The sequence below is a fragment of the Sarcophilus harrisii genome, chromosome 3 (assembly GCF_902635505.1).
Source record: "Sarcophilus harrisii chromosome 3, mSarHar1.11, whole genome shotgun sequence".
Taxonomy (NCBI): domain Eukaryota; kingdom Metazoa; phylum Chordata; class Mammalia; order Dasyuromorphia; family Dasyuridae; genus Sarcophilus; species Sarcophilus harrisii.
In genome coordinates, this window is record NC_045428.1 from 252,727,795 (window position 1) to 252,799,883 (window position 72,089).

Consider the following 72,089-nt stretch of genomic DNA (forward strand, 5'->3'; position numbering starts at 1 on the left):
ATGGTATATAATATGTATAATGGAATATTATTGTTCTATAAGAAACACTCAGTAGGATGATTTCAGAAAGGCCTGGAGAAACTTACATAAACTGATGTTAAGTGAAGTAAGTAGAACCAAGAGAATAGTGTATACAGCAATAAAAAGATTATGTGATGATCAGCTCTGATGGGCTTGGCTCTTGTCAACAATGAAATGATTCAGAGCAATTCCAATAGACCTGTGAGGGAGAGAGCCATCTGCATCCACAAAAGAAAACTATGAGAATTGAATGTGAGGCACAATATAGTATTTCACCTTTGCTGCTGTTTGCTTACTTTTTTTCCCCTTTTTTTTCTTTCTCATTTTTTGATCTGATTTTTTTTTTGTGCAGCATGATAAATGTGGAAGTATGTATAGAAAAATTGCATGTTTAATATATTTTGGATTACTTGCTGTCTAGGGGAGGGGATGGGGTGTTGGAATCTTTACAAAGGGTTAAGCCATTAGAGTTGATAGAGACAATAATTATCTAATTTAACATGGTTCAATATGATTGATTTGATCTTAGGAGATATTTTGGGCCAGAACTTGAAACGAGGTACTAAGTACATCTGATAGAAACGATGCTTGTGTTCACACCTTTAGAGAGCTCATAGAAGCAAGAAATATTTAAGTACTCATTGGAGTTCACATGTTTGGGAGATTTCAGGGTTTAGAAAGAGATATCTGAATTCACACCTCCCTTAACCTGCCTCCAGAAGGCGGAGTCAGCCTTTTAACTCAGCATAAATACAATTCCAGTGAGCCATTAGAGAGAGTTATTTGGGAACATTCCCAAGGGTCGGAGAGGAGCACTCTGGGAGGAAGTGCACAAGCCCTCTCTTTGAGGCAAGAGAGATTCATTGCATCTTCTACCTTGGTGTTGGGTGGAGACTGAAGAAAGCAGAGGCAGAAGCCAAGGACAAAGCTGTAAGAGCTCTTAGAACCAAGCAGAGAGATAGACCTCAACTAATCGAGCTATTTTGGAAGGAGAAAATAAACGTTTGCATTTTTACCAGCTGACTGCATTTTGGAGTAATTATTTATTTCAACTGAAACTAAGGCTGCCTCCAGAAAACCTCCCCGAGAAACCTTTCTCCCAGAGAGAACCATTATATTTTAAAGAAGAAAAAACACCCACAATGGGGGAAGGGAAGGAGAAAAATTTGGAACACAAGATTTTGCAAGAGTGAATGTTGAAAACTATCTTTGCATATATTTAAAAATAAGTAATAAATAAAATAATATTTAAAAATAAAAAGTTATAATTAATTGCTTTTAATATAATTTTTTTTAAAAGAAGAAATGATGAGGTTGATTTTAGAAAAGCCTAAAAAGGCTTACATGAACTGATGCTGAGTGAAGTGAGCAGACAAGAAACTATTGAACATAGTAACAGCAAGATTATGTGATGATTAACTGTGATGATTTTGGCTCTTAGCAATTCAGTGATCTAAGACAATTCCAATTGACTTGAGATGGAAAATACCATCTGCATCCAGAAAGAGAACTATGGAGACTGAATGGGAATCTAAGCATACTATTTTCATGTTTTTTTTTTTTTTTTTTGATGTTTGCTTTTCTTACTAATGGTTTTTCCCTTTTGTTCTGATTTTTCTTTCTCATCATGAACAATATGGAAATATGTTTAAAATGATTGTGCATGTATAACCTATATCAATTGCTTGCTCTCTTGGGGAGAGACAGGGAAGAGAAGAAGAAAATGAATTGGAACTCAGAATCTTTCAAAAATGAATGTTGAAAAATATCTTTACATATAATTGGAAAAATAAAATACTTATTGACAAAAAATAATAGTACATTATTACTTACCAAGTTATGCTTACTTGGTTTCTTCCATCATAACATTTGATCATATGGCACACTCAGCTCAGCAATGTAAAAAGTCTAATCCAGCTAATGGCCAGTTTTCTTATGCATCCTAAATTCAAAATCCTTAATAAAATTTTTCTTTTGCCAGTACATAACTCCTTGCCTCTTTCTATTTCATGCAAATATAATTTCAGGTTTTTTCTTGAGCTTTCCAGAATGTAGCTATGGCTCTTTGTAAAATGGCTCTTTGGCTGGGTAATGAAAATGAAGGATTGGTAGGATAAGGAGGGAGGAAGGAATCACTTTTAGGTGTTCTTTAAAACAAAATGTTGCTGAGCTCATGTTTCCTATTCAAATGTTAGTTGAATAGGATTAAAGGATTAAGACTGGTTAGATTGTTGTTGTTGGTCCTTAGTTCTTGAAGTGGGACTCTCTCTAGTCATCCTAATCCATATCTGGCCACTGGACTTGTATGACTCTGGAACAGAAAGTGGAGGTGAGAGTGGAGGAGAAAAGGCTGGTGACTCTTTACCCCTCTTCCTTGCCTGAATACAATCCACTTGCATGTCATGATTTGATTTTACTGACCAGAGGTAGTGATTTGAGTATGTTGACTGCCCTGTTTCCTCCAATGAAAAAAGAAATTGAAATCTTTCTCAGTGAAGCTCAGCTGAACTCTGGCAAACATACATAGAAAGGGACGTGCAAAAATATGTAAAAGATGATAGGAAAATATTCTAGATACAGGAGCCAAGAAATCAATCTTAGCTTTGGAGATTGACTTTTCCAGAAGCTGGTTTTCCAAAACTGCTCCTTATAAAAGAAGGTGCAAAACCATCTGTCTTCCTCTCCTACTGTTTTCCTCCCCCTCACCCCACCCTGTTCCCTATTCCCAACTAGCCTCAGTCTGCCCTTCACAGCTGCACATTCTTCATTAAGAAATAAGCAAAATACAGATCTTGAAAAGGAAAAAGAAGCTAAACTAATCTTTCTCATATAATAAGGAGATCAGTGGAATTCTCATATCCACTGGCTTAGAACATTTCCCAAGGTACTGGACATATATGTCCTGGTTTCCTGGGGATGTCAATATGCTTTAGTTTAACACTATAGGACTTGTGGTCTCTGAGAATTCAAAATTGTATTGAAGGTGCTTAATGACTGAGCCAGGAATAACTATGAACTCAGTAGGCTATAAAAAGAAAAGATAAAGGACTCTCCTTTCTATCTCTTGCTTGCTTTTGGTCCTAGGCTTGGGAGTTTTTCATTTAATCCTTTCTCTTTTCCCTCTTTATCCTTACTCCAGTGTCATAGTGATTATGTAATATATGACAGCAAGAACATATGCTTGTTTACATGACCATTGGATTGGACTTCAAGTCTTCAATCATCTTTTCTGTTTTATGTTTCTTTCTCAAAGCACTGTCTGACTGAATAGTGGCTCAGAGATAATTTCCTGAGAGATGAACATCTCTAGTCTCAGTGGCTACTTCATTAGCTTCTGAAGGGACTAAGAAAGTACAAGAAGTGCCTTGAGATCTAAGAGATCTGAATTTGGGAATGTCTAGACAACATAGATCAGAAACTAAAGTGAAAAACAAAGTTCAATTGTCCCCCAGAGCTTTTACTTTGGGAGGAAATTGTAAATAATAATTAGCTATTGCTTTATGTTTAAAACTTGTTTTATTTGCTTATGAGTCTGGTGTTTTAAGCAATGCTTTTGTAGTAGAGAAAATAGCTGTCCTTTACTTAATATTTACTTTGTACATGGAGCACCTTTTTCTACAAGAGATCCTGTTCATCTCTGTTGGGGAGCCATAACTCAGCTTTATTATAGAGATTTTCCATAGAACTCCAGGGTGGGGCAACTTATAACAAACCAGGGAGTTAAAAAAAAAAAAGCCCAATGCCTCTTATAAGGATCAGGGTTCCCCTGTGCACAAAGGGATATAAAACTATACATATCCTTTGATCCAGCAGTGCCACTACTGAGTCTGTACCCCAAAGAAATCATAAAAGAGGGAAAAGTTCATATATGTGCAAAAGTATTTGTAGCAAACCTTTTTGAGGTGGCAAAGAATTGAAAAATGAGTAGATGTGCATCAATTGGGGAATGGCTAAATAAGTTATGGTATATTAACATAATTGAAAAAACTTCCATAAAAAATGATGAACAAATTGATTTTAGAAAGGCCTGGAAAGATTTACATGAACGGATAACTGAGTAAAATAAGCAGAACCAGAAATATATTATACATAGTAACAGCACAATTATGTGATGATCAAATATGAAAGACTTGTTCTTCAGTGATTTAGTGATTCAAGGGAATCCCAGTAAACTTTGGACAGAAAATGCCATCTGTATCCAGAGAGAAAAATGGAGGCTGAATGTAAATCAACATATGCTATGTTCATTCTTTCCTTTTTTTTTTCTTTTTTTTTCTTTCATGGTTTTACCATTTTGTTCTGATTTTTTCTCTTCCAACATGATTTATAAAGAAAAGTGTAAAAAAATGAATGTATGTGTATAACCAAAATAATAACAATAATTAAAAAACAGTCCCTGTCCAAAAACAAAACAAAAAGGATAAGAGTTCCCTATAGGATGAATTTCAGTTTCCTTGAGCCAAGAAGCACAACATTTTTCTTGGAGGGAACCCCTTGGGCTCCTGAAATTCTTAAATGTTACATCAAGAAAATTCCACAAGCTTTGTGCTCTTAGGCTCTGAAGTGATACTAAAATGTCAGTATAGTTAGACAAGAAAGAGAGGGGTGCTCTGGGAATTGGAACTTGTTTGTGATTTATAGTACCAATAAGCATAATGACTGTCTTGTGGTTTTTCCTCAAGTTGTTTCTGATAATTTGGCCCCTTAACTGTATGAGTGTTTATGCTGGTGCCACAGTCTGGCTGGGTGGTAAGGCTAATTCACGAAGTCTAATTCATTTCTCTATTGATTAACTGAACCAGGACAGCTCTTCCAACTGGGGCAGCTAAAACCTTGGAAGAAGGAAGAAGAGACATTGGGAGACATCCAAGAAAGTGCTGCACAAAAGTTGAAGAAGAATGGAAGGATTGATTTTCAGGCAATGTATGGACCCTTGTGATCTCTGGATGTGGGTCAACTCTTAGCAGATTATACATCTACCTTCATTATTTCCCTTATTGGACTGTCCTGTCCATCCTGTCTATAGGATGGTTTTGTTTTATTTTAGCCTTTTTTGAATAAAATTCTTCTCCCATATGTCACTGAACTGGTGAGAGGATCTTCCCAAACTAGAGAGGCTTTACTTCTGGGTCTACTCATAATTTGTGCTTCTGTTGTCCAAGGATCAGACTGGGTAAGTTGAGAGAGACTTGTTTCCAAAAGATTAACAGCAAGGTGATGAATTTTTCAGTTAATGTAACTCACAAAGACTTACCACTCACAAGTTATGTGTGTGTGTGTGTGTGTGTGTGTGTGTGTGTGTGTGTGTGTAGTGGGGGAGTAGACTATATCAATGGAGAAATTCCTGCACTGATAAAGTCTTGGGAGTTGGGGAATATGGAAATATTTTGGTTGTTAGTATTTGATGATAACTCTCTGTGTTCCCTTCTTCTCTTGCTCGTTCTCAACTCTTCCTTCTTCCAATTTGTTCGTTATTTTTGCTCATAATTTTTAAAATTTGTTTTAATTTAATCTTATCAATTAATAAATGTTTATTTTTCTTTCTTCCTAACTCTCTAATTTAAAAGAGAAAAAAAGAAAAACAAAATCTGTATAAGAAAATTTGCATACTCAATGTAATCCTCCTATGTTCACACCCAAAAATATATGTTCTATTTTCCATCTTTTTCACTAGGTGGATCTGTGATCAGTCAGTCAATTAACATTTATTAAATACCTATTAGGGGCAAGAGGTCTGTGGCTGGAGACCACTGGAGTCAGAAGAATCTGAATTCAGATCCAACTCAGACACTTGACATTCACAAGCTGTGTGACTAGCTATGTGAAGGCAAGTCACTTAACCCTGATTGTCTCTCAAAAAATAAAATAAAACAAATGCCGACTATGTACAGAGGATGCAAAGAAAAGAAAATTATTGTCTCTGGTTGATCATGGCCTTGATCAGAATTCTTTTCAAAGTTTTTTTGTCTGGACAATGTTGTAATATAAATTGTTCCAGTTCTGCTTACTTCAAACTGCATCAGTTCAACCAAGAATTCTTTCTGAACTTGTATTCTTTTTCTCATTTCTTATAATTCAATAGTGTTCTATTGCATGAATAGACCACAGTATGTGAAACCATTCTCTAATTAATGGGCATTCTTTAGTTTTCAGTTCCTTGTTCTCCTCTCTTCCCCAGCTCCAATAGGGTACAATAAAGATTTTTGTATATATGGGACCTTGTCTTCTTTCTTTGCTCTCTTTGGGATATAGACTCAGTTGAAGTATAACTGGGTCAAGTATAATATGGTTTAATTACTTTGGGGATAAAATTCCAATTTACTTTCCAGACAACCTTGGGGATTTTCTTCTTGTTGTCATATTGAAGTTCTTTCCTTTCTCCCACCTTATTTAAATCTTTCTCTCTGCCCTTCACTCCTAAAACAAGAAGAAAAAAACAAGCAAAACAACTGGTACAGTGAATATGTTTGACAGTATAAGGAATATTCTCAGAACTTCTCCATTCTTGAGCAAAAGCAGAATTTGAGAATTACCAGCTAAATAAAATAGCATCAAATATATGGTTTCCAATTTATATATATATATAGTTGCTCCTCTTCTGCTTGAGGATTCCCAAGAAACTTGTTTGTTCTCCCACTTTTTTAAGCTTGTAAGTTAACCTTTTAATATCTCCTCTAAACTTTGATGTGAGCCAGGTTGCTGCTCCACCATTTTTTCTCTCCAACAGGATAACATTTTTGCGCCCAGGACAGAAGCTTCCTTCTGTACTGCAAATACTCCAAGAGTTGAATTGTTGGAATCAGAACAGCCGGTGTCGCTTAGCTTAAAAGAAGAAAACAAAATGAAACCTGTTTTCTAGAGTAAATGTGCCTTTGGCCCCCTCTCCTTGGCGCACTTGGTTGAGTTTGATCATCCCCTATCAGTCCCAAAGGGACTTTCAGGAAGAACTGGAAAACCTCCTGCCAGCTCACATCTTCACTTTCCTGCTGGCAGCCAGCCTGGTTGTTGGGAGAATGCGGTTACAAAGCAGCATGTTAGGAGGGAACATAAATATACTCTTCCCCTGGATCCCTGAGAAGCCCTTTGTGCAGATGGCCAAGATGCTTTCTGGAAGCAGACTTCTCCCTTCATCCCAAACCAAGATGTGTCCCTGACCTGACTTTATGTACCTGCTTTAGCCCACCCATCTGGCATAAACTGGCATAAAAGGAGGGAGAGATTGAGAAAGAGTAGTCTACATATCTACTCTTGCCATCAGCCCTTAGGAGAAGTGATGGATCTCAAAGGTCACAAAGATAGGGAGCATCCTGAGAATGGGTCCTTTCAACTACTTTATGCCAAGGAATAGCTAGAACAGAAGTTAGTGAGCACCTGCATTAGCAGCTTCCCTCTGGGTAATTTATATTGCTCTGTTTTGGAATGTGTTTAAATTATTACGATTTTAGGAAATTAACCTGAAAAGAGGCAGGGGTCTGTAAGGGGAATTAAACTAGACTATGAACTAGGAGCCCTGCCTTCATGTTCTAGCTGTGCTAATTTGGGAATGACATTTCATCTCTATGGAGCTGTATTTTTTAATCTACAAAGTGTGTGTGTGTGAGAGGAGAGGAAGAAATAAAGGAGAGAGGGAGAGACAGAGAAGGGAGAGCAAAAGGAAAGAAAGAGTACAGGAGAGAGAGAAGGGAGAGGAGAGAGAAGAAAGGAGCATATATGTATATGTGTATGACTCTCTCTATATATATGAGAGTGTTTGTGAAAGAGAATGTACATGTGTGTACATGTGTGAATATGTGTATGGGTGGGATGGGGTGCAGGAAAGAGATAGACAAATTTCTCTGAACACTTGATTGTCTCTGAGGTCCCTTATAACGCTAACATTGTATTAAACATCACTGAATCTTTGATGTAATGTATTCCTACTGTTGGTTCTCACTTCCCATGTCCACATATCCTTTAAGACTTATTCTTCTAATTGCACATGTTTAATATTGGATTATTTGCCAACTAGAGGAGGAGGTGGGAGGAAGGAAGAAAGAAAAAAATTTGGAACACAAGGTTTTGCAAGGGTGAATGTTGAAAACTATGCATATGTTTTGAAAATTAAAAAAAAAAACTTTTAAAAAATACTTATTCTTCTTTATGTTTTCATGATCTGCCAAGGGTCATTCAGCATCCCACTTTAGAAGGAAATTGGGTAGAAGTGGAAAGAGAAGGGAGTCATTCCCCCATGGCTCCATGGTAAGTGATGGTTTAAACACTAGGGTTTCAGAGAAGCTGAATTTCTTAAAAGGAGAGTGGTTTACACATTCATTTTCCCAATGAGGCCCAACATATTACTTCCCTATGTGATGAGGTGGGGCAAATGGGCTCCAAGAAGGCAATTAGCTGTCAAGATCAAGCAAAAGGTACCATGCTACCTTTGGGCAGAACAGTGAGATGGATGAAGTTGGTCTGTGGTACTGTCATTCTTTCTGCAAATGGAATTTTATTGGCTTTAGGATTTCTTCTTTTTCCGGCTACTTGTTACTCTCAGGCTACTAAAAATACTTTTGACTAAGGAGGACAAAGATAGGGTAAATGTCTTTCTTCCAAAGTGATAGAAACAAGGTTGTAATTGAGAATTTTTTTTTAACCACTACCGAGCACCTCAAGTGTGCCCAGGTGAAGTAGCACAAAATGCACACTAGATTGAGGGTGGGGGGGACAGAGACCTCTTTCCTGATTTCCTCAACTTTTAGTGCTTCTCCTCAAATTACTTTGTATTTATCTTGTATTTTATCATCTGTGTACATATTGTTTCCTCCTGGTAGAATGTAATCTTCTTAAAGGATTGGACCTTTCATTTTTGTCTTTGTATCTTTACCACCCACTGTAGGGTCTGGAACAGAGTAAGCTTGCTAAATTGAACAATAGTGATAGGAACCAGGCAGTAACTGAGGGGATGGGAAGGGAGGGGAGGAGAGTTGGGGAAAGGAAGGAGTTCTCCTCAGCCTACAGGTTTATCTTATTTTATTTTATCCTATTTTACTTTTTATTCTGGCTCATTTTGTGCTGTTTTGTTACTATTATTGAAAGATTTCAATAACTATCTATACCCTTCTAAAATAGGCACTCTGTAGCAAAGGTCCAACCACCCCACCCAAGTTACTCCTCTGGTTAGATAGTAAATACTTTATTCCATCAGGGTTATTTGAATTTTTAAGAGAACAATCTAAAATAATTAAATTCTGATCATGGAATTTCAGATTTCAGGGGGATGAGATTTTGTTTTTGGAAGGGGGAAAAGAGGAAAGTGAGAGCTCCTCAAATCACACTACTTATTTAGCTTCTTACTGCTCTTCCTATGAGGCTGTTTCTGCTTTCCATCCCACCCCAAACATACACACTTGGCTGCCCAATAAGTGAATGGCAGACAGGAAGCTTGTCTCTAGTTCCCTAGAACCATGGAGGTGGGAAGCTGTCTGGTATTTTCTGTGTGTTAGAAGTTGCTTCCCTAGTCAGTTTTTCCACAAAGTTTTGCTGGCAGGCAGCAAAGACTTCCATAACTCTTGCTATCTTTATAACAAGTCATTCAAATTTAAAACATCCTAAATGGGAGAAAAATATTTATAGAAATATTTCTATAAACTTTAAAACCTAGCCAATGACATTTTGGGAACCCACAGAGGGGAAAAAGAACAACAACGAACCAAAAAATGAAATGGACTGATTATCCAGCAGACTTATTATCCATTTAAGCAACTAGCTACATTTTGTTTTTTGAATTTTTTTAAAGAACAGAACTGCTGATTATATGGTGCTTTTAAAAAAGTCATTTAAAAAATTTTGTTACTTGACAAATACCAATAAATATGAAATTTCCATATTCAAGGAACCGAAAAAGAGGATTTTGTACAGCTTCATTTAAAATATATATATAATAAATTCACTACATTAGTCCCAAAGTTGTTCCACCTGCCTGTAGTTCCCTTTGAATCTCCTTCTGTTTTCTTTTCTACATTAAAAAAATGTTTCATTGAAGTTCTTGTCATCCTTTTCATTTGTATGGCTGTCATTGCTTTTCTTTTTGTACCCTCTCCCCCGAGTTAAAATGCTCTTCTTCATAACAAATAAGCATAGCCAAGCAAAGCAAATCTAAACATCAGTCATGCATGTAAATATATGTCTAGTTCTGCTCCTTTACTTCTCAGTCAAGAGATGTAAAATATGTTTCATCATGGAGTTTCTGGAGTGCTGATTGGTTTTTGAAATGAGTTTTAAGTCTTTCACAGTTCTCTTCGTTCCCTCCCCTATAATGTTGTTGTTATTGTAGAAATTGCTCCATTGACTCTTCTCATTTAACTCTGAGTCAGTTCATACAAATCCTCAATAGTTATTTTTTTAAAAGGGTGTGTGTGTATGTATGTGTATATGACATTTCCTTGTAGAGATGGAAGGTTATGGGTATAGAGCATTGTATACAGTCACACATAGTTGTTGTGTTGATCAGTTTTGCTTAATTGCTTAAAAAAATTACCAGTAGAAAGCTTTGGGGGTGAGGCAGAGAGGCTGATGTAAAGAGGTGTGAGTATATAAGAAAATGACTAATGTAAAAAAAAAAAAAAAAAAAAAAAAGAGGCATAAAATGTTAATGTAAACAATTAAAACATTTGTCATTATCTTTTTTCTGTCATCTTAGCCAATCTTACAGCCCATACACCCTTTTTAAAGAAAAAAAATGGATGTAATGAATGTTTTCAGGAAAAATTAGTACCTCTGATAAAAGAGCTACTGAGCCCACTACTGGGCTTATACTCCAAAGAGATACTAAAGAAGGGAAAGGGACCTGTATGTGCCAAAATGTTTGTGGCAGCCCTGTTTGTAGTGTCCAGAAACTGGAAACTGAGTGGATGCCCATCAGTTGGAGAATGGTTGGGTAAGTTGTGGTATATGAATGTTATGGAATATTATTGTTCTGTAAGAAATGACCAGAAGGATGAATACAGAGGCTTGGAGAGACATGAACTGATGCTAAGTAAAATGAGCAGAACCAGGAGATCATTATACACTTCAACAACAATACTGTATGAGGATCAATTCTGATGGAAGTGGCCATCTTCGGCAATGAGAAGATCCAATTCAGTTCCAATTGATCAATGATGAACAGAATCAGCTACACCCAGAGAAGGAACACTGCAAAATGAATGTGGACTGCTTGCATTTTTGTTTTTCTTCCCAGGTTATGTTTACCTTTCTGAATCCTATTTTTCTTGTGCAACAAGAGAACTGTGCAAATATGTACACATGTATTGTATTTAAGATATACTTTAACATGTTTAATATGTATGAAACTGCCTGCCATCCAGGGGAGGGGGTGGAGGGAAGGAAGGGAAAAATTAGAACAGAAATAAGTGCAAGGGACAATGTTGAAAAATTACCCATGAATATATTATGCCAATAAAAAGCCATTAAAAAAGGGGGTGTATGGGAGGGTGGGGGATGAATCCAACACTCAAATAGCTCTTAAAATTTTATCTTGGAAAAATCTCTACGTCAGCATCCACATTGCTATTCATTCAATCACAGGAGAGAGACAGACAGACAGACAGAAACAGAGAGACAGAGAGAAGAGACAAAGAGAGACAGAGATAGAGAAAGGGATTAAGAGACAGACACACAGAGAAACAAACAGATAGAGACAGAAAGACAAAAAGAAAGAGACAGAGACAGAGACAGGCAGAGACAGAAAGAGAGAAAGAGAAAGAGACACAGAGAGAGAGGACAATTCCTAATGGTCATGTTTATTAGCTTGTGGAATAGTTTCCCATGGGAAGGAGCAGGAATTCTACTTTGTGAGTTATTTAAAACTTGGAGTCTTTCCTTCCTTTTCTAAAGTATTGAGGGGGTGTTACTATGTTTACAGTTGCCCCCACCGCACCCCATATTCAGAACAGGGGCAGTTAAGGGTAGAAGATAAGTGAAGATGGTAACTGTGAGTTTGGATTCTTTTCCAAGGTCTTTGACCTGCCCCTTCTCAGTAACCCCAGCTTGGGAAAACACTGATATGCATGTATGGTTTCCAGCACAATCCTGCTTTCACTAGCCGGGTGGTCAGCAGAGTGACTTGGGAGGCCTTTTCTCTCCCTAATTTCTTCGATTCTGAGGGAGCCTCCAAATGTGTCAGAAAGAAAATCTTTTCCCGGTGAACGTTTTCAGAAGCCAAAAAACCGACCCAGGCCAAAACCTCCTCATGAACCCTGTTACTGCTCTGTTCCTGTTTGGATTTTTATGGAAACTCGCTTTCCCAGACACACATCCTGTGGGGTTGACATCATTCCCCTGCCCTGATTTTTATGTATGAATGGATTATGTCAGATGTTTAATGGGGTCACTGGAAACTCAGACCATTGGAGCAGTTTTAATGAATTCTCTTGTTAGCCAGCCCCCCTCATTTACAGATGCATTGTGTTAGCCATGAAACTATTCACACCAAGCCTCTGTGGGATTTTCTTTAACATTCCTTTCTTGGGAATACTGGCTACCCCAGCTCTACCACTGATTTGCTGGGGGACTTGGGGAAAGTTGGTTAATCTCCCAGACTCTTAGTTTAAAACAGGACTAACAATACCACCAGGGTCCTCCCAGGCCTGCTGTGAAGAATCATATTATAGCCAAAGCATGGAACTCCTGAGCTTCTGAAGCCTGCTGGTGGAAATCAGGAAACCGTGCGACTTGGGTCTCCTTCTGATTTATATTATCTAATCTCATTTGGGCCCTCGCTGCTGCACAGCAATTTTTTTTTTTTATTTCTGCCTCCCCTTCACACCTTTTAGGTCATCTGCTCCCAAACTTTTTTTCTCAAGTCCCAAAAGGGCTCCATCTCCAACTCTTTCTCATTGTCCCCTCAGTCTTGATCCTTCTACTTTATTAAGAAACCTGGGGACATTTGTACTGAACTCTCATCTTTCCCCACCATGTCTTTATCTCCTTTTCTATTTTTCTGGAGCTTGCCCCATCCATAATTCTTTCGAAGTCAAAATCATGGAGTTAAATTCTGACTCTGTTATTTACTGCCTGTATGCCCTTGTAAAAATCATTTAGTCTCTCTAGATATGTTTCCTGGGAGTTGGATTAGATCAGCAGTTCTTAAATTGGAGTCCAGAAACTTGTTTTTGTTTTACACACACAGAGATATGTGGATATATATGCACACACACACACACACATGTAATCACATGTTCATGTTATATATGTGCTTGTATGTGCATGTGCATACATATGTGTGTACATGCACATATACACATATGTATAACATTATTGTAATATAATCCTATGTATTTTATTTTATGAATTTAAAAATACTATTCTGAGAAGGCATCTGTAGGCAATACCAGACTGCAAAAGAGATCCATGACACAAAAAAAGGCTAAAACTCTTTGGACTAGGATTCTTTCCAGCACTAAATCTATGATCCTATGATCTCTTTGTAAAGAATAAATTTTTATTGATTTTTTTTATATCACTATCAGTTTTCTTTGGTATCTTCCTCTTCTCCCTCCCAGAAAGCTTTCCTATATAATAAATAATATTTTTTTTATAAGAAGAGAGATCCTTTTATCTCTTAATGCTGATCTTTCTCTATCTACCAGTGAACTGTTACAAACATGCTGAAATATCCTCTATCTTTGAAAAAAATTTTTCCTCTTGATCCTACCCTGCCCTTGAAGCTATTTCATACTGTTTGTCTCCCTTTGCACTCTTATCTCCAAAATAAATTGGATTTTATTCATTACCTCTACTTCCCCATAAAGCCCATCTCTCTGGATCTCTTGCCCCTCCCTTCTACTCTACAGAAACTACTTTCTCAAAGGTTACCAAACATTATTTTCAGTTAAACTTTTGTCAAGTGTTATTTACAGTAAAGACTTAGGATGAAGAGAAATATAAACATTTTGTCCCAAAGCCTTGAGGCCACCCTTTCTTTCTCATTTCAGTCCTTGGGGAGAATGGGCTCAGACAAGGTGGTTTTTCCATAGCCTTTGTCCCACTAAGCTCACTTCTGATGTGTCATGAGATGGATGATAAACAAATGAGTCTGCATTTCTGCAATTGCTTCATTGGGCATGGAACCTGGTGCCTCATTCTTTTGACTTCTTGAAGCTCCCAAGATCATAGCTATCTTCAATCTCCTTTATCTAAAAGTAGGAAAGAATAGGTACAACAGAGATAGAAGCAACAACAGGGTCATGTGTTCATGGGCTACAATAGAAATGGGTGCTATTTTAACCTCTCCTGTGCATCTCTGAGGCTTCTGATTGACTTAGAAAACCACAAATCAACATCACTGTTCTTTTGTATTACTTAATTTATGTTGTTAAATATTCCCAATTAAATTTTCTTCTTGTTCAGGCTGTACTTAGGACTGTTGTAGGTGCCTCTGGGTTCCATGAAGTTTATGGAGAGATAGAAGTCTGGCTGTTTCTGCCATCCAAGGGCTTAACCTGTGCCTCCTCACTTGAACACAGTCTCACTTAAATCCAATTCACTTACAAATCAAGACATTATGGTCCTGATGTCATTGGTCTTCTTTGAGAATGAGGGATGAACAACAACATAGTCAGGAGAGAGGATTCCAGGAATCTCTTAATTGTCAAATCTAAGAACCTTTTCTTAGTCTTCATCTTTCTTGACCTTCCTATTGCTTGAAAAATTACTTACCATTTCCCCCTTCTGTTAACCTCATGATTTATCTTGCTTCTCCTCCAGCCCAGTTCCTTCTCAGCTTTCTACATAGATTCATCAATTGCTTCCAACTTTGTAAGTGTGGATTATCCTTCAAGGCTCTGTTTTAGGTTCTCTTATCTTCCCTCTAGATCTCTTTTGCTTAGAGATCTCACTTGCTTCCCACAGCTTCCATTGTAACTAAAATTTTTTATGTTGAAATCTTGTCTTTTTCATACACTTTTGTTTTATTGACTCCATGGACCATAATGACCATAAGATTTTCTTGGCAGAGATACTGGAGTAATATGTTATTTTCTTCTCCTGTGGATTAAGGCAAACAGATGTTAAGTTACTCACTTAGGGTCACACAGTTATTAAGTATCTGAGACTGGATTTGAACCCAATTTTTCCTGATTACAGGCTCAGGGCTCTATCTCTTGGGCAACCTAGCTTCTTCTTCTCTTCCTCCTCCTCCTCCTCCTCCTCCTCTTTTTCCTTGTCTTCTTTCTCCTCTTCCCTCTTCTCCTTTTCCTTCTCCTTTTCCTTCTCCTTCTCCTCCTTCTCCTCCTCTTCCCTCTTCTCCTCTTTCTCCTCCTTCTCCTTCTCCTTTCCTCATTCTCCTCTTTCTCCTCCTTCTCTTTCTCTTTCTCCACCCCTTCCTCCTCCTCCTCCTTCTTTGCCTGACAACCAATATCAAGAAAACAGAGGCCCTCCACCAGCCAGCAGCACACCATCCATATGAGGAACCCTTGGTTACACTAAGTGGAATGATTTTGAATGCCACAGATAAGTTCACTTACCTTGGCAGTATACTCTCCAAGGCTGTCCCTAGATGATGAGGTTGATGTACATATTCTCAGAGCTAGTTCAGTGTGTGGGAGGTTCAAAAAGAAAGTGTGGGAAAGAAGAGGTGTTAGACTGCATGGCAAATTGAAGGACTACAAAGCTGTTCTACTGACTTCCTTGTTGTATACCTGGAAAACCTAGACAATCTATCAGTGCCATGCCAGAAAACAGCAGTACTTCCTTTTCATCTGTCTCAGGAAAATCCTAAAGATTACCTGGCAATAGAAAACACTGGCCCTCTGAGGTCCTTTCTCCAGCCAAATAGCCAGGCATTTGAACTCTACTGCAGAGAGCACTATTCCAATGGGCTGGCCATATAATTCCAGTGCTAAACTCATGCTTACTCAAAAGATTGAATTATAGAGAACTCATAGATAGTAGATGCTCATGTGGTGGTTAGAGGAAGTGGCACAAGGGCATTCTTAAGGTAATACTGACTATGAGATATGGGAAATATTGGTATAGGGCCACCCAACAGGGCAGCCCTCAAAAAAGGTATTATACTCCATGAGCAAAGCAAAACTATAGAAATACAAAGGAAACGACCTGTGCTAACCCCAAGCAATTTCTACTCTAACTGTTCATTTGTGCCTGATCTGTGGTAGTGCTTTCCAAAATCATATTAGTTTGATCAGCCATAGTTGAACACACAAGACATCATGATGTCATTGATCTTTCTTGACTTTCTTTGACTTTTTCTTCTTCTTCTTCTTCTTCTTCTTCTTTTTTTTTTTGCTAAGGCCATTGGGGTTAAATGACTTGCCCAGGGTCACACAGCTAGGAAGTGTGACTTTTTCTTTTTTCTTAGGCTACAAAGACTGCTGGTCTGTGATAAGGACTTTGTATAGCACTCTACTGCTATTTCCAAGCCTTTAAAACCTAATTTGGCTTTATTTTTTTTCCCAATTAATTCTTCCTAGTTCTCAATCCCTCTGAATGTCTTCTTTGAAAGATTAAGCTGTTTTACTGTTAATTAAATGATATCACATAGAAATGATGAAAATGGATAGTTGACTTAAAAAAGAGAAAGGTGGAATAAAGTCAGAAAAAAATGCATTAACAAAAAGCAGTTTCAATACCTGCAGCCTGAGCCAAACCACCAAGTTACCCTTCCCTTTCCTCTGCTTCCATTTGTGAGTTCCATTCCATCCTGGTTCCTCATCCTGGCCCCTGGTTCCTCAGGTTAATGTGAAGACATGACCAAAAATGGTATTTTGCCTTAACATCTAAATCTCTGAATTATTCACTCTCGGGTTGCTGGGAACTCGATCTGTAATCTGCTATTGCTCCATTAAAATGGGTACAATCTGAAGGGACTATATGTAGTTCCCAAGCCATACAAAGCCAGACAAAATGCAGATTGGAAAAGTGCTGCTACCTCAGTTATTGAGAGTTTGATATCAGAGACAGGGAAGGGAAAACTTCACAGCTGGCAGACTGCTGCAGGTCAAGACATGGCCCCTGGGAAGCCCTCTCCCATGGCCATTACCTCCTCCTTCCTCTCATCTTCCTAGCTCTCTTTTTGAGAACTTCCCAACTCAGCAACGCCCCCATGTACACAGCTGTCTGATCTGAAAGCCCAGTGGGATCATGGCAGACTAAAGAAGCTCCTTTTACCAGGAGATTTTACCCTTCTTATCTGTATCCAGGTCAGTGAAGTGGGCAGACTGTAGAAAGAATGAGGATGCTATACAGGGCTACGGTTCTCAAACTGTTCTCCCCTGGGATTATCACAGCGCTCTGTGGACTGTCTGTACCTTTATGCCATGGGAACGTGATAGTCTTTGGCAGGAGGAGGGGTGGCTATTCAGTAGGTGGTAGGTAATAAGCCTGTTGCCCCATCAAAGCAGTTAGAAGGCCAGCAATGTCTGCCTGCTATATCTTTGGGCATCCGTCCCTCAGTCCTGTCTTTGGAAGCAGGTGAGCATGGCAGAGTATGTTCTTCATCTTCCTCGGCATCTTTAATGAAAAGTCACAGCCCCTGATGGTGGAACTCCTTTATATTTTTTTTCGGTCGTTTTTTAATTTCTCCAGGCCTTCGTGTAGCAAGGGATTCTGATGGTGAATTCTTCGTATTTTTATGTAGCTCCTATTTGACAGCTATTCTATAATAATAGCTTACATTGATGTAGGTCAGGCTCACAGTGTGGAAAAGGTTAGCCAGCCACATATACATATTAAAGGGCCAGAAATTCAGCTAGAACCAGGAAGACACCAGCCTTGTCCCTGAGCTTATGTTTGTTCTTATTGCTCACCCCTGAATACATTTGTATGGAAGAATCAAAGGGATTGAGGAACTAAAGGGCCCCTAAATCCAGAAAGCTTTTAACTGTTTGCTGGAAGGGTAACATCTAAATAAATTGGAAGCTGTATAGACTTTCTATTCCTAAATCTGACTGCAACTTCCAGAGATGCTGCCTTCAATAATTAGGAAATAGTTTAAAAAAATTTAACCCTAAAAAACAGATAGTCCTGAGTATTGTGTACTGAAGGACTTGATGCTTAGAGCAAGGAATCTCCTTCTGGTAAGAAAATGACCATTGTTGCAGGCCAAGAAATAGAGATTCTTCCTTCTCTCCCCCCTCTCCACCTCCTTTCCCCCCAGGAAAGAAAAACTATATGTCTTACTTCAATGATTAGATGTGTCAAGGGGCTTTCTTTAAAATTTTATTATTATTATTATTATTATTATTAAGATTATGGGGTTAAGTGATTGTTCAGGGTCACATTGCAAATAAGTATCTGATGCTGGATTTGAAATCAGGTCCTCCTGATTCTAGGACTCTATTCACTGTACAACCCAGCTGCCCCAAGGCTGCCCTTAAAAAAAAAAAAAAAAAAAAAAAAAAAAAAGAAAGAGAAATAAAATCAAGTCATGGAGTCTCTATTAAGGGTCACTTATGTTTCAGACATTTTGCTAAATAGTAGAGATACAAAGAAAAGCCAGTCCCAGCCTCCCAACCAGCTCTCCCTGGAGAAGCTCACAGTCTAAGGGAGGAAACAAGATACAATCAAATATACACAAAGGAGCTTTAAACAATATAAACTATAGATAATCTGAGAGGGGAGGCAGTAAGAACAAGGAGGAAGGGAAAGACTTCCTGCAAAAGGTGGGACAGCTGAGATGTGGAGGAAGTCTGGAAAAACAAGGGATGGAGATAGGACAGGAGGAAGGGAGTTCCGAGCATGGGAGACACCTGGTGAAAATACCCATGTAGTAATGAAGAGAAAAATAACAGAATAAAGTTTTAAGAATGACTTTGGATGAACAAGTCATTTTGACCATTATAAATACCCAAGTTAACTATAAAAGACATGTAGAAGATGCATTCTGCATCCAGAGAATGAACTGATAAATAGAAGTATGCATAGAATAATTTATATACACACACACACACATACACACGTATATACACAACTATTTGTATATAATGGCAGCCATTTCTAGTGTAGGAGGAGAGAGAAAAAGGAAGAAAAGAAGTTTATGTGATAATTTATATTTTAAAACTATAGTAAGTTATATATAATAGATTTGTGGTTTCATGTTCAAACTTTTAAAAATTAGACAATGTTATGGAATTTATTCCACAAATTAAAAATAAAATTAATTAAAATTTTAAAAAATACCCCAGAGTCAGGAGTTGGAGTATCTTATAGGAGGAATATCCAGGAGGACAGTATCATTGGATTGTACAAGTGGTAAAGGGGAGTATAGCATCAGAGGACAAGCAAGATAAGAAGGGGGCTAGTGATAAAGGACTTTGCAAACCAGAATTTCCTTTTGATCCTGAAGGCAATTTGGAACCTCTGGAGTTGATTGAGTAGTGGAGGGGGAGTGTGTGACATGGTCAGCTTTGGCTTGAGGAATATTGACAGAACTCTTGTAGAAAAGTCTTGATGTTATAAACTAACTTAACAGTAGCAGACCCTGCTCCTCAGCCATGGGCTCTTTCTAAACTTATTCAGAATCCAGAAGCAGAAAGATGCTCCATTACCTTATGTCTAGTGACCCCCATTTTTGAAAGAAATCATGAATCATGTAGCCACACTAAGCAAAGACCATGTGAGGCCCCCAGAGGTCGACAGCCTGCAAAGAGCATTCTTCTTTAGAGACGAAACTGTGACTAGGACTTGGACTGCCTTTCCTTAGATCACACATAATTATTAATGCTAATTATTAATTTTTAATATAAATATCAAATTAACATAATCAACAGTATTTTAGTTTATTATTAATTTCTACCATTATTTGTGGTCATTATTTATTATTAATGTTATTATTACTATATCTGAACACGTGGAAGAGACCAATAGCAAGTGGAGATTACCTATTTAGCAGAGACTATAGACTAAATGTTAGAAGAGGAAAGCAGCGTGGGATCATTACTAGGAGACAGAGCATTTATTAAGCACTTACTATATGCCAAGCACTGTTGTTAGTACTAAGAATACAAATAAATATAATAATAATAAAACAAGTCCTACTTTCAAGAAAGGTGAGCTGGGAATATGCAGGTAAGAGGGAAATGGGTTACCACAAAGCTGGGACATTGCAACTGATGGTGAGGTGAGGTGAGATTAAGGCTCCTCCAAGTATGGTGATCTGGGAGGAATTCAGCAGTCATCCAACAGGTCTCAGGATGGAGTCATCCTTGGGTGGACAAGGCAGCAGATAAGAAAATATAGATCAAAGAGGGAGCTAGATGTAAAGTGATTTGAGTTTCCTTTTCATGTATGTGCTCTGAGTTCTTGTGCTGGCCACTTGTTCCATATTGTGCTGTCCCACGTTTCCTTCACATGTCTACTCCTCCCACAGATGCTATGGCTTTTAGGGGCGAATGTTCTTCAGGTCTATAGAGGGAAATATTTTATTGCTACTTTAAGAAAAAAAAAACTATGCTATTTCATTAAATGCTTGCTTTGAACTAATGGTATCTTTTGACTGACTAGAAAAGTTTAATACATTGATAGGTGCATATAAATTAGTTTTGAGTGGATGCAGACTCATAGAGAAATTTAACCTGGAATAACCTTACTTGGAACACTAAGTGGTAGCTGAGAATACTCCCTCAGAGCCCTATAGTTGCATTTCACTTTACAAAGTGCATTCACAATATTAATAATTATTAGTTAAATTTATTAATATCTACATTAAATAGTACAGAGTGGCCTCTGTACTATTAGTACAGTTCTCAATAGTACAAGTTCTCAAATAATGTCCTGGAAAGAAAAGATGGTTAATATTGCCCATTTCTCATTTAGGGCCATGTTGATGGTTATTGCCTGATGTCCCGGTATCATGGAAAGATTGATGGCAGATAAGTTAAGAAACCTGATTATTAACTAGGAGTATGCTGTTGGTGAACTCACCTAACTTGTCTGAGATTCAATTTCCTTAAATGAAAAATGAGTAGCTAAACAATCTCAAACCTCAATTATGTCTTTAAAATCCTATGACTCTATCAAATTCAATTTTTTCATCTGATTCCCCGAAGAGTACCTATAGGTAAAAGGCTGGAGATGAACTTGTTGACAGAATATGTGTTACCTGGAACATAAAGACACAAAAGCAGCTAATCCTGTGACTATATTAGAACACTGTGCCTTTAACACAGGTCCCCAAGGAAGTGAGCAGATAGGGTAGAAAGATGTAGAGGGGAATTACCTCTGGAGAAGTTCTAGTAATTCAGTTTAAAATCCCAATTCTGAAAATTCCTAGTTGCATGACTTTATGTATATATAACACAATCTTCCCCGGGATTGGTTTTCTCTTCTGAAAATTGTGATACCTAGAGTACCTACCCTCAGAGAATTAAGAGACAGAGAAGATACTTCATTATTTTTTTAAAGTTAAACTTAACCACTCCAATATCTTAGCCAAGAAAGTCCTAGATGGGATCATGAAGAAACATGAAGAACAACAACATTAATAACAAATCCAGATTCCCAAATATCAGGATATAAAAAAAAATTGACTGGTGCAGATCAGAAAGGTATAGGGATAATTATATACTGACCTCCTTGGATTTATTTCTTTAAGTCTCCACTCAAATTCCACCTTCTACAGGGAGCCTGCCCAGCTCCTTTTAATTCTAGTGCCCTCTTTCTTAATGTATTTCCTCTTTGTCCTGTACATATTGCATTGTATATATTTGTTTGCATATGGTCAGGCCTCCTCCTTGAAGGAAGAATCTAACTTTTGCTTCTTTTTGTATCCTCAAATTTGACATAGTGTCCAGCACATAGTAGGTACTTAATAAATGTTTATTTATTGATTGATCATATGGCATGTTACTCATCCAGTATAATTTCTGGTCATATTTAATATCCCAGATAAAAACTGAGGACATACTTACACCATAGACCAGAAAGGGACCACAAATCTCCAATAGAATCAAAGTGATGTTGTGAGCAAAGCTTAATGTTTTGGTTTTTCCTGAGATTAGAGGTCTTCCATTTCTAAACCTTCTGATCCACTGGAGCTAGATTGTAATCATTACTGCCTCTTTTTGAGAAAAGGAAAAGAGTCCAAGTGAAGAAAAAAAGAAAAAAGCTAAAAGTAAAGTTATTTATTGTGACCAATGACCAAGCCTGGCTCTAGAAAACTGAAAAACCTATCCCTCTCACTAATTTACAGAGTTTAAAGACTAGCGATGTGGAATATGACATATGCTGTCAGACACAGTTGAAATGCTGGTTATCTTTGGTAAATTGTTTCCCCTACTATACTTAAAAAACAAACAAACAAACAAAAAAAACCTGTTCCAAGAAATAGCTCACTGGCAAGGGGAAGAAGGAGAGATATATTTGGGACTGAAGGTGATATAAAATAAAAATATATTAACAAAAATAATATTAACATTTAAAAGCTAAAGACTTTCAATAAAAAAAAAACTGCCTAAATAAATAAGTAGAGAAAATGTTTAAATAAATAAATGGATAGGTGAATGAGCAAAAATGAATAATAGATGAATGAATGAGTAGATAAAAGAAAAAAAAGGTGAAAAATGAATGAAAAAAACATAGATAAATGGGGATTTGCTAGATAGAGGAAGGAAAAGAATAGGATCATGGATAAAAACTAATTGGATAGTACTTCTAGGGCAAGGATTATTAACCTTTTTTGGGTCAGTTCTGATGAGACCTATGGGCTACTTTTTCAGAATAATTTTTTTTAACCAGTTGAAAGCAATGATAAATTTCAGTTAGAAATTTGTGAAAATGGACATATTTTCTCCCCTTCCATATTCACAGAGACCATGAATAGATTTTTATTTCTATTCATGGTCTTCCTTGATGAAAATCTTGGAACTCCTACTACGAACTCTTGTACTAGGGAATGGGACTTCATTTTCCCTTAGCACAATCTCTGGAGTATTAGGAATGGAATAATCCCCCCCTCTGCTACTTAGTGGTCATTTGATATCTCTGAGCCTCAGTTTTCCTCTTCTGTAAAATGAGGAAGGCAGCCTGAAAGCTGGGTACTGTACATTTTAGCTCCAAACGCTGTGATACCTATGAGGTTTTTGTGGATTCGCCATCACCAAAGAATGTTTTACATGGTGGCCAGCTGCTGCTGATGAACGTGATGACTCCTTGTACCTGCCCTTTCTTGCTAGGCTTGAACCTGCAGCTTTTCCAACTCTGTGGAATCTGCTCGATTTGTCGGCACAGATCTTAAGAATTCTGGGTCAACAAAAGCCTCATGAGGTGTCAGAGAAGGACATTTGTGGAATGAATGCTATGCCCTGTATCAAGCAAACTCCTCCCAGTCCCCCTCGTGTCCCTGGTTGAAAGGGCAAAACAAGCTAAATTGCCTGAAGTCTGTTTACTAGGGTGGAGGCCAGGAAGGAACCTTGAATTTCATTTCATCTCTCCCCTGCTCCTGGCTGTGGTTGCTCTGGTAACCACCGCTATTAGCTTGGAGAATAATTTCGACCTTGGTGGACTGCTCTGGCTAACCCATTCAATTTGGAGCCTGTAAAGGCTGAAGGATCAATGTTGGTTTTGTTGTTCGGCTTGTTTCAGCCCTGCTTGATTTTTCATGACCCCATTTTGGGGTTTCCTTATAAAGTTATTAGATTTGAATTCAGGTCTTCCTGACTTCAGGCATTGGGCTTAGAATCAGGAAGATGAGATCAAATCTAGCTTCCCACACTTACTGGCTGTGTGACCCTGGCCAAGTCACTTAACCCTATTTGCCTCATCTGTAAGTTGGAGAAGGAAATGGAAAACCACTCTTACATCTTTGTCAAGAAAACTCCAAATAGGACCTGGTTCTTTTCAACAACGATGTTCTTCAAGCCAATTCCAAGACTTGTGATATAGAGCAATCTCCATCCAGAAAGAGGACCATGGGGAGTGAATGTGGATCACAACATAGTATTTTTCACCTTTTTTTGTTGTTGTTTGCTTGATTTTTTTTCTTTCTTTCTTATCTTTTTTCCTTTTGACCTGATTTTTCTTGTGCAGCAATGATAAATGTGGAAATATGTTTAAAAAAATTGTACATGTTTAACAGAAAATTCCAAATGGGAACACAAAGAGTTAGATATGACTGAAGTGGCTCAACAACAAAACAGTAACAACAACAAAATAATACTGGTATGGAGTTCTCTATGTAGTTCTTGTTAGGGAAGTATTTTGTACGCCTTAAAGCTCTATATAAATTTGAGCCATTATTATAGTTGGTTGGTGATTGTTTACTGTTCTACACATTTGGACTGAAGTGGGTTGTGTGGGATTTGTCAGGACTTCACATTCTTTTCTGAAGGGAGAGTATAGAAAGACCAGTGATTTTATTGTTAGCAAGAACCTATCACAAAGGCAGGTAAATCTCTATTTAATCCATTTCCTAACTGGCAATCAGAAGCATTATGAGGTTGAAAGGAATCCTGGCAGCTCCCGCCAAAATCTCTGCAGTTTGCTGGGCAGACTCCCTGGGATGATTTGAAAGGTACCTAGGCTAGTGACCCAGGGGTATGATATGAGTTTAAAAGGAATTTTGGACTATAAAACAGAAAAGAGTTTAGACTGAGATGGTCTAACAAATTTAAAAACCTTAAAAATGCCTAAGGACTGTCCAAGCTCATTTGTTGCATGTGGTTGACTTGTGTTTGGTGATGTTACATGATAAAAGAGAAAAAGCAGACCCTTGGGCTATCAAAATAAAGAGCTAACTGACCCCTCCCCATGAAGTCACACAGTGGCTAGAGACCAACAGATAGATGATTGCAGAAAACAGTACCAGGAGTGAAGAAATCATTAGCAGAGTCATCCAGCTGAGAGAATAGAACAGCCTAGAAGCTCAGGTTGGTGAAGAAAGCAGATTACTAATGACATCAGAAGACATCAGTTCTGCAGCATTGAAGGCAACTGTTGGCCTGATAAGTGTGTGTTCTGGCCAATTTTTTCTCTACGTGCATGTGTTCTCAACAAGTTTGTCCTGTTATATGTTACCTGGTCATGAATGTTCTTTGTATGCATCTGTTTTCCTACTGGTGATGTGGTAGCCTCCTGTTTATGGAGAATATCTTCTGTGTCTGGTTGACTGTAAAAGTAATACATTGGTAGGGACTTATGAACTCTGATTTTGGGTTAATATTGACTAATACCAACCAAGTATCTCTAAGTTGGGGTAGAATGTAGCTGGATGAGGGAGGACTCTCAGTACTATACTTAAAATACTACATAAATAGTAGTTGTTATATTTGTAGAGTGGAGAAACTACTCTCTCAGCTTGTTACCCTCACCCCAATCTGCCCTTAAACTGACAGATCCAGGGTCCTCAGAGAGGTACCACTCACAATTATACTTCAATCTCTTTTAGGGTCCTAGGAATAGTCCTAGGGGAGGATATACTTCCACTGCTTTCCATTCTAGCTCTTGAACCCCTACTAACTTGAATTGTTATTTACACAAAACCAGTCACCCGGACAACTTTAGTTCTTATATTTCAAACATTTACATAGTGATAAAGAAAAAGAAAGAATAATCATGACATCACAGATGCTGTTTATTTGTTTTCAGTTGTGTCCCACTCTTTGTGACCCATTTTATAGAAGAGGAAACTAGGGGAAATGATGAAGTGACTTGCCCAGAGTCAAATAGCTACTAAGTGTATGAGACCAGATTTGAACACGGGAAGAGGAGTCTTTCTGACTGCAGGTCTGGAACACTATCCACCTCACCTTCTAGCTACCTCAGACATCAATTATTTTACCCCAAATAAGGCAAATGCAACCATAATCAAAACATATGAATCCAATGTGATAACACTTTTCTACTAATGAATACAATGACCATGGGGAGAAAATAAGCACACACTTATAAAACCTATTAAGGAAACTCAAGAGTAGGAAAATTCATATTCTCAGGACCACTCAAAACTCTGGTCTGCTGGTCTTAATGTCCTTGGTTTCTTCAAGAGCAATCTGTTCAATTTGAAGCTGTTTCCCTTCTAGCTAGTCTCCCTTTTTGATGAGGTCTAGATATGGAGTACCTAAGTGAAATTAGGGTTTAATTGAGGTCTACTGGCAGGTTTGGGGTACAGGGAGTCAAATAGAGCTCCCCTGCAACCCCCCCTTAGATTCGGTGCAAGGATACAGCATTATGCCAATAAAAGCATTTATCAGCCGAAAAGCTAGATTGATAAAAGAGGTTTATTACGGGGTTTGGAGGTAAGGAAATAGGTGAAGGTAGAGATAAGAAAGGAACCAGATAGAGGGTCCAATGGACAGAGGGCCCGGACGTGGTTAGCATATTTGGGATATCTGCAAAGAGGGGGATCCCAGCTTGGCCCCTTTTATAATGGGAGATTTAGCTAAAGGGGCCTGTGGGTGTAGTCCCAAATTGGCTCAGATCTGGGTGGGGCTGAGATAGGTCCGGATCTTCTATTGGAATTCAAAGGGACCAGGATTTGTGAATCAAAGGGTCCTTGATTGATAATTACATCAACTAGCATAAGTTGGGAATCAGAAAGAAAGGAAGAAGTCAATCTTTAAAGGGACCACACCCGCATCACTTTTGACTGTATCACTTCCCTGCTAAGCAAATCTACATCTCTTCTGTCTCAGGTTGATAAGGCAGTGATAAGTTCTTTTAACTCATAATCATCCTTAAAAGGGCTATTACACTAATTAATTAGCAGATTTCCTTAATCCAGAGAACTAAAAAACTCAGCCTAACAAGCCCAACCAACTCTTTATGCAACAGGATTATAGTTTATATGATGTTCAATCATTTCCAAGTCTCTTCTCTTTTTAAAGTAGTGCAAAACTTTTCTGATTCTTCCCTCTTAAAACAGAGAAGGAAATAAAGAACAGCTAGGCACCTTTGAGTGTTTACTTCTCTCTCAAATTGTAGATAGTACTGGAGGGCACAGGGAACATGTGACTGTTTTTAAAGATCTAAAGATTTTAACAGACAAGATTGCAAATCGTAACTGCTTGAAGACTATGGGAAGATTAAATAAAGACTGTTGAATCACATACAACTGAACCCAGTAACCACAATTTCTTGAAGCTTCAGTCATTTCTCTGCCCTTGAACAGGTGCTCACAGTCCTCCAAGGAACTAGTCACTTCAAGTTCTCCTAAGAGTTTGAGTCTCTTTTTACATTTTACCTGAGGAATTGTTTTTTTTTTTTTTTAATAAGTGGACTTTATCAATTTTTCAGACTCAAATTTTTTTAAAAAAATTCTTCAGCAACCAAACAGTTCACACATGAAGTGCCTTATATATATACACACACGCACATGTGAACTGTTATTACCATCATTTGGGTTGTCTCATATTTTTTAATAAGGTTAAGCTATAAATGACCTTAAAGTGAATTGTTTACCTGATATTATTTCTTTGTATTTGTTACTCTATAGACTATTGCTAAGAGGCAAAAAAAGAACTTTTTTTTGGTGGTGTTATAAGCTATTAAGTTATAAGCTTAACTTTACTGAAATATCATGACCATTTGTGGGATATTGGAAAGGTTTAGGCACAAATTATCTTACATAGACTCTGAGATCCTTTTCAAATTTGAAATTTTATTCAGCAACATAGTAACAATTATAATAATAAGAAGAAAGAAAAAGCATGATAAACATGCCTTTGTATATATATGTATATATATTTATATATATGTTAACTCATAAAATTAATTCATTAAAAATAAACTTAAAAAAATAAAATTCACAATAATTACAGATATTAGGAATATCCTATTTATGTGTGTATTCAACTGACTGGGGGGAACGGAATTCTTAACAAAATAAAGGATAGAAGTGATCACATAAATAAAACTTAGAGTTATAGACAGATGCACTGAAAGTTAGGACCAACTACAACTTTCTAGCCACTTGCTCTGAATACAGGTAGGCTTTTAAAAACAATAATAGCCACAGGATCCCTAGATCCTTTTACTCTTTTTTGATCTCTTATATTAAGGTTTTTTTTTAAATCATTTTTGGTACCCAATGGCATTCTGAATAAGCCTGTGGAGTCTCTTTTATAATAATAATGTCTCACTGAAAATACCATCAGTACAAATCTAGCCATAGACAGGACAATAGAGATGGTATGTACTACATCATATTCCCACATGATTTAATCTCTTCTGCTAGGTCTCTATATTTTGAAGATTTTTTATTTCATGTTGCTTAAAGAGTAAGTATTTGATATAATGACTTTTTTTTTTAAAAAAAATACATTTTTCTTAAACTTCTGTGGGACAGTATTACCAATGGCCAGTTGTGAGCAATAGTTTGATCTAAAATAATGGGCTGGTTCCCAGTCAGTTTATGGGTTGAATTTGTCAGGATATTTTGAGGTGTATATGAATAGTATGGGGATTTGTCACTCCCTAAAGATAGCTGGATGATACAATGGATAGAGCACTGGACTTGGAATCAGGAAGACTCATCTCCCTGAGTTGAAATATGGCCTCAGACATTGACTAGCTTTGTGACCCTGAACAAGTCACTTAACTCTGTTTGCTTCAGTTTCTTCATCTATAAGATCTAAAGAAAGAAATGATAAACCACTCTAGTATCTCTGCCAAGAAAATCCCAAATGGGGCCATGAAAAGTGAGAAATGATTGCAACAACTGAATAATAGCAACAACAAAAAGAGATTGAGCTTCAGATATATAATCGTAGCTACTATAATTCATATCTTGCTAGTCATATGGTCCATATTGATATATGGTATACAGTTTAATAGTCCCCTTCTATAATTTACATTGATCATTGTGTTCTAGTCTCTAAAGGATAATCTTTCTATAATTTTAGGTGGCAATTATTTGGTCCTGATTTGCCACCATTAATCTTCCTCTTGCATAAAGAAATCTGAATGACAGACATTTGTTGAATGATTTTTGCCTGTGTATTGTTGGTTAAATTCATAAGAATATTGTCTATAAGATCTATTCTTGGCTCTTAACCATTTCATAGGCTCCATGTGAAGGCAAAGCTCTTTCAATTACATCCAATGAACCCATTGGTATTTTTACTATTTTTAAAGTAAAATTATATTAACTGATTTTATCAAAAACACTTCTATAAGTTTTTTTTATGGAAATAATATTTTCATAGTCAGCTTATGATAATAGATGTTCTATTTTGTTAACATTGTAGAGGCTTTTTGTTAGGATGTTTTCTGAATCTGAATCAATACATAACATAAATGTTTTTATAACAATGGAATATAAAAACACACACACATATATATATATGTTGTGGCCATCTTTTAGGAACTCATGGCATATGAGCCCTTTGATACACACACACACACACACACACACACACACACACACATAAAGACAAGTATTTGTTACTTTGTAAGTGTTCTTTGCACAGTTTTTTTTCCTAAACATTTCTAAAAAATCCTTTAAAATTGAACTTATCTTACTTTTCTTTTCCCAAGTTTCCTATTACTTTTTCTTTTTTCATTTAATAGTATTTTCTTTTTTTCCAGTTATATGTAAAGGTGGTTTTTAAAATTCATTTTTATAAGATTTTGAGTTCCAAATTTTTCTTCACCCCATCCCTTCCTTTCTCTCTCCCCAAGACAGCAAGCAAGCCAATATAGGTTATACATGTACAATCATTTAAAATATATTTCCATAATAGTCATGTTGTGGGGTAGGGAGGAAGGGGAGAAGAACAAAAGGGAAAAACCATGAGAAAAAAACAACACAAAAAATAGTGAAAATAGTATGCTTCAATCGGCATTCAATTTACAGAGTTTTTTCTCTGGATGTGGATGGCATTTTTCATCACAAGTCTATAGGAATTGTCTTGGATCACTGAATTGCTTGATCATCATACAATGTTGCTATTACTGTGTACAATGTTCTCCTACTTCTGTTTACTTCATTCAGTATCAGTTCATGTAACTCTTTCCAGGTTTTTCTGAAATAAAACCTGCCTATTCACCATTTCTTATAGAACAATAATGTCCCATTACATTCATATACCACAACTTATTCAACCATTCCCCAATTTATGGGCATCCCCTCAATTTCCAATTCCTTGCCACCACCAAAAGGCTACAAACATTTTTGCACATGTAGGTCCTTTCCCCCTTTTTATGATCTCTTTGGGATATAAACTCACTATTGCCAAAGGTTATGCATAATTTTATAGCCCTTTGGGCGTATGACACTCAGCTTTGATTTCAGGATGCTAGGAAGATTCTTAAGAAATTCCATCATGGCTTACTCTCCCCCACTTTTATCCTTGATGAATTTTGCCAGGAGGAGACTAAAGTAATTTTAGGTTGTGCCTTCTTAATCTTTAGATTCAAACTTAAAGCCTTTAGCCTCCACCTTTCCTTATTTACATTAAAAGTTTGTCATTTACTGAGTTCAAATGATATTTTGATCTTATTCAAAAAACATTCCACAAGATGAAGGAGCTATTTAATGTACTTTTGGTAGATTCTTATAATGATGCCATTCTTATTCACCAAATCACTAATAAGATGTTTTGAATTAATTCCCTCCAAAACTTAAAGGAAAACTTAGTTCCAAGGAGAACAGATAATGTTATTGATGTTGTGAAAGTTGTCATTTATTTAGTCCAAAGCAATATATATATATATATATATATATATATATATATATATATATATATATATTTAAGACATGGTGAGAACAGAAATACACACAATTTCCCCCTCTCTGAAACTCTTTGAGAAGGATGCTTTCCTCTATATTACTTCAGTGCCTGGGGCACATGAGCTCAAACTTTTAACTCAGTTTCTAGCCATCATGGGTCTTTCTAAATTCATATTTAAATGTGGCAATACTACTAGATTAAGTCCTTGTTTCAGCCATTAGTGACCTGGTATCTCCTGAAGGCCATTCCTTGCTTTGGGGTCTTGATGTTTGGTTGGCTATGAAACCATAGACTGGGCTCCCGTATTTTGGAATGGCTCACTTTTCTGACCTTTCAAAACTGACAAGGTTGTAGTCTTCAATATCCTTCACCTAAAATTAAAGAACAAAACAAAACAAATGATAAGACACATTCAATGTTTATATTCAGGAACTATATATTGGCTTCAAATGCAGGAAAGCTCAAAGCTTTTCCCCTCATATTATGTTTTTTCTTCCCTGAATGATGTTAGATATGGAAACAGATGAAAAAGTAATGGGGTAGGACAGGAAGGTTATTGTTATTATTAGTTTGTAAACTCCATGAGGACAAGTAATGCTTTATCTAAATTCTAAATTTTATACGTTCTCTAGGACTTAGAGATATTCTATACATAGGAGATGGTTAATAAAATTGTTTTTAAAAAATTGTTCAACTTTGAAGTCTATTAGACACATCTACATTGAAACACAATGATTCTCCGCCCTCTCTTCCCTCCTCTCTGTCTCCTTCTGACTCTTCCTCTTCTTCCTTTCTGTTGGGTCGTCTATATTCTAGTCAATTGTTATCTGTCAATTCGATTGTTATCTCTTTCTTTTTTTCTGCTTTAGTTTGTCTCTTCTATTCTTATTCTTTTCTGTTCATTGCTTTTTCTTTCTCCCTTACCTGGGCACAATAGGCAATTTCTATTTCTTTTTTTTTTTTCTTGTTAGTATTTGGTTGTACTTTTGGAATGGAAGTCCTCTGATTATAAAGCAGATAAATGAAACACTCTTTTTTAAAAAAAAAAAAAAATTTATTTTTTTTGGCCAAAAAGGAAAAAAAGTCGTTTTTTTATACATGGACTTCAAATGAATATTCTTTGTGGTTCAGTGGTTCTTAATAGAAAAACAAATGTTCCTTGATCTTGTTAACTTGGCCTCTTTTTAAACTGGGACACTAATACATTGTTGGTGGAATTGTGAACTGAATGAACTATTCTCAAGAGCTATTTGGAACTATGCCCAAAGGGCTATTAAACTGTGCATACTCTTTGATCCAGCAGTGTTTCTACTGGGCTTCTATCCCAGAGATCTTAAAGAAGGGAAAGGGACCTGTATGTGCACGAATGTTTGTGGCAGCCCTTTTTGTAGTGGCAAGAAACTGGAAACTGAGTGAATGCCCATTAGTTGGAGAATGGCTGAATAAATTGTGGTATATGAATATTATGGAATATTATTGTTCTATAAGAAAAGCTCAGCAGGATAATTTCAGAGAGGCCTGGAGAGACTTACATGAACTGAGTCTGAGTGAAGTGAGCAGAACCAGGAGATCTTTATGATGCAGTTAGTGGCAGTGCAGAGAGTTGTGGGAATCCCGTTGGGTCGATACAGGTCCAATGTGAAAGAATTAATGAACCTGAAAAGTCTGAATGGCAAAAGGGATTTTTATTGGCACTGAGAAGCCAGCTTTACTAGGAAGACAGACTTCTGAGTGGCAAGAGATCCTGACAGAGAAATAAAAAAAGGTTATCACTGAGAAGAGGGTTTCTTCCCAGAGGGCAGGAGTCTTGCCAGGCAGCTTAGCCAAGAAGAGAGCTTTGTTGGCAAAGCATAATTCCTACTTCAGACTTCTGCAAAGATTTGGAGTTCAAAATGATCATTTTATTGGCAATCTGGGGATAGGGCTTCCATTGAATGAGTTTCCTTTAATGTTGTCACTGCCCCCAGGCCTAGATTTCCAGCTGAATGAGATCACATAAGATCGAGCTACTGGGAGTGGTCCTGGGCTAATCTTAATGAAACCACTTAACTGCCCTGAAGGGTGGGTCTCTCTCAGGAGAATTTCAGAGCTCACCTCCATGGCTCCCCCCCAAGTCAGGGAGGACAGTTTCAGGGTTTACCCCTGTCAATTGTACATAGCAACAGTAAGATTATATGATGATCAATTCTGATGGATGTGGCTCTTCTCAACAATGAGATGATTCAGGCCAATTCCAATGATCTTGTGATGATGAGAGCCATTTACACCCAGAGAGAGGACTATGGGAACAGAGTGTAGATCACAAGATAACATTTGCACTTCTTTTGTTGTTGTTTGCTTGAATTTTATTTTATTTCTCCCCCCCCCCCCCCCCCATTTTTTTCTGATATTTCCATTATTCCATGGTACTTCTTCAACTTCCTTGCTTTTCAGATGAGTAAATAGACCTAGAAAAAGGAAATAATGTCCCAAGCCTTTGTATTTTGCAAGTAACAAGTCTAGGATTCACAATCAGGTCTTCTGAATTTGAATCTAGGGTGTTTTCAAATACATTAAGAAAAGAAACAAAATTGTGTATCTACGAAGAGACATAGTTTCTGGAAGTTAATAATTTTATCAATTATGCTACAAAATACATTTTTATTAATAATACCCATAAAATAGATCAGTGACACTCTTGAATACCAAAGATGAATCATGATGGCAGACTCAGTTTGTATGTCCTTGGAAGAATGGATCAACTCAGATTGATTAACAATTAAGAGAATGAATATTATAAGAAGTAGCCTATTCTTATAGACCAATCTCCCTAATGAATATTGATGCTAAAATCTTAAATAAGATATTAGCAAAAAGACTACAGAAAATCATCTCCAAGATAATACACTATGATCAAGTAGGATTTATACCAAGAATGCAGGGCTGGTTCAATATTAAGAAAACTATCAATATAATTGGCCATGTTAATAACCAAATTAACAAAAACCATATGATCATCTCAATAGATGCAGAAAAAGCATTTGATAAAATCCAACATCCATTCCTATTAAAAACACTTGAGAGTATAGGAATAAATGGACTTTTCCTTAAAATAATCAGCAGCATCTATTTAAAACCATCAGTAAGCATCATATGTAATGGAGACAAACTGCAACCATTCTCAGTAAGATCTGGAGTGAAACAAGGTTGCCCACTATCACCATTACTATTTAATAATTAGAAACGCTATACAATAAGAGCGAAAAGATTAAAGGAATAAGAATAGGCAATGAGGGCCAAATTATCATTTTGCCGATGACATGATGGATACTTAGAAACCCCAGAGATTCTGCTAAAAGAAAAATAATCCACAACTTTACAAAGTTGGGTTATAAAAAAACCCATAAGTCATCAGATTCTTATATATCCTAACAAAATCCAACGTCAGAGTTACAAAGAGAAATTCCATTTAAAGTAACTACGATAATATAAAATATTTAGGAATCTATCTGCCAAGGGAAAATCAGAAACTTTATGAGCAAAATTACAGAACTTTTCCCAAAATTAAGTCTGATCAACCAATTGGAAAAATATTAAAGTTTTGGATAGGGTGAGCAAAATAAAAAGATGAAATATTTAACAATCTATTTTTTAACGCTATACCAATCAGACTCCCAAAACTATTTTTTAATGACCTAGAAAAAATAACAAAAAGTTCATATGGAAAACAAAGGTCAAGAATTTCAAGGGGAATTAATGAAAAAAAAAATGATGGTCAGTTTACCAGACAAAATTATATTTAAGAGCAGTTACAAAACTATTTATCGGAAAGATTATTGATCATGGAATAGATTAGGGTTCAAGGATAAAACAGTCAACAAATAGCAACCTGTCTTTGACAAACCCAAAGATCCCAGTTTTGGGATAAGAACTTACTTTTGATAAAATTCTGGGAAAAATTGGAACTAATATGGCAAAACTAGGCATTGATCCATACTTAACCGACACCAAGATAAGGTCAAAATGGGTTCAGATAGGGATAAAGAATAAATTATTAATAAATTAGAGGAACATAGGATAGTTTACCTTAACCGTGGAAGGGGAAGGTTTTATGACCAAAGAGAACTAGAGATCATTTGATCAAAATAGAAAATTTGATTATACCAAACTGAAAAGTTTTTACAAACAAAACTAATGCAGACAAAGATTAGAAGGGAAGCAAAAACTGGGAAAAATATTTTCAGTCAAAGGTTCTGAAAAGGCCCATTTCCAAAAATAAGAGAATTAACTCTTTATAAAAATCGCCATTCTCCAATTGAAAATGGTAAAGGATGAACAGACAATTTCAGATGAAGAAATTGAAACTATTTCTAGTCATATGAAAAGATGCTCTAAGTCAATTAATCGAGAAATGCAAAATTAAGAAATTAAGATACCACTTACACCTTCAGATTGGCTAAGATGACAGGAAAAATAATGATGATTGTTGGGGATGGGGAAAACTGGGACACATGTATTTTGGGGAGTTGTGAACGAATCCATTTTGGAGAGTTTCTTGCTCAAAAAATCAAATTCAACCCTTTGATCCAGCAGTTTAATACTGGGATTATATCCCAAAGAGATTTAAAAGAAGGAAAGGGGACCTTATGTCAGAATGGGGCAGCCCTTTTTGTATTAAAACTGGAAACTGAATGGATTCCATCAGTTGGAATGGTTGAATAAATTGTTATATGAAAATTTGGAATATTTGTTCAAAAATGACCAACAGGAAATTTCAGAAAGGCCTGGAGCAAATGAACAGTTTAGTGAAATGAGCAGGACCAGGAGATCATTATATACTTCAACAACAATACTATATGATGACCAGTTCTGATGGACCAGGCCATCCTCAGCAACGAGATCAACCAAATCATTTCTAATGGAGCAGTAATGAACTGAACTAGCTATGCCCAGAAAAAGAACTCTGGGAGATGACTAAAAACCATTACATTGAATTCCCAATCCCTATATTTATGCACACCTGCATTTTTGATTTCCTTCACAAGCTAATTGTACAATATTTCAGAGTCTGATTCTTTTTGTACAGCAAAATAACGTTTTGGTCATGTATACTTATTGTGTATCTAATTTATATTTTAATATTTAACATCTACTGGTCATCCTGCCATCTAGGGGAGGGGGTGGGGGGGGTAAGAGGTGAAAAATTGGAACAAGAGGTTTGGCAATTGTTAATGCTGTAAAGTTACCCATGTTTATATCCTGTAAATAAAAGGCTATTTAAAAAAAAAAAAAAAAAAAAAGAAGAAGTAGCCTATTCTAATGAGGGTCTGGAGAGGCAACTTTGATCTTGCTATTTACTTCCAAATCACTCCCAGCCTTGGGTAAATCTGGATAAAGAATTTATATCCCCCACCCAAGCCAAAACACAGTGGGTGGAGTTTCACTTTAAATTCTTGTAACTTCCTTGTAGAGTAGGGTGGAGTAGATTGAAGAAAATGTTAATACTGTGTTATCATCAATCCTTTTTTCAGAGACTGAGCCTTGAAATGAGGACTTTAGAAAAAGGGGGAGAACTCTGCATTTCCCCAAATCATTCATTATTACTAATCATTTCTCTCATATTTCTGCTTCTAGTTGTTCCTTAATCAAACATACATGAATGTTCTGTCTTTCCCTGAGTCTATAGCTAAAACTACAGACTGTATAAGTGGGCATTAGTATAGGATATTCTGTCTGTACATGTCACTATAAGATAATTCTACAAAGTCAGCTTGTTTCTCACTAGTGCCCACTCAAATACTGAATGGCTGTCAGGGATGTAATATTTTGCTAGGGTCCATTCATTCCATCCACCAACAGGTCTTGTTCAAAGGTGATATTACTATTATGATGACTGCAAAATCTAACCTATCTAACCTGGATTCCTCTGGGTTGCCCTCCTGATCTTTTGTCATCTTCAAGATCAAAGATTCCACTCTCTTCACTTAGTAGGGAACGAAAAAAGAAAACCAAGGACCTTGGTCTTTCTTCTTCTTTCTTCTTTCTTCTTTCTTCTTTCTTCTTTCTTCTTCTTCTTCTTTCTTCTTCTTCTTTCTTCTTTCTTCTTTCTTCTTCTTCTTCTTCTTCTTCTTCTTTTTTTTTTTTTTTTGCTGAGGCAATTGTGGTTAAGTGACTTGCCCAGGGTCACACAGCTGGGAAGTGTTAAGTGTCTGAGGTCAAATTTGAATTCAGGTCCCCCTAACTTCAGGGCTGGTGCACTATCAACTGTGCCACCTAGCTGTGTACCCAAGGTCTGTTTCTTAAGGGCCCAGGGCCTTTCCTTTTACTTCATGGATTCTCACTGGAGATTCTGAGTGGAAAAAATTATTCACTATAAGAAAGGAAAGAAGAAAGGGAGGGGGGAAGGAAGAAAGGGAGGGAGGGAGGAAGGAAGGAAGGAAGGAAGGAAAGAAGGAAGGAAGGAAAGGAGAGAGGGAGGAAGGGAGAAATGGAGGGAGGGAGGGAGAAAAGAAGGGAGGAAGGGAGGGAAGCAGGGAGTGAGGGAAGGAGGGAGGAAGAAAAGAAGGAAGGAAGGGATGAAGAAAGGAAGGAAGGAAGAAAGGAAAGGAGAGAGGGAGGAAGGAAAGGAGAAAGAGAGGAAGGGAGGGAGAGAGGGAAGAAGGAAGAGATGAAGGGAGGGAGGGAGGAAGGGAGAGAGGAAAGAGAAAAGGAAGAAAATTCACTGACTGAGGCCAAAGAAGAGGTGACTGATGCTAACATCAGCCTTTTTGAACATCTACAAATTCAAACCAAGAAGCTCTCCTCTATTAGTCCAAACCAGCAGAAGCACATGTTCTAGTCTTTCCAAAACACTTCCCTTATATATCATTACTCTTTTCCCAAAAGTGAGCTTCCAATGTCCTTCATTTGGAGAGGTTGCATCAGCTGAGTAAGCTAATGGGTTCTGCCCATTAATGCCAGAATGAAATCAAAGTTTTCCAACTGTGGTCTCAGAGATTATCTAGCTCTAAACACCATCACCTGGTTGTCTGTCTTGGAAAGTCAAGACCAAACCTAACAAAGTATCTCTAAGAACTTGAAGTGGAAGTCAATGTCATCCTTTACCAAAGACAGCAAATGTTACGGAAAGTTTAGGATCCTTCTTGGATTTTTGATAAATCTAGAGTTCTTGGGTATGAGAAATCCCCCTGCCAGTAAAGATTGCAACCCTTTCATTTCCCCATAGCTTTCGCAAGTCTTGGAGTCGATGTTTTACACAAATGTTCCATAAAGGATCCAACTTCCTGGAAGCTTTTTTCTGGTTCTTTTTTTTTTTAAATATATATTTTCAGGAGACATCAATGCAGCTCTCAAGCTATCCTTATTCTGTCTTTCAATACATGACTAAGTTGTCTCATTTTCCATAGAATTATACCTAGCTCTCAAATGGATCTGCAGCTCAAACCCATCCATGTCTGTTCATCCATCCAAGTTCTTCCCAAAATTCTTCACTGGATGTGTTCCTTAACTTCTGGTTTGAGAAGGTACAAATGGAATGCTCTGTCTGTTCTGTGTATCCACCTGTGAAACATTGGGCACCACTCATCTCTCCTAGGGAAGGACAATGCTACTTCCAGAACACAGCCTAAATACGCAAAGAAACAAAGGACCAAATTAGAATTGCCTTAGTTACCTTAGGTTCCTTGTAACTGCTCAGTTTTCTTATCTGTAAATGAGAGATGGTCACTTACCCTCAGGCTACAAAATTAAGAACTCTTCTCTCTTCACTCACACACCAAATACTAAGCAGACACGAATTTAAATCCCATTCTCTGCCCCTAGGATGACATTGACTTCCACTTCAAATTCTTAGAGATACTTTGTTAGGTTTGGTCTTGACTTTCCAAGACAGACAACCAGGTGATGGTGTTTAGAGCTAGATAATCTCCGAGACCACAGTTGGAAAACTTTGATTTCATTCTGGCACTAATGGGCAGAACCCATTAGCTTGCTCAGCTGATGCAACCTCTCCAAATGAAGGACATTTGGAAGCTCACTTTTGGGAAAAGGGTAATGATATATAAGGGAAGTGTTTTGGAAAGACTAGAACATGTATTTCAATTTTGTCTTTGCCCCACCCTGTATGTTGTCTAGCACCCAACAGGCTCTTGGTTGGTTGGTTAGTTGTTATTCTTCGTTCTTGAAGAGGACCAAAATAATATCACTATGTTAAGAGTCAAATTAATGTGTCTGTGGCTGATCAGACCAATATGAGCTCTGAATGCTCAGGTCAGATATAAATAGTCCCTATGAACATTTGGGGTGAATTCTCTAATTTTGCACATCTTTCTTGGGCTAATTCAATTCTGCTTTGCTCATAGATCGCAGCACCTTCTTTGATGAGGGCATGCCATGCTAGACAGTCCTGTGTCACGGTCTCCCATGTTATACAATTGATTCTAAAGTTCTTAAGAAAGACCTTGAGAATGTCCTCATATCGCTTTTTCTGATTACCTTGTGAGCACTTGTCCTGTGTGATTTCTCCAAAAAGATTAAATAATCTTTTTGACAAGTGTACATTTGGCATTTGAACAATATGGACAACCTATCAGAATTTCTCTCTGCAGTAGTTGGAATGCTTGGAAGTTTAATCTAGTATCTTATCTTGCCGGGTGATCTCCAGAATCTTCCTAAGACAATTCAAATGGAAGAGATTCAGTTTCCTGGTGTGGTGCTGGTAGACTGTCCAGATTTCTCAGGTATACAACAATGAGGTCAGATCAACAGCTCTGCAGACATTCAGTTTAGTAGTCAGTCTAGTACCTTTTTCCCACATTAATAAATGCTTGCTGAATTGAATTGAATTGCTGGTTAATGAATTGAACTCTTGAATAAATACTGGAATTTGGGATCTAAACTAATATTGAGTGGACCACTTGAAATCAGGTGAAATTCATCTTCCTAGGAATTTGTTGATAAACCTGTGCTCCTGCAACTGAACTGTCACTTGTAGAGTTGGAGGGGTTGGATTAGGGCTGATTATTCATTTTTCTACTTATCCTCTGGGATTGGGCAGCTATATGGTTCCATAGTGCATAGAGCAATAGGCCTGGACAGCAGGATCCATCTTCCTCAAATCTGGCCTCAAACACTGACTAGTTATATGACTATTCACAAGTCACTTAAGCCTGTTTGCCTCAGTTTCCTCATCTATAAAATGAACTGGAGAATAAAATAACAAACTTCTCTAGTATTTTTACCCAGAAAACCCCAAGAATTGAACACAACTGAAAAAACAACTAAACAAAGTTATCCTCTGATTGAGCGCCTTAGAAGAGAACATGAGCAAGAACTGCTAGATTAGGTGCCTTAGATTAACATAGGAATTCATAATTTACAAAGCATTTTCATATACATAAATTTGATCTGAAGCTCATAATATTCCTGTGAGGTATTGAGGTAGGTGTTATTACCTCATATTAGATAAAGAAGTTGAATTTTAGAGAGTTTAAGTAATTTATCTAAAGTTACACACATAAGCAATGGCAAAGCCATCACTTAGAAAAACAGACCTCTGACTCCAGTTTCTTCCTAATCTGCCACTTTGTCTTTAGATTGTGTTTGATGAAGGTCCATGTTCTTTTTGTGCACATTTTCAGATGCTACTTGCTCTTTGTGTATGCATTGGAGCTGGGCAGATTTGATATTCCAGGACACATTATTTCTTAAGGCTTAACCACTGCAACTCTAAGTATAACAGAGATTCAGGATTTCATATATGATCCTCTTTTCCCATTTTTTTTAAAATATAGAAAATATTTATGTTTACTGATCCTTGTCCAGTTCATAATAAAAAAGAAATTCAGAAAAAACGTTAAGCATAGATAAGGAGACTATTCTATTGGCTTCTCTAGAGTTCAAGAAGTTTAAGAAATCCCTGAGCTGTTCTAAATTCCTCCCTCCTGGACCAGCTAGGTGAATTCCCCACAGTACTAAGAACCTGCAGTCAGCCCATATACTATTCTGGGCACTGTGCCCTGCTAAGGGTCTCAGAAACCCTAGAGATGGGCTGAGATTAGTGGGAAGTGGGGAATGGAGGGGGAAGAAAGGAAGGAAAATAGGTGTCAGAAGACACCCCTGGGCATGGAAAGCTAGGAGGACAGCATTAAGCCAAAGGGTTTTTGGAAGATTTGAGCTGTGCTTTAGGAGGCTCCTGGAAGACAGATTGCGTTTAGTGTGTCACTGACTCTCCAGGTCCTGGACTGGTGTCCCACAGAGAGCAGACACTGACACACGAAACTCTCGCTCCGCTGTGTGGGGCAGCCATAGGTGGGAATCCAGAGCCAGAAGGAGATGCCCAGCTGTCCTTGGGGAGAACAGACCTGGAGCGGTGGGAGTCTCCCCACTCCTCAGGTGAGCTTGGCCTCCTCTAGGTCCTCAGGCAGGATGTGGCCCTTCTGGAAAGCCTTGACCTTGTGACTCCATCTTGGCCACCTTCTTCTAGCTCAGGTTCTTGCACGCTTGTCCTGATGGGGGGACCCTGAAATTGTCCTTCTTGACTTTTGGGGTGAGTCCTGAAACTCTCTTCTGACAGGGACCCACTCTTGGGGCAGTTAAATGGTTTCATTAAGATTAGCCCAGGACCACTCCCTACTTAGCTGAACTTAAGTGGTCTCACTCAGCTGGAGATCTGGACTTGATATTTCCATTGAGTAGCTGCATCTTCTATTGAGTCCAGGACCATTCCTACTTAGCTCAAACTTAAATGGTCTTATTCAATTGGAAATCTAGGCCTGGGGGCATTGAAAACATTCAATGGAAACTTCAGTCTCAGATTTTCTATTAAAGGGCACTTTGGGGCTCATTTCTTTGCAGAGTGTCTGAAGCAGAATCAAGCCATGCTAAGGGAGCTCTCCTTGGCATAGATGTCTGCCAGTACCCCTGCCCTCTGTGAAGACATTCTCTTCTCAGCATTAACCCCTCTTTATTTCTCTGCCAGGATTTCTCTTCTAGGACCTTTATATCTCTGACAGGGCCTTGCCACTGAGGAAGTCAGCTTCCTAGCAAAAGACTTTTGCTAGTCTAACTTTTTGGGTTCGTGAATTCTTTCACATTGGACCTGTGTGACCAAAGAGGGGTTCCCACAACTTTCTGCACTGCCACTAGCCGTGTCATTTGGTTCCCTGAGCAGGAATAACCTCATCAGTACTCCGCTGCTGCATCTTCTTTCCCCATGCTTTTTTCTCATCCTGCTTCCTCTGGGCCCAGCGCTTTGCCTTGTGTTTTCAGGCTGCCTTCAGAAGCTCTTCCTTGTGTGGATTTTTACTTCTTGTACAGAAAGAAGGCTTATACACTTCATTTTAGTTTCCATCTCCCAGGCCTTCTCTCCTCCTGCTCCTTCAGCTCCTCGAGCTTGTTCTGGTGGGCCTGTACACGTTCCAACAGCTGTCTGTAGTTTTTCTGTCAGAGGGGTCAGGTTCCCCTTCACGCTGCTTCTTTTCCTTCTTCGGGCCTTGCTGACTGGCCCCTCGTTCACCTCCAATTTGTTGAATACTAGTTCGGGTGCATTCTGTCGATCCCCCTGTGGGGGCTCTGGGCCAGCCTCCTTGGCTCCAGCTTGAGCTTTGCCCGCCCTCCTCTTGGCACTGATCTCCTTGTCTTTCCGCTTCTTCCTCTCCTGCTCCTGCTTTCTCTGCTGTCTCTCCTCCAGGGCTCCAGGAGACAGTTCTTTGGTGTGGCCCTGACCACTAGCTTCCTTTATTTCCTCATGCAGCCGCTGGTGCAGAAAGTCCATGGCTAGGAAGGAGCCTGGCTTGCTGGCAGGAACAACTGTGGGGCCTCCATTGGAGCTGGAGCCTGCCTTCTCCCCTGTGATGGCAGGGTTCTAAGAGCTACAGATTTGCTGTCAAAGGGCTTATTCTGGATCCTGTTGGTCTTTCCCTCCTGCTTCTGAGACTCTGGGGTCCAGTGTTTTTTAGATCACCAGATTTGGGAGCCCATTTCTCTTTCTGTAGTTCCACACTCTGCTGGGAACAGATTTTCTTGGCTAGATTCCACAGGTAGGAGTCTGGCCACCAGTGATGTCATTGGGAAAGGGCAGGAATCACTGAATCCTGTTGGAAAACCTCAATTGCCCCTTCAGACGCATTGGGAGTTCCTGGAAGAATTTTTCCACTGTTCAGGGCCTCCAGCAAGCATGTGGTCACTTTACTCCCTGACTCAATTTTTTCAGCTGTAAAATGGAATTCAGAACAGTACTCACCTCACAGGGGTGTGAGAATGAAATGAGATAATATTTGTACTATACTTAACACATAGTACACACTTAATAAATGTTCATTGCCTCTCCTCCTTTCCCTGACTCTATTTGTGTTGATGAAAGGAGTTTCCTCATAAAGAGTTCTCTAAACCAATGAAATCACAGGTCCAGTCCAAAGAAAAAAGAATGTACTTGTTGTGAGACTCAAATAATAAATAAAATGCTTTGTAGACCTCAAGCCTCTATATTCATATCAGCTGTAAATGAATGCTAAATGCTGTGGATATAAATACAAAATAAAGTCTCTTAGAGTGCTAAGACTGCAGCCAGCAAGATTTCTTTTCCTGAGTTCAAATCTGTTCTTACACACTTAGTAGCTGTGTGACCTTAGTTAAGTCACTTAATCCCATTTGTCTCAGTTTCTTCATCTATAAAATGAGAATGAAGGAAATGGCAAACCTCTCCAGTATCTTTGCCAAGAAAATCCTACTCATAAAGAGTTCCTTCACAACTGAACAGTAACAGAGAATTCCTTAGTCAAGAAGCTTATATTTTAGGAAAAGTAGGAGTGACCCCAAGAAGTTGTAGGATGCATAGGGACTATCCCCAGTAAACCTTTTGGTCAGTCAGATTAAACCAGTAGAAGGTAACTCATTGGTGAGTTAGGGGCATATATACCCCAAGCCTGAGGAGACTTCTCATGGTAGAATGGGCAGATGAGAACAATTATTCCAATGACCATGAAGGTGCTTAGAGCTTGCTCAGACATGAAAGACACCAAAGTCACCCACTGTATCCTGGACCACTGCCATTCTGTCTTTCGTCCTGCTACTGGTCCATGAATCTGGAAGAAAGAGGGAGGTCGGCGACTTTGTGCAGCTCTATCTCACTGAAATCCAATTTAAGTGTGAGTCAAAAAGTTCAGTTGAGAAGGAACTCTTTGTGACTCCATTGGGGTCTTCTTGACAAAGATTCTGGAGTGGCTTTGATGGGGGTGAACCCTGAAACTGTCCCCATGACTTTTGGGGGGAAGCCATGAGGGTGAGCTCTGAAATTCTCCTTCAGGGCAGTTAAGTGGTTTCATTAATATTAGCCCAGGACCACTCCCAGTAGCTAGAACTTAAGTGGTCTCATTCAGGTGGAGATCTGGACCTGGTGTTTCTATTGAGTGGATTAGTCCAGGACCACTCCCAGTAGCTTGAATTTAAGTGGTCTCATTCAACAGGAAATCTAGGCCTGGGAGCAGAAGTCTGAAGTAGGATTATGGTTTGCCAAGGGACCTTTCCTCTTGGCACAGCTGCCTACCAGGACTCTTGCCCACTGTGAAGACATTCTCTTCTCAGTGATAACCTTTATTTCCCTAACAGGACTCTTGCCACTAAGAAGTCTGTCTTCCTAGCAAAGCTGGTTTCTCAGTGCCAATAAAAATCCCTTTTGCTATTCAGACTTTTTGGATTCATGAATTGAACCTGCGTCTCCAAGAGGGGATTCTCACATTAATTTTCTACCACTAGACCCATCAGTTTGCCATTTTCTTTTCTAGCTCATTTTACAAATGAGAAAACTAAGATTAAAAAGTCTATTTTGGTCAGAGGAGTCCCAGAGGTGCTTGTTGGAGCCATAATGAAGTCAATACACCAAAAGCAGTAGTAAAGTTAGTTGAATTACAATTCCCATATTAAGATGCAGAGCAAAGGGAAAGCAGTGCTATGGGGGTGGCAGACTGGGTAGGATGTGATATGTTGTCCTTGATCTGGGACCAGCTAAGTATAGTGTGGGTTGGGTGAGTGTGTGATCACTCATGTACTCACTTATCAGTTCTTTTGGGGGGCAGGTGGAAGGGAAAGTTCTAAAACTGGATGGATCAAATGCCCCCAGGCGTGCTCTGGACTTTGGAGGTCCTGTCATTGTTATCATCTTTTTTAGCTCTAATGGGCTATGATTTGATGGTGTGTTAGGAGGCAGAATACTGGAAATGGTCTTTCCTTCTTTGCTCAATGCAAAATTCAAGTAGGATAACTACACATTGTTATTTAATAGATTCATTCATGGCATAGATCAAATCATTCTTCCTCCCAGCCCCATTTAAAAATATTCCCTCTGCCCCCACCCCAGGATCAATCCATGTTAATGTTATCTATTAAGATACCAATCTTATAACAACTTTCCTCAATAACCTTAATATTTTGGATTGGGACAAGCCTGGCTAATATAGGGATTCAGACAAAGGAGTAGAATAACAATTCTAATTGTTAGAAACATTTGCAGGCATATAAAATTCAATGCAAAGAAATTTACTTAACAAGAAAAGATTTTTTAAAAGGTACAGTCACTGATCGGAGTGGATAGGCTTCCCTATTTCTGTAAGGGCAACTCCCAATTACCCAGTTTCAGGACTTTGGTGACATTCTTGCTTTTTCTTTCTCCTTTAACTTTAACATTTCCTTTCCCTTTCCTTTAACATCAGCCACTAAGTTTTATCAACTCTGTCTCCATAATATCTCTTGCTTCTATCCCCTTCTTTTCACTCATGATAATAGCTAGCATTTATATAGTGTCTATTATGTGCCAGGCACTAAGCGCTTAACAAATCTCATAACAATCCTGGGAGATAGGTGCCATTATTATCTGCATTTTACAGTTGAGGAAACTAAAGGAGAAATGAAATTAGTTGCCCAAGATCACACATCTAGTATCTGAGACACCCAGATTTTCCTGACTCTCTGGCTCTAATGCTGTATCCACTGGGCTGCCTCACCACAACTGCACTAATTTACATGCTAGAATAACGGACACTCTTCTGGTTTCCTCTTTCTCCAAGCAATTTTCCACAAAGCTGTCAAAATGTTCTTACCAAGACTCAGGACATACCCAAGTCAACAGCATGGAATCCCTGTGGCTCTTTATTGCATGAAGGATGAAATACAAACTCTTCATGCCTGGCCTTTAAGAGCATCCACAATGTGTTGCCAGCCATTCTTTTCGGTCTCATTCTGCATTGTGTCCTTCATGTACTTTGTGTTTCAGCCAAGCTCGACATGGTCAGTATCATGTTCTATTCCTACTTCCATCTATTAACATAGTCTGTTCCCTATGCTTAGAATAGTCCCTCCTCTCAAGAAGCTTACATCTTATACAAGATAATACATAAAAGGAAACTAAAGAGGTAGCTAGATTGGTGCAGCGGATAGAGTACTAGCCCTGAAGCCAGGAGGACCTGAGTTCAAATCTGCCCTAAGACACTTAACACTTCCTAGCTGTGTGACCCTGGACAAGTCACTTAACCCCAATTGCTTCAGGGGAAAAAAATTTAAAAAGGAAACTAAAAAGTGGAGGTAGGCAAGGGAAAAGGAGAAGGTGCCCACATGGAGACCTGGTGGAGAAAATCTAGAGAGTGGCTGGCTCACCGCAACTGTATTAATTTAGAAGTGACTGGCTGTAGCATTTTTTTTTTAATGGAGGTTATCTGTCTACATGTTGTTTTTTAAAATCTTTTTATCTCCAGTGCCTAGTGCAGTGCCTTGTACACAGTAGGTATTTAATACTTGCTGAACTGAATCAAGCCCCTTCCTCTCCCCCTACACTTTCCTACTTGGCAGATGAACCAAGGGTTGGGACAGGATGAACCTCAGATAGAGAAGGTCTGCATAAGGGCCCAGGCTCCGGGTTTTTTGCTCTTTGTTAGAGAAGAGCTCTCATTAACCAGTTTTGTTTGCTCAGGAAGGATGATCCAGCCATTTTTCCATCTTCAGAGGACCACAGAGCTGGATTTTTGCAAAGGGGGCAGTGGCAAGATCTGGCATAGGAAGGCAAAATTTCTTGGCCCTGGAAATAGCCAAGTCCGCCAAAATAACAATAACAATAATAGTGGCATCTGGTTGGTCTAGTCAGTGTGATTTCCTTCCTTCCAGGAACTCTGAGCATTTGTGCAGACATTACCTCATGGATCTTTCCCCCTAGGGAGGAAACTAAACATCACCTATTATTATCCCAAATAGAATATGAAGAAACTGAGGTAAAGAGAGATTAAATGCATTGCCTCAAGAAACTGGGCTAATCAGAGGTTGTGATTGGGACTCCTGCCTCCCAAGACCGGTCCTCAGGCCTTTGAGACTGCACTGACCATCAGCATTCACTCTAGCCTCACCTTGTGAGCCATTTGCATCCCCATCTGTGCGATATGCATCTGATATCCCAGCTGATGCTTAGTCATGCTTAATGCAAAACCTCAAACTAAAGGCCTTTATCAATCTATGTCAGTGTGTCTCTAACTGGGGATCGTGGGCATGTTGCCAAAGGGTTGCACAGACTGAATGCTTTTATCCTGACCTCCCCAGAGTAGTGGGAATAATCATGATGGATCAGACCGGCTGGCTGCTTCTTATGGAGCCACTGCATCTTAGTGGGGGTCCCTCAGTGGGGGCTCTGGGTCTAGTCACCAACTTGGTAGGATTTTGAAGCTCGGGTTTACACTTTACTCTAGGGAGATTTGGCAGGGAATCTATTTAAGCTAACCAAGCTCCCAAGGGACTCATCCGGAGATCAAAATGCCAGCTTATTAATTGTAGGGGGACACGAATTAGGCCTGGTGGTCTGTTCACTCTGAAGGCCAGACTCTAGGTGAGGAGGAGGAGGCGGGAGAGGAGGGAGGGTGACAATAGCACCAGAGCAAAAAGATTTAGATGATAAAACCCAAAGGGTTATTTTCATCAAGAAGTGGGGAGAAGCTTGTGTAAGGAAAGTAGGGATGGTATGAGACCCAGGAAGAGGAACTGAGACAGGTAAGAGTCTATTTATAAAGAATAACACCAAAGCACTGTACTTAAAGGAAGAATTGGGAACTCTGAAAGGAACGGAAAATATATTTTCTTGAAATCTCAGACAAGGGAATAAAGAAGTTCTCAAAAAATGAGTAGGTTCTAAGTGAGCTGCCTCAGACAGCTAGCTGGTCAGGTGCTGTGGAAACCAAGGGCAACCTCAGACAAGCTTCAGTTTCCTGACACTCCTAATTTCTCTGGCTCTGACCCACACCTACTTTTGATGAACTTTGGGAACCCAGTTAACCAAAATCCCAATCTTTCCCCCTTTATGGACAACTCCCAGAGATTCATTTCCTACCCAAACAAAGGGACTTTTAGAGTGTCTGACAGAAGGTGGGACTGACAGAGACCTAATAAATCAGGAGGCAGAGCATACCTGTCTTTCCATTTCTCCACTGCAGCAATGATAAAGTTCTCTAAACCTCTGTGTCTTCTGTATTTACTCATGGACTTGTAGAAAAAAGCTTGGATTGAGACATAACCCATAAATAAAAACTAGGAGGGGTTTGCCAGAGTTATAACTTTTTTTAAATGAAATTTTATTTAATTTTCAGTTTAGAATTCTTTTTTTCTTATCTTCCTTCTTCCCCCATTGAGAAAACAAGGGGAAAAAAATGGTTACAAATATGTATAGTCAAGAAAGGAGTCTACTCTCAGATCTCTGGAAAAGGAAGGAATTTACAGCCAAAGAAGAATTAGAGTACATTATGAAATGCAAAATGAATAATTTTGATTATAGTGAGTTAAAAAGTTTTTGTACAAACAAAAGCAATGCAGACAAAATTAGAAGGGAAGTAGAAAACTGAGAAAAAATGTTTACTTCCAAGGGTTCTGATAAAGGCCTCATTTCTAAATTATATAGAGAAATGACTCAAATTTATAAGAATACAAATCATTCTCCAACTGATAAATGGTCAAAGAATACGAACAGACAATTTTCAAATGAAGAAATTAATACATTTCTAGTCATATGAAAAAATGCTCTAAATCATTATTGATCAGAGAAATTCAAATTAAGACAATCCTGAGGTACCACTATACACCTCTCAGATTGGTTAAAATTACAAGAAAAGATAATAATAAATATTGGAGGGGATATGAGAAAACTGGGACCCTAATACTTTGTTGGTGGAGTTGTAAACTTAACTATTCTGAAGAGCAATTTGCAACCATACCCAAAGGGCATTCAAATTGTAAGTATCCTTTGATCAGCAGTGTCTCTACTGGGCCTGTATCCCAAAGAAATCATAAAAAAGAGAAAAGGACTCACATGTGCAAAAATGTTTTATGTTGTGGCAAGAAACTGGAAACTAGATGGATGCCCATCAGTTGTAGAATGGCTGAATAAGTTATGATATATGAATGTTATGAAGTATTATTGTTCTATAAGAAATGATCATCAGGATGATTTCAGAAAGGCCTGAAGACTGAATAAAAGCATAAACTGATACTAAGTAAAGCAAGTAGAACCAAGAGAACATTGTACACTGCAATAGCAAGATTATTCAATGATCAATTCTGATGGACATGACTCTTCACCAATGAGGTGATTCAGGCCAATTCCAATAGACTTCTTATAATGGAAAAAGCTATCTACCTCTAGAAAGACTATAGAGACTGAATGTGGATCAAAGCATAGCATTTTCATCTTTTTGTTGTTGTTTCTTTGCTTTTTGTTTTCTTTCTTATTTTTTCTGATTTTCTTGTGCAGCATGATAAATGTAGAAATATGTATAGAAGAATTGCACATGTTTAATATATAATTGGACTATTTGTTGTCTTGGGAAAGGAGTGGGAGAAGGGAGGGAGAAAAAATTTGGAATACAAAGTTTTGCAAGGGTGAATGTTGAAAACTATCTTTGCATGAATTTTTGAAATTAAAAAGCTATTATTAAAAATACTCAAAAAACCAAATATGTATAGTCAAACAAAAAAAATCACTGTACTAGGCCAAGCCAAATCCCCTCCATCCTCAAAACAAAAACAAAAACATGCCTTATTCTGCATTGTGAGTTCATCATTTCTGTCTAGAAGTGGGTAGCATGTTTCACCCTGAGTCTTCTGAAATGGAGATTGGTCATTGTGTTGAATAATCTTACTAAGTCTTGATTATCTTTTTTTTTTTTTTTTAGAAGTCTTGATTATCTCTTACAATATTGTTGTCACTGTATAAATCATTTTGGTTCTGTTTCCTACACTTTGCATCAGTTCTAATATAAGTCTTTCCAGGTTTCTCTACAACCATCTCCTTTCTTGTTTTTTACAGCATAATAGTTTTCCATCGCTTTCATATACCATTACTTGTTCAGTCCTTTCCAAATTTCTGGACACTGCTGCCTCAGTTTGCAGTTCTTTGCTAAGTGTTCATGTACATATGGGTCTTTTTCTTCTCTCTTTGATCTCTTTGGGGCATCAAAGGTAAGAGGAAGAAGAAAAGAATAAGCATTTATAGAGTGCCCACCATGTGCCTGGTATTGTGCTAAGCAATTACAAACCTTACCTCCTTTGGTCCTCACAACAATCCTTTGAGGGAAATGTTATCATTTCCCCCCTTTTCTAATTGAGGAAGCTGAAGCAGATAGTGACTTCTTGAAGCTTATAAGCTATCTGGAACTGACACAGTCTGACCTGGGCCTTTGAGTCCCAGCAGGCTAGGAGCTCTGGGGAAGTCCAGTGCACATATACTCAAATGGATCCGTTAGGCCATATGCTGAAATTACCTTACAGGCATCCCTGTATTAGGATGTCCTTGATTCCATTCACCTTTAGGGTTTTTGATAGTCAGGTATCACCTCACATCATCCTGGCAACCTATTTCAACTCTGTTCTTTTTTCTTTTCTAATTTCCTTTCCTAATAATTTTCCCCCCATAATAATAGCCTACATGCCATGTAGAATGGATGTTTGAGTAACTTAAGCAGACATCTTCTCTGATGAATTCTTAACTTTTTTTTTTTAATTGACCACATGCTGAAAGAAACATTGGTTTATATTTTTGGAGAATATATGCTCCATGATGGACGGCCATGATTTCTTTTCTTTCTTTCTTTCTTTCTTTCTTTCTTTCTTTCTTTCTTTCTTTCTTTCTTTCTTTCTTTCTTTCTTTCTTTCTTTCTTTCTTTCTTCCTTCCTTCCTTCCTTCCTTTCTTTCTTTCTTTCTTTCTTTCTTTCTTTCTTTCTTTCTTTCTTTCTTTCTTTCTCTTTGAAATTTCAATGCTATGTATAACCTGACATAATATGGACTCTGTGGTTCCCTGATCTTTGTGGGGAGGGATGGTGTCTTACCCTTCAACACAACCTATATCAGATTGCTTGCTATATCAGGAAGGGGGATAAGAAGGGATGGAGGGAGAAAAATTTAGAGCTCAAAATCTTTCAAATAATTTAATCTTTATATGTAATTTGAAAAAAAGAAACTTTAGTATTTAGTATTTGTGCATATTTAATAACTGTTGAATTGAATTTAGTGACTCTAGTCCCAGCTGTCACAAGACTACTTTATGACCTTGAATAGGAAAATTCCTTTCTCTGGATCTCAATTTCTATCTTTCCTTTTTTTTTTTTTTTTTTTTTTTTAATTAAAGCTTTTTATTTTCAAAACATATGCATGGATAATTTTTCAACATTGTAGGTCTCAATTTCTCAAAATGAGGGGGTTTACATACATGATTTAAAAGCACAGATTTTGTTAAGTGTAAGAAGTTTCGGAGGCTACTTGTTTAGTATGGGATCAAATACAAATGGATTGGGGGTCTGGCACATAGCCAGACCACCTAAGGTGATTTCATCCAAATGGAAAAACCTAGAGAGCTGCTTTTGGGAGACTGAGGCCTGTAGTACATGTGAACATTCTATGTGGTTGGGAGCAGTCTTTCTCTATTGGCTAGAAGCCAGAACTGTCTTTAAAATGGCCTGTTTCAGCACCTTTGGCAGCTTTTGTGATAGTTTCTGAGGGAGGAGGAGACTCCATTCACTGTCAGTGAGATCGTGTGGTGAGGGGGAAGGGTCCTAAAATCTCCCTCTAAGACAATGTATTTCTAAGAAATAGGTCTAGGTCTTTTTTTTTTTTTCCATTTGTGGTTGTTTCCCCCTTTATGTATGCAAATATATATATATATATTTTTTTTGGGGGGGGTCTGGGTCTTTAAGCTTTTTCTTTTCTTCCTTTCTTTACTTCCTTCCCTTCTTTCTTTCCTTCTTTTCTTTCATTTTATTTATTTCTTAGGTACATGGGAGTGGAATTTTTTTTTTTTTTTTTTTTTTTTTGGCGGCTTGAGACCCAGTGATCCCTGGATCCAGGAATTGAGGCTGGATATTTGAAGCCAGTTCTGCAGCAAGGCAATGAGGAACAACATCTAGGAAACTCCAAATCAGCAAGAGCTGACACTGAAGATTACTTTGCACATGAATTTGGTGGAATTAATGCTATGTAGTAATTGAGCTAATCTGTGAATATAATTCTACTTTCTCTCCTTACTCCTCAGAGACAGAAAATGATCTAAGATGGGATTGTCTCCTGGGTACTGGAGAAAATGTTTGTTCATTTGTTCTAACCATATTTTTGAAGTAGATATTCCTTTGTAAAAACTAATCTGATGTTGCAATAGAATTGGGATACTAGTCACTGGGTCCCTAAAAATGGGGGTGAGGGAGAGGGAAACCCAATTGACAGGAATTTGAGTGGATTATGTCAAAAAGAGGCACAGTCAAAGGTTTTGGTGTACTTGAGAACTATGAAGGGAATAAAATGTAATAGGCCTAGTCTGATAGAAAGGCTCCAATCAAACTACTCTGTTTAGCATTTAAAATTCTTCATAGATTATACATTTATCTCCCTCATGTATTTTGCATTTCACTCAAATTGGATAACTCATTGTCCCCAAACTGGAGAATCCATTTCCCTCCTCCATGGGCTATCTTCATCCCTTCCTCAATTCCATCTCATTCTGTTCTCTTCAAGAATCAGTAAGTACCTCCTTCTCCAACAGGCTCTTCATTAGTTCTCCCCCTCCTCAATCACTTTATATTAATTATATTATATGTTTATCACATCCCCTCAGTCTCTTGCCCAGCCAGCCCATAGAATGCAAAATTCGGGGGGGGGGGCAGATGTTTTGAGCAGGCTATTTAATCATTTGGGGATACTCTGGTGGTCCTCTATGAGAGGGCTGGGCTAGATAGCCTCTGATCCCTCAGTAAGTCAGTCAACAAGTATGAAAGAGACCGTTTTCTGTACAGCCTTCCCTGACTTAAGTCCAATTCACTTACATGTCATGGAATTACTTCCCTGATATCATGGTCCTCTTCAAGAACAAAGGACAAACAACAACAATTTATCAAGCACTCAATGTGTCAGCTCTGTGTTAAGCACGAAGGATAAAAAAAGCAAAAAAAAAAAAAAAAAAAAAGACCTCTCACATCCCTTCTGACCCTAAATTTGTGATTTTATGATCCTATAATGGCCTCACTTTTGCATTTACAGCCCCAGTGCTTAGTGCAATGCCTGAGATTGAGAAGATGCTAAATAAATGCTTGTTGATTGGTTGAATGCTTCCAACTATGAATTCTGTGAATTCCTATTTCATTCAGACTTATGCTTACAATGCTCCCCCTTTTTTGTCTCCATATACTTCAGAAACATTTCTCAATGATTGCATTTTGGGTTGGCTGTTGTCTAATGACATGGGGACATTATTCTCTTCGAAAAACCATCTCTAGATTACATAGTAAAAAGAAAGTAATAGAAAGTCCTGAAGCTTCCTTTGGATGGCCAATCCCTCCCATGGTATATGGACTTTTATTTATTACCATCACCCATCATAGAAGGCCTCTTTTCTCTGACTTGGGAAATATGACTTCCTTCCAAACTTTGCCTTAGTAATCTTTTGCCCTGCATGTTGGAAATCACTTTACTTGGAGCTCTGCATCCACTGTTCAGGGGGTAACTACTTCTCACCTAATTTGAAACCCCTCCCTTGATTAAACTAGAGTCTTAGAAGTCTTAGAGAAGGAAGAGATATAGGTGATGATTTCTGGGGGCCAGTTTGCAGCGGGAGGGATATGTGAACTCCCACTGTTCTGACCTATCTTGTTCCTAGGAGGAAGACCCTTGTTGGAGAGATGGGTTCTCCAGGTTGCACCTTGGCGATTACTGCTGACGCCTCACCTTAACATTGGAGCCTCTATTGTTTTTCCACTGACCCCTTTGATAAGAACTTCTTCCTCCTGAAATTAAATTTATTTAGCTTCTCCAATCATCTTCCAGATGCCTTTTCACCTTTGCTCAAAGCTTGTTTCATTGTTACCTTTAGGACCTGAAGAGAGGTCTGCAGATCCCCGGAGATTCCCTTCTTTCTGGGAATCTGCAGAAAGCCTCCCATAAAGGAGACCATTGACAAGAGAAACAAGAGAGGGCATGAGATACAGGACAATAACACATCTTCCATTTTATTTTATTTTTCAATTAACCAGAATTTATCCTCTCCTTTCCCACACCTAATTTAAAAGGAAAAAGAAAACACTTGTAATAAAAATGCATAATCAAAACAAATTCCCACATCTTCATATACAAAAATATATCTCTTATTATTTGTCTTGACTCTATCACCTCTCTGTCAGGAGGTAGGTAGCATGGAATCATGGTTTATCATAAAATTCTTCAGTCTTTTAGAGTTTTTTTTTGTTGTTGTTTTGATACTGTTATTATTGTATAAGTTTTTTTTCTTGGTTCTGCTCACTTTATTCTGCATCACTTCAAACACATCATAGGTTTCTCTGACCACCCATTTTGTCATTTCTTATAGCACAATAGTATTCTATTACATGCACATATCATAACTTGTCCAGTCATTTCCTGATAGTCACTGTCTTAGTTTTTAAAATTTTGCCACTGCAACATTTCTGTACATATTGATTGAGTCCTTTTCCTCTTTTTTTTCTGATTTCTTTGGGGTATAGATCTTAATAGGGGTATTTCTAAGTCAAAGGATATAAGCATTTTAATGATTTTTTGCTCTCCAGAATGGTTATACAAATTCACAACTCTACCAGTAGTGCATTAATATTTTTGTTTTCCCACAGCTCTGCCAACATTTGTCATTTTTCTTTTTCTTTTTTTTCCTTCTTTTCTCATCTTGGTAGGGCAGTATCATGTCAAGGCTTCTAATAGAAAATTTGAACCTATCAAGAACATGACTGAAGGATGATTCTGGATTTTCTATCTCTATTCAGCTTCTGTTTTTTTGCTAAAGTAAAATCAACTTTTCCTTCTTCCTGATTGGACACTTGTTGGTTTCTAAGTTTCCTCCTGTCTCTAAATTTTTGATTCTATAATACTACAACATGAGGCATCTTGTAAGTATATTGGGGTAGTATGCCAGCAGCAGACAGTATTGGCAGTAGCTAGCCTTGGCTAACCTATTCTTGGTTACAATTCATAAAGGGGTCAGTTTAGCCAGAGCCTGTAAAAAATGGTGGTGGTGAGGGGGGGTGGGGAAGGATGGGAAACAGGAAGCCGTGTGCATAATGCAAAGACCTTTCTCCAACATCCTTCAGCAGGGGAGCCCAAGAGAATAAATAAAAGATCATTGCAGACCATCTGACTGGGTCACAGGGTCTGCCACTGATTCTCTCCCCCTATCTATCATCTATCTCCTATCATCTGTCTATCTGTCTCTGTCCTTAGCCTTCTATGTATCTATCTGTGTCTCTATCTCTGTCTACACAGTGCATTGCTGTCACACCTTGTGATGACAGCCGGACATTGTGTCAGAAGTCGGCTCGGCTGTACTATACAATAGAATTCTGACTGTTGGGGAGCTGGAATCCACATGATGGCTGATGGACAGCCAGCAGCATTTGGCTGGCTGAGCACAGCTAACATGCGTGCCGCCTGCCAGGCTTATTATGCTATTTGCCCATCTCTATTTACAGTGAGGGAGCTGTTAGTCAACCCCCCATCCTGCTGCTCTCTTTGACTAGTTTCTCTCCACCCCCTCCCAGCCCCATCTCCTGTGTCTCTGCCATCCACACCTACTCTCACCACCTCCTTCACCATGACCCTACAACATCATTGCTACTGCATTGTGAATGCAGCTTTCCACTGAGGTTCCATGGTGGAGGCTGTAAGAGAAGACATTTAAATGTTCTTGCTTGAAAGAAGAAACTCTAAGTTGGATAGCTAGGAATGGGATTAGAGAAGGTGGAAGAGTAAATTTCTTAGAGATTTGCTTTAAGGTTTGGCACTTTATAGGATAGAAAGAAAGCTCAAAACCCGATGAGTCTCTGAACAAACTTCCCAGCTCTTGTTTTTTTCTTTGGGCACCCTCCTCCCGAGTCACCCTTCCCCCCTCTCCAAACCAATTTTTTTTTTCAGTTTTATTTCCTCTTTTCCAACAAGACCAGGCAGACAGAGAAGCCGACTTCCGTTCCCTTAGGAGGCCCAACTCCCGGAAGGAAGAAGCCCCTCGTGAGTTTGAGGGAGTTAAGCAGCCTGGAACAAGAATTCTGCTCTTTCTCCAGGAAAGTGCTAGACATTGAAGTCCCCTATTGTTCAGGTGCTTAGGACTAATGGGTACACACTTCCCCCTCACAGAATCAGAATCAGTGTATTGGATGGAGTTGGGGAATAAAGGAAGAGAAGGGAAAAAAACCTCATGGAGAACCAGACAATTACATAGTATTACAACTTCAAACAATGTGAAGCTAGCTCATTTTTGATTTTAGTCTTTCCTCTGGTAATTCTTCCCACTTTTTGATTGGGGTGATTATGGGGCAACCCCTTGTTTAGGTTGGATATAGAGATCCTGACAGAGGCAGAAAAAAAGGGGTGTGTGTGTGTGAGGGGTAATTTCTCTGACCTCAGGAAATCAGAAAGCTCTAAAGGGTGGGTCTGTCACAAAAGGAATAGAGTAGTAGAAATATGTAATCAACCTCATTGTGGACTTTTGTTTCTGGTTTCATTTTACTTTAATAGACATTTATTAGTTCATCCCCTAAAGCAGCTCAGGGAGAGAGAGGAGGAGGAGGAAACGAAGGAAGAGAATGACCTTATGATTATCCCCATTTCACTGAAGTGGACACTCTAAGATCAAAAGAGAATTTTACCCTGGGCTATGGGGTGAGTCACTAAAAGAGCATAAAGTTCCTTTAACCCCACAACTTAATTCATATGAAGGGATTGTAGTGGCTACAGTGCTGGATTTGTGGTCTGAAAGATCAGAGTTCAAATTCTAACACTATTCGATGTGAGTTTGCCAGGGCAAGTCATTTAATCTTACTTTTAGCCCCCCCCCCCCCCCAAAAAAAAAGGAGCTTTGCAAACTTTAAAGAGCTATTATATATGTGTTAATGATTATTAAAACCTTTCCTTTAGGGACTCCCGTTGCCTTCCAAGAGCTGGAAAGATGAAGCTTCTAAACGTCCATAGGTAACAAAGAAAAAGTTGAAGGAAGGTATTCCAGTAACTGGCTAATGAGCCCTTTAACTTCTCTTCCCCCTCCCCCAATCTTCATGGAGATCCTTAGAGCTGCTCATTATTTTAAAACAAACGTGCCTTAGTGAGAAAAGGGGCTTTAAAGCTCATCTAGTGCAACCACCCACTTTTATTTATGAAGAAAACGAGACTCCAAAGGGCTGAATTTACTAGCCCAATGTCACACGGGTATTAAGCACCGGATTCAGGGTTCCCATTCCAAAACAATAGCTGTTTCTCATATGTTTTGAGTTGAGATTGAGGAGAAAGACATAGAAGAAAAAGAGGAGGGAGAGTGAGGGGAAGAGGAGGAGGAGAGAAAGGGAAAGGATGAAGGAGAAGAGACAGGAGAGGGAGGGGAAGAGGTGGAGAAGAGGAGGGGAGAGGGGAAGGGGGAGGAAGAGGAGAAAAGCCCTTTTGCAGATAGCTGGGTCCTCGGCCTGAGGATGAACCTGAGCAGGTGGGGGGGAAGCCCCCAGCCGTATTTCATCATGGAAGGGGGTGCCCCAGAGCCAGCCTTGTCAGGCTCACCTGGCTCGATCACTCGTGACAAAAACCAAGGCTTGGGCAGGTCAGGTTGTAAATCAGTCCTTTAAACCGTCCTCCCAGTGATTAGACGGAGGTCAGGAAAGGACAATGGGAGTCCACTGGGCTGCCCTCAGACCCGCAGGTTCACAGCCGGTCAGGGCCGAGCGGAGAGAGCCCGGAGCCAAAGCCTCCCAGATTCCGAGCTCCACCCTTGAGTGTGCAGGGTAATCCCCGGGATCAGCGGGACGAGGGTCACGAGAGGGTCAGCGCTGACACAGGGCTAACCAATCATGCAAGGCCACCTGCATGCTTAAATCCATCTTTTGGAGAGCCAGAGGGACAGCGAGCTGGGCGGGGAGATGCAGCGAGAGGAGATGCCATTTCCCAGGATTTTTCCTGCCTCCCCCCTCCCCCGGCTGCTGCCGGTCCGCTTCGGCCCCTCCCATCTTGTTTACGGGCCAGTTTGATTCCTTGGTGTTTAGGCTACACACGAGATACCATCAAATACTCGTTTTGTGGGTGTTTGTGTTTGTCTTCCAAGGCAGATGCGCAGGCTGAGTTTTCCATTGATTGGAGAACTGGAGCTGAAAGGCTCTTGGAGGTCATGTAATCCAACCCTTTAATTTTACAGTTGAGACCACGAAATTTCATCCAAGATAAGGGACTCGTCCAAGGTCACACAGATAGCTAGAAGAACCCAAATTCTTTGACTCCACATCCAACCCACTTTTTGTTGCACCAGAAAGGGGAAACTTGCAGTCAATCAGTCAGTGAATACCCATTATCCATCCACCAAGTGTCAGGGATTGTACTAAGCTCCTCCTCCCTTCTCCTCATTCCTCCCTCCTCCTCCTCCTCTTCCTTCTCCCTACTCTTTCTTCTGCTCCTCCTGCTCCTTTTGCTCCTTCTTCTCCTCTTTCTCCCTTATTTTTAAAATGTAAACATGCAAACAACCATGTACAATCAGAGTATAAATTTGAAATAATCCACAGGCAGGCCCTAGGAGGAAGGCACTAGAATGAAGGAGGAGAATTGGGAATGGAAAGAGAAGCAACTGAATTCAACAGGTTCACTTCATGAAGGACCCTGTTGAGGCACTGGTGCAGGGAGCTCCTGGCTCGCGTGTTACAAGAAAGATGGTTCATCCTCCATTCTCAAAGAGGACTTAGGATATCAGGAGGATGATGACTTGTGAGTGAAGTGAATTTAAGTGAGGGAAGGCTGTGCAAAATCACCTGCCTCACTTTCCCTTCCGCTTTTAGGTCCAGTGGCAAGATGTCGATTAGGACTCCTGGAGATGGCACAGGATGTATTTTGACCTCAAGGGGAGACAAAGAAGATGAGGAAAATTCCAGGAGGGAGAGATCACTTTCTGCTAGGAAGTACCCAGGAGAGGTTTCAGTGAGAGGGGCAGCACAGGCTTGAGATGCTCCTGGAAAGAATTCTGAAAGGCATTGCAGTAATAGGGGAAAACCTGTACAAATGGATGCTGGCTGCAAAAGGTGTGTCCATTTTAAAGAACAGCAATTTTGGCTGGAGTTTTGAGTGGGAGAAAGCAGGAAGGTAGAATAAGACAGGAAATATAGGTTAGAGTCCCTAATGGAGCCTTTTAAATGGTAAGGCCATGGAATTTGTATTCTCTATGATAGACCACTGAAATTTTTTGAGTGTGAGCATGCCATGATTAGAGCTGTGCCTTACAGAGATTATTTTGGCTGCTGTGTGCAGGATAGATTGGAAAAGGAAGATAGAGGCAGAGAAAAAGAAGGGATGGAGGTAGAGAAGAAAAGAGGAGGTGACAAGTATAATCAGGTGGAAAATTCTCTACTGTGTTCTTTTTTTTTCTTTCTGAAGAATTACAGAAGCAATCCATTCTAGTTATACCTATCAGTGGTTTGTATTTGTAATATTTAATCTTTTGTCCATCATATAGCTGCTATTTACCTTTGAATTAAATGAATACATTATGCATAATATGAAATAGAATTGAATCTTGAATGTCTTTTTTTGGGGGGGTTTCTGTTTTTGAAGGCCCCAAAACTACATTTTCCTCCTCTTCTACTACTACTTCTTCTTCTTCCTCTTCTTCAGAAGGATTCTTCAACTAGCATTCCAGAAAGTAGTGTCTGGTAAATGGAGAATTCTTAGGAATATTGGATCCAAGAAAAAGGGAGACTATTGTTAACCCTCCTCCCCATCCCTTTCACGGTTCCAGCTTTGTTTAGGAAACCATTTTTCTTTTTTTTTTTTTTTTTTTTCTTTCTTTCTTTATTTAATAGCCTTTTATTTACAGGCTATATGCATGGTAACTTTACAGCATTAACAATTGCCAAACCTCTTGTTCCAATTTTTCACCTCTTACCCCCTCTCCCCCTCCCCCAGATGGCAGGATGACCAGTAGATGTTAAATATATTAAAATATAAATTAGATACACAATAAGTATACATGACCAAAACGTTATTTTGCTGTACAAAAAGAATCAGACTCTGAATTATTGTCCAATTAGCTTGTGAAGGAAATCAAAAATGCAGGTGGGCATAAATATAGGGATTGGGAATTTAATGTAATAGTTTTTAGTCATCTCCCAGAGTTCTTTTTCTGGGTATAGCTAGTTCAGTTCATTACTGCTCCATTAGAAATGATTTGGTTGATCTCGTTGCTGAGGATGGCCTGGTCCATCAGAACTGGTCATCATATAGTATTGTTGTTGAAGTATATAATGATCTCCTGGTCCTGCTCATTTCACTCAGCATCAGTTCGTGTAAGTCTCTCCAGGCCTTTCTGAAATCATAGGAAATCATTTTTCACCAAATATGGAGGAGAGGTTGTTATGCCAAAGTTCCCTTTTAATGGGGTGACCAGTTCCTCCAATTGTCCTATTTCATAATTCTGCCTTAGGTTATAACCATCCCCTCTTAATGGTTGAGATAAAGGTTTTATAGACATTCCTTAATGTCATTAGAATATCGGTAACCTCTCTCTATTAGGTTATCCCCACCTAGGTCCCTCCATTATGTCATTGTTCTTGTTATTCCATAAAAGGCTCACTGCCCCGGTAGTCCGGGCTAGACTCTTTGAGATGATAGTCTCGTCCAGCCCTGGGATCAACTGTTCCCAGTATTTCTCTCCATTTAATAAACTATTGAATTGATCTCTAATCTCTGTCTTGCTCAGTTTCTTCGGCATTACAAGGTCAGGATAATTGGCCAGTATTTGGAGACCCAATATAGCACAATCTCTTTTTCCTTACTAATCATGCTATTAAAATATTTAAAATGAAATCAAAAAAGGATTTTTTTTTTCCCCAACAGAGAGGGTCACCCTCTTCCTTCTGGACAAAAACTGAATAGAGATGAAAATGACATTAGCCAGGGAGAGATCTTGAAAAGATGGAATGCTCAACACTTCCCAGGTCTGAATTGGACTGGACATTTACTAGCATTTAAGGGCCCGAGGAAAGCTGAAACAACTGCAGGGTAACACACACGTGAAAAATGTGAGGCAGGATGGAGAAGCCTGGCAAATAAATACCACCTGGTGTCAGTAATAAGGTACGTGCCTTGAGTTTTAGCACGGGGCTGTAAAACTTGACAGGATCAGTTTTACACATTGGACTAGAAAGAGCCATGTGGGCATTCCAGCTGGTTTTCTTTTTCCTGGATGGGAGGCAGCCTGGGCTAATGAATAGGAAGTCTTAGGTCCGAATGCTGCTTCTAAGACTCAATAACTTGTGTGGCTATTGGCAAACCACTTCATCTCTGAGTCTCAGTTTTATCTTCTGTAAAATGGGGATGATAATACAAGGATTATAGGATTGTCCGGAGACAACTTTACATATCAATTTGCAAACCTTAAATAGCTATAGAAATGCCAGTTATTATTGTTCTGCTGTCCAGCCAGGACAGAATAATTTTACAACACTGAATAGATGAAAGAGAAAACAACCAAAAAAACATCCCAACAGGAAACCACCCACATACTGTACACTCCCTTCCCCTTCCCTCCAGATCTTTTGTGTATAAGTTATGTAATGGTAGCTCCCTCCATCATTCCCCATGTCTTTGTGGAGAGAAAGGTGCTTTTGGCAGAGAGCCAGCTTTCTGTCCCTGGGACCTTGGGCTTTGGGCTCTGTAAAGGCCACACAGAACACCCTGATTCTCAGGCTTCTGAATCTTTGTGTTCCCAGGGAGCCGATTTGTCTGATATTTTTTCTTCAGGCAGCTCTTACTGCCCATCATATAGTGTGTGTCCACAAAGATGGATACTGCCCCTTAAAGCCCAGGCAGGCCACCCTGAGTCTAGATGGCCAGCCTGCCTAATTAAGATGGTTGCATTTAAAAAACAAAAACACACAGAGTTGGAAGGCCAAGGAGAGAGAGAGAGGCTTCAGTTTCTAGGAATAACGCAGGCATTAATTCTAGTCAGGTTTAAATAGGAGTTAAGTGGTAAAAGAGAAGGACTGACAAGACTGAACTTATTCTATTGTATACAAAAGATTTTTAATCAGACCCAAGAAAATTCCCTTGCTTTAACCTTCCTTCTTTTGCTACAAAGCCCCCAAATTAACCAAAAGAACAGTTTAGGGGGGAGAAAAACACTTCCCAGGAGGTCTCTAGTGAGTCTGTGTTGTGGGCACATTGTCATAGTGTGAGTCTTCTGGATAGCTTCTATTAAATGATAGATTTCCCTGGAAAGTTTCTTTGGTGGATATTGTGTGACAATGGGCTGAACAAAAATGATTACTAGGGGCATATGAATTAAGAGAAAAAGCTTGGTTTTACCATTTCTGGAAAATTTTTTTCTCACCACAACTCTGTGAGGTGGTACAAATATTATAACACCCATTTTACAGATAAGGAAACTTGGGAGCATAGATTGACTTGCCTAAGGTCTGATGATTGATTATTAAATGCAGAGCCAACATTCCAAAGATTTGATTGCAAGGTCAACCCTATTTCCATTATGCTGAATAACCTTTTCTATCCGAGGCCTTTCTTACCTTCCTTCATCATAACCTTATAGAAATATCCCAAAGTGTATTATGCCAGTCTTTTATATCCATTTTACAGATTAGGAAACGGATTCAGAGATTTGCAAAAAGTGACACAATAGTGTAGGATGGGAAAGTTTTGTAGTTAGAAGAGTTAGGTAGACATTTAATTTTTTTGGCCTCATTTTCTATTTTTTGTTTTTGTGTTTGCAAGCACTCAGCCCCAGTGCCTGGCAATTTGTAGATATTTAATAAAGGACTGTTGAATTGAATTGACAGTGAATTGACAGGTTGGGGCAGATGTCTCCTAAGACTCTTTTATGACTCCTAAGTCCAGTCCTTTCTTCACTTTGTCAGGAAGCCTTAGCCTCTATTCCCCCTCAGGCAGTCCTTACTGTCCATCAAAAGTGGCTATGGAAGCCCCAACAGGGCATCTTGAGCCTAGGTGGTCAACCTGGCCAATTAAGAGCACAACTCCTCCCCCCCCCCCCCCCCCTGCCCCCAACATGCAGAGTTGAAGGCTGGAGGATTATTCCTCTTTTGGGAATTCAAGTCTGACCTCTGACATTTACTAAATTCATTACTCTATACAAATCACTTAATCCTAATTACCTCAGTGTCCTCATCTGTAAAAAGAGCTGGAGAAGAAAATGGCAAATCACTCCTATATTTTAGCCAAGAAAACCCTAAAAAGGGTTGCAAAGAAAGGGACAAGAGTAAAAAAGTCTGAACAACAAAGGAAATAATAGCCTCTTAAATCTCCCATCACCCCTTTTGCCTTGATTTCTTCTTCAATAATATGGGGACAATAATAACATCTACCCCCTAGGGTTGAATCAACAAAATCGAAAGGAGCTAACTAAGTAGTGCTTTGCAAACCTTGGGTTGGGGGTGGAACTGATGTCTAGGAGTGGGGACCCATCTTTTGTTTGATCTAGGAGAGGAAAAAGGTGCTTCAAATTCAGTTGGAAATGGATGCTCTGAGGCAGAGATGGGCTAAATATCAATGATAATCTGAAAGTCTCCTCAGAATGAAACACCTGTTTTGGGGGTTGTCAAGAATGCCCAAAAGCTATTATTTCTCAATATTTCTGAAACAATAGAATTTTATGGGATGGGGTGGGGAGAAGGATGTGAATGAAAGTAAAGGAGCCTGGAGGGCTTAAAATCTTTCTCTTATCAGAACAGCTTTTCCTGATAACATAGACGGGATGACCTTGGGGTTTAAGGTAAAGGAGAGTGGGTTGGTTCCTGGTGGGGAAGTCTGCCCACATTCCTTACCCTGAAGACTGCCATTTTCCTTCTGGCTTTCACCTGAGAAGCCGTGTTTTACAATGATTTTATAAATAACCATTGGCCCTGGAAAACTGCTCACCTAGAGAAAGCCAATTTAAATTATTTTGCAAATGGTGCTTATTTGCAAGACTTATCTTATTCAGTTCCTGCTCTCCTCTCTGCCCCCTCCCTCTTTTTTTTTTTTTTAAACCGAAGAAAGTAAAATCTGGCCAGGCCTTCATTTCTGTGTATTTGTAGTTTACACTTAGAGGAGTAGCAGCAATGGCAGACTCTGAATGCTATGCTCTCAACTTCTGAGTCATTTTGGGTTTGTTTTCTTGGGGTTCTCAATAGCTTCCCTACCCAGTTTTATTGGTAAACCCTTTTGATTCTCCCCTTACATTATCTTTGGAATCTCATAAAACTATAGAATGCAGGAAAGATTTTTTAAGAAAGATTTTATCCTAAATAATGAAAATAAAAATAAAATTCTGTTGTTTAAAGTAGAAAGTTCAGGGATCTAGGGAATTACATTTTTTGGGAGTGGGAGTGGTTGAATGTAATGGCATCTCATGTTCATATAGTGCTTTTGAATTTATGAAACATTTTCATTGTAAGACATTATTTTGATATTATTGACATATATGACATCATTTTCCCACTTTTTATAGGTCATAAGAAAATAGATCTAGAATTAAAAAAAAAATCACACTGTATAGATGTTATTATTCAATAGTCAGGGATCCTATGAGCACTCTTTCTTGGCAAAGATACTGGACTGAAATTTGCTATTTCTTTCTCCATGGACTACCCAAACAAGTTAAATGACTTGCCAGAATCATACAACTAATAGATGTCTTAGACTACTACTGAACTTGGGTCTTCCTTCCTCTAGACACAGCACTCTATCCACTGAGCCACCTAGTTATTTCCATTGTATAAATGAGGAAACTAAAGTGCAGAGTGGGTTTTGAGGAGATGAGGAAACTAATGTGATAGATCTCTCCTGACTCCATTATATCATACCATTAGTTAAATGGTTCACAATATCTTTCATGTCCTGAATAGAAATTATTTCTGTGGACTATTGTAACAAAGTCATTGTATTTCATTGTATATGAGAAGTGCTAGATGTGGCCACTCATTCTTGCTATCTGGGCAAGCTTTCTCATCTCAACCTGACCTCCCTTTAGTAGGTGTGGAGTTACTAGAGAGAGATCACAACCATGAAGATATCTGAAACTTTCTCAGGGTCCTAAGAATAATCCTATTGTATGTCTCCTTATGAAACTATGTTCTTAATATTTGCCCTCAGTGGGCTTTGAATTTATATCAGTCAATCACAATGATAACACCATTAACTTTTGAATACAAAATATTTACTTAAAAATAAAGCAGAAGCTAGAATAATCATCACAGTTACTTAAAATAAAGCAAATACAGGAATAATCAAACATCACATTCCACCCATAAACCTGAATAAATAGTTTCCCACAAAATACTCACTGTATCTGTGTAGGCAAAGTGAGCATACTCTTATGGAAACCTGAGAGTCAGATGAAAAGAGAAATCCATTTGCCAAGGAAAATTCAAAACTCTGGATTTCATGCTTTAGTGTTCTTGGTTTCTGTATCACACAAAACTGGTTTCTCTGCCAGTTGTTTCCCTTCTGGCCCTCACTGTAAGGCAAAGCTTTTCCCCTTCTGCTGTATAGCCAATGAAGCAATGACAAGCTTTTTTCACTCAGCACCACTCTCAACATAATGCTGAGAAAAATATTATGTTCTTTTAGTGACAAGTAGGCCCTTTTAACCAGAGACTGCAAAGCTCCTCGGGTCTACAAATAGCTGGAAACTCTGCTTTGTTCAATCAACTCTAAGCCTATACTTAGAAAAAAACACTGCTTATAGTAAAACTTTTATATTGACTCTTTAGGCAAACCCCAAAGTCAAGCCCACTCAGCTTTTTACTTAACAGGATTATTATGGACAAATTCAATCAGTTTCTATGGAGAAGGAGCTGGTCATGCCCACCAATTGCCAGTCAATTGCTACTCATAGGACAAGTCAGCCAGGCTGGTTGAAGCAGCAAGATGTCTTGAGATACAGGATGTGCTGAGCAAGTCAAACCATCCTCCTCCCTCAGACCTTGAAGGAGATAGCCCTGAACTCAAGGACTTTTGGGATAGCAATGCTTCCAGCCCCTTCACTGCTCACAGCCTTCTTTCTGGGAAGCAGTCCCTCTGAAGATGTAGCCTTATTCCTGCAGATATTACAGGCACATCCATTAAAGACCTAAAAATGAAAATTCTTGCCACTTAAGTCTTTGGAACTATCAAATGGCTCTTCATCAGAAACTGATAGGATTTTGTCAGTGGAAATGTCATTAAAGAAAAGGCATTACTGTCTGCTTTGCTGCTGTACCTTGAGGATTATGGGACTTTCCATTTGACTTATACCTGATACCTTTTGTATATGTTACTTCCCCTGGAAAGTGAGCTCCTTGAGAGTAGGGATTATTTTTTGTTTCTATTTGTATCTCTGGTGCTTAATGGCTTTGGATATTATAAATTTGTTCATTCAGGCCCAGTACTCTTTTAATTGCAAAATAGTTGCAAAGTCTGTCTTTGCCCTTCTGTTTCCCTCTCAGCAACCAAACACCTCTGAGAGGTTCCCTCTTCTTCACTTCAATTTATAGATGGCACTAGTCAGCAATAAGTTAAAAGGGAAGGGAATAAGTATTTATACAATATTTATTATATGCCAGATACTGTGCTGCATGCTTTACAAACATTACCTCATTCTCACAACAACCTTGTGAGGGAGATAGGTACTCTTATGATCCCCATTTTATAGATGAGGAAAATAAGACAAACAGAAATTAAACTATGAGAACAGATTTGAACTTGATCTTCCTGACTACAGGCCAGGGGCTCTATCAACTGTACCACCTAGCCAGCTCAATAATCCATTTATAACATTAATGACAATAACAATAGAATTCTCTCTTCCAAGAATTTTCCAGCCTTTGTTCAGACAATCAGCAAACTCCCAGACTACCTACCACCTGATGTCTTCCCCTGAGCTTCTTTTCCTGCTGGCTCCTTAACTTTCAGCTTCTACCCACTGAACTTTCCCCACTAAACTTAGTGCCTTGAATCAGAACCTCCTAGCCATTGCTTTACCTTATGAGTAAAATGAAAGAAAAATGGCATACCTTTTGTCAATTATGGACACAACAGTCCCCATTTCATCATCCCATAATTGTCAGGTATTTGGTTTACAACTTTGTTGGTTATGATAACTTTCAAAACTTTCAAAGCAGCCACATGTGAATGAGCTGGGTTACCATAATGCTCTGTGGCTATTATCACCTCTTTCATTATACTGCCCTCAAAGGGTCCTCTGAGACATACATTGGAAGGGCAGTTCTCTCTGTAGTTCTTTTAATAGTCTGTGGCTCCCTTTAACAATTAATCTGAGAAATCATTTTTCTTTTCAAGCTGATGTCATGCTTTTTTCATATTTAAAAGTTCTTTTTTCCTGCTCTTCTCATCAACCAACCTCTTTACACATGAAAGGGACTTACACATCTAATTTTTTTATATTCTTTAAAAAATTTTTAAATTAATTTTTCATTTGGTTGAAAATGATTGCTTCTTTTCTTTTTATTTATTATTAAAGCTTTTTATTTTCAAAACATATGCATGGATAATTTTTCAACATTGACCCTTGCAAAACCTTGTGTTCCAAATTTTCCCCTACTTCCTCCACCCCCTTTCCTAGATGGCAAGAAATTCACTATATGTTAAACCTGTTAAAAGATATCTTAAATCCAATATATTTATACAATTATTTTGCTGCACAAGAAGAATTGGATCAAGAAGGAAAAAAATGAGAAAGAAAACAAAAAAACTTTTAAATGCAAGCAAACAACAACAAAAAAGTGAAAATGCTACGTTGTGGTTTACACTGAGTTCCCACAGTCCTCTTGCTGGGTGTAGATGACTCTCTTCATCCCAAGATCATTGGAAATGGCCTGAATCATCTCACTGTTGAAGAGAGCCATGTCCATCAGAACTTCTCATCATATAATCTTGCCATGTATAATGATCTCCTGATTCTGCTCATTTCACTTAGCATTAGTTCATGTAAGTTTCTCCAGGCCTCCCTGAAATCATCCTGATGATTGTTTCTTATAGAACAAGCATATTCCATAACATTCATTTACCATAACTTATTCATCCATTCTCCAACTGATGGACATCCATTCAGTTTCTAGTTTCTTGCCACTACAAAAAGGGCTGCCACAAACATTTTTGTACATGTGGGTCCCTTTCCCTTCTTTAAGATCTTTTTGGGATATAAGTTAGAAACACTGCTAGATCAAAGGGTATGCACAGTTTGATATCTTTTTGAGCATAGTTCCAAATCGCTCTCCAGAATGGCTGGATCCATTCACAACTCTACCAACAATGTATTAGTGTCCCAGTTTTCCCACATTCCCTCCAACAGTCATCGTTATCTTTTTCTGTCATCTTAGCCAATCTGAGAGGTGTGTAATGGTATCTCAGAGCTGTTTTAATTTTCATTTCTCTGATCAATAGTGATTTAGAGCAACTTTTTCACATGACTGGAAATGGTTTTAATTTATTCATCTGAAAATTGTCTGTTCATATCCTTTGACCATTTATCAATTGGAGAATGGTTTGAATTCTTATAAATTTGAGTCAATTTTGGATTGTTCTTTTTTTTTTATTAAAGCTTTTAATTTTAAAACATATACATAGATATTTTTAATATTCACCCTTGTAATAGTAATCCAATATATGTTAAACATGTTACACATCTAATTTAATAGCACTCTTAAATACAAAGGCAAACTAATCCCCTTTGCTCTTAGAATTCTAGTCAGAAAATCTCAATCTAAAAAAGAAAAAAAAAAGAAAAGGGAATTGGAAACCTTTTTTCCTTCTTTTGATCCTTTCTTTATTCCTTGATTTGTACTTTCTACATTTTTCATTTTTTCTTTTGCATATTATTTGCATAGATGTTCCTTACTAGATTATAAACTGTATGAGGGAAAAGAGCCTGTCATTCATTTATAAAATTTTCTCATATGTGATTTAGCTACCAGCTCTTAGTAAATAAGAGGCAAGTTAAAAAAAAAAAGTTTATTGAGGAAAGGAAGGATTTTATTCTCAGCCAAAGATAAGGTGATTGTATTGAATTGGTTTCCTGCTTCAAATCAAGCAATAGAAATGAAGAATTAACTACCTGTTAGCTCCTTCCCAAGGCTCAGGTTTGTTCCTTCATGCCTGGAGGCACTCTCTCTAACTCAATTCTAACTCAAACTTTGTAACTTCTTAAAGCAGAAACCCTGTTTTCTTTTTTCTTCTTGCCTTCTCTCTTTTTTTGCTTTTACTCCCCTGTGCCTGACACGGACCTCTTCTGTCCATTCATTGATGCTTTTCCTTTTCTTTGGAGGCCACTTCCTTCATCAAACTTTGTTCAAATGGTTACCAGGAAGTCTTTGTTTTTTTGTATAATGGCATGTCCTTGATAAAGAGTTACCTTGTCTTTGCCTAGAATATTAATGGGCTTTTTTTTTTTTTTTTTTTTTTTTTCTTCACGTGTGAGGAGGATTTGTTCAACTCTTGGCCAGTTCGTGACCCTGAGCTTTGAGTTTACTTTTTGTTTTTTAATTTTTTGGAGGCAGTTGGGGTTGAGCCCAGGGTCACACAACTAGTAAGACTCAGCTCCTCCTGTCTTTATTTACTATGCTACCCAGCTGCCCCTTGGGCTTGTCTTTTAAAAGGAGAACCAGAGAATAAGATATGGAGACAAGGAAGACTATTGAACAAACAGCTGTCTTTAATCTGGTTCTCTACAGTGAAGTCTGTTCAGCCACGATGTTGTAAGGTCCCTAGGGAACTACCTACATCAGAAAACCATGTTACCCCAGAAATGGCAATGGAAGGAAAGGGGGGAATGAGTCACTGAGCCCATCTGGGACCGAAGGAATGATGGCTGCCAGCAGTGACAGAGCCTGGCTCCAGCTGGTACTGGAGCCCTTGTAGGCTCTTGGACGTTACCAAGACCCTAATATTTCCTGAGTCTGTAGGAGGGATTTCTTGACAACAGAACTTTAGACCAAATGAAGAATTAGATGGAAATAGTGGGAGCCTGAGTCAAGAAGCAGTAAAAGCCAGAGAGACCTATCATCAAACCTGGACCTCTGTATCACTGGTATTATTACAAAACCTGTGTTAGGTTCAGGGAAAAGGATCAGTTCTTCTCTAGTAACCCTGAGATCTTGCTTCCTGCAAAGTGGGTCTTAAACTCAAAGTAGGAAGCATTTTAAATGTGGAAGCCCCTGGAGTGGGAGTGGGAGCTCACTAGCAGGAAAAGGAGAGTTGTCTTGATTGTGAATTCTATGTGGTTTTACTTTTTTTTTTTTGAAGGGAGGGGAGGGTCAGGTTAAATTCACACTTCTGCCTGCAACTTGAGTTTTCAGAAGGATGACTGATTGCTATTCTTCTTCTTCTTTTTTTTTTTTTTTTAATAGTATTTTATTTTTCCAAATACAAAACATTCACTTTTGTAAAACTTTGTGTTCTAAATTTTTCTCCCTCTCTGCTTTATCTTCACCTTCTCCAAGATAGCAAGCAATCTGATATAGGTTAAATACCGGCTTTTATTTTTCCAAATACAAAACATTCACTTTTGTAAAACTTTGTGTTCTAAATTTTTCTCCCTCTCTGCTTTATCTTCACCTTCTCCAAGATAGCAAGCAATCTGATATAGGTTAAATACCGGCAATTCTTTTAAAGCCTTTTCCATATTTGTCATGTTAGACAAGGAAAATTATACCAAAAAGGGAAAAACATGAGAAAGAAGAAAAACGAACAAACAAAAAGGTGGGAAAAAAAAAACAACTATGCTTCAATCCATATTCTGTTTACTATTCTTATCCTAACAGTCACACTGTGGGTTGTGGCTACTCATACTATTATAGCTCAGAAGCCTTTCTTGATGTGCTTTCTCATTAATAATCATCCAATAGATTAAGCTTTTAGCAAAGACATTTACCAAGATGAGATAGTAATAAGAAGAATTTATACAAAATATCCCCTCTGGAGTAAGACTTTCACAAGAGGAGTGGGCTCCAAATTATAATACAAAAGGAAAGTGTGCAAAAGATAGGTAAATAACATAACATTTGGTACTAGAAGTATTTATTCTCTTTCATAAATCCACACAGTTCCCTTTTTTCATGCAGCTTTCTCTTGGGCTTCTGGACTACTAGGGTCTACTTTCTTGAGTTAAGAGCTAGACTTCTCTCTATCATAAAGAATTATATTACCTCCTTCCTTGGGTGCCATTGTTCCAGTTTCTGTACCTATCCTTAGTGTCCCTCTGCTCCTGGATAGGAACATTGCTTTCTATTGGCCTAGTCAGAGAAAGGAAGAAAGAAGAGAAAAATCTCCTCCCAATTATTTCCCTTTCTTTTCTTCTCCCCATCCCTTTCCCTCCTTTCTATTTTTTGGAACAAGCATAAGGCTATGTCTCCTCAGTTCTGAAATTGATGCACTTCTAAACTTGGAGACTTCTATCAAAAAAATTGGTGAAATCTCGAACTGACTTGATGTTTTTCTACAGAGGACAAATGGCATAATTTCTCAGCCAATCACAAGCTGTTTCCTGTGTAGTATCAGCTGTCTTTAATCTGGTGACTAAAACCTCATCATTCTTTGGATTCCCCTCCCCCCCAATATTGTAGGTCTTAACAAAATTTCTTAAACATCTACTACTTTGTGATTATAATCTGGCACTGTTTTAAGTGATTGATTAATTTTGTGCCCCAATTGGGAGATGGAGGAATCAAATCTTCCTCCCTCATATTTAATATCTTGCAATTACATTCTGAGTTTTTTGATTACATTAATTGAGGTAGGGCTTGAGACCTCCTCTCTTACATTGTTTGTTGGTATGAGTGCTCATTTGGAAACTGAAAATCCTTTCACTTTTTAGCAAAGACCTAGACATGACCCAAATTCTGATGTTTCCAGTGGAAACCTTCGATGGAAGCATACACACACAC

General features: G+C 38.5%; 1 pseudogene; it reads right to left on the reverse strand.

The window, feature by feature from the left end:
* Nucleotides 1-41,812: 41,812 nt before the first annotated feature.
* Nucleotides 41,813-42,728, reverse strand: LOC100914894 (annotated as a pseudogene).
* Nucleotides 42,729-72,089: the final 29,361 nt, after the last annotated feature.